General features: G+C 50.0%; 2 protein-coding genes across 6 annotated transcripts; one reads left to right on the top strand and one right to left on the bottom strand.

Annotated features, from left to right (window-relative positions):
- The first annotated feature begins 23,518 nt into the window (after window positions 1-23,518).
- Window positions 23,519-28,593, top strand: Sfrp5 (secreted frizzled related protein 5). The gene is made up of 3 exons (XM_006990471.4): window positions 23,519-24,241; window positions 26,042-26,119; window positions 27,601-28,593. The coding sequence occupies exons 1-3, from the start codon at window positions 23,722-23,724 to the stop codon at window positions 27,945-27,947; spliced, it is 945 nt and encodes a 314-aa protein (XP_006990533.1). The 5' UTR covers window positions 23,519-23,721; the 3' UTR covers window positions 27,948-28,593.
- Window positions 28,594-35,379: 6,786 nt separating this feature from the next.
- Window positions 35,380-53,864, bottom strand: Zfyve27 (zinc finger FYVE-type containing 27). Of its 5 annotated transcripts, none has more exons than XM_076563119.1 (13): window positions 53,637-53,864; window positions 52,677-52,874; window positions 48,362-48,432; window positions 48,023-48,209; window positions 44,783-44,878; window positions 43,457-43,569; window positions 42,198-42,337; window positions 41,394-41,465; window positions 40,099-40,119; window positions 39,816-39,960; window positions 37,812-37,858; window positions 37,458-37,539; window positions 35,380-36,691 (listed from the first exon to the last, which is right to left on the bottom strand). In XM_076563119.1, exons 2-13 carry the CDS (start codon window positions 52,871-52,873, stop codon window positions 36,627-36,629), a joined length of 1,236 nt encoding a protein of 411 aa, XP_076419234.1. In that variant the 5' UTR covers window position 52,874; window positions 53,637-53,864; the 3' UTR covers window positions 35,380-36,626. The 5 variants fall into 5 exon arrangements, with proteins under 5 accessions (XP_076419234.1, XP_076419236.1, XP_076419235.1 ...); XM_076563121.1 differs by having other exon boundaries at window positions 52,702-52,874; window positions 53,637-53,834; XM_076563120.1 differs by lacking the exon at window positions 40,099-40,119 and having other exon boundaries at window positions 53,637-53,834.
- Between the last annotated feature and the right edge of the window lie 17,086 nt (window positions 53,865-70,950).

Raw genomic sequence — 70,950 nt, 5'->3', positions numbered from 1 at the left:
CCAGGGCCTGTGACAGTGGGGGCATTCACAAATTCTTCAAGCCAAGCGGTATCCCCTATAGCTAGATCCTGTGTCTGGGTTTCTGGTACCCCATGACTCCCTCCAAAGCTAACTCTGTGCTGGAGAGGAGCACCCTGACATCATACTATGCTACCCTGCCTGTCTAAAGATCACACTGAATACCTCCCTCCTTCCTGTGGCCTGCGCCACACCTTCTAATTTAAGAGCAGAATTCATTAGCACCTGCTTCACATTCTCTCTGGGCATGTCAAGCATGAGGACAGATCCTGGGATCCATCTCTGCGTCAGTTTGCAGAGGTGTTTGCACTGGGTCTGGGCATGCAATAGGTGTGCAAAGACCTGTCAATCAGCCAACGATACATGAGGAGAACGAGGGGCACGGGGTCCCTTCTTGTCTTAGAATGCTATTGTTTGAACGTGGGGTTTCTTACAGGCTCTTATGGTCATGTTGAGGAAAGCCAAAGAAGAAGATAAGCCAGCTCTGATTTTGTTGAACCACCTAATTAACACATTCTCAAAGTCTCTTGCCTTCATATTTTATCTTTTTTAAAATAAAGTTTTTATTTTGCTTATGAAATATTATTGCTTATGCACACATGCGTGTGTGGATGATGTGGGGGTGGGGCACATTGCCACTGTGCTTGGATGAAGGCCAGAAGATAACTTTGTGGTGGTGCCAACTCTCTCCACCTTTATGTGGATTCTGGGGACTGAACTCAGATTGTCAGGCTTGGGTCACACCATCTCACTGGCCCCTCCACACTTCTTACAAAAATTAAGTGTGCTTTAATATGTGAGTGGTTTCTAGCAGCTCAAAGCAGACCCTACATGCCTGTGGTCCTTAAAGGGCTCCCAGGGCCACTGAAAAGCGAAGGAGCACACGGAGGTATCACAAGGTCACACCACACGGCAGTGGTGGGCAGTTTGGCATCAACCACTTGATATGGTTGTAATGTCTTGGGAAAGGGGGATGGGGTCAGCAGTAGGAAGGGGAGACCCCAGTTTGGGCTCACAGGGAAGGCAAGCTGTCAGGGGCCCATGGGCAATTATTATTCCTGAGACCTGAGCCACTGGGAGGAGCCTGGTACAGCCAGAGGGAAATAGAGACCTGGCTCTGCCCACAGAACCAAAGCTGAATACTTCTTCGGATATACAGCTCCTGGTCACTGAGTGAGCACAAACTGAGTTAGAATCTGGGGAGTCCACAAGTAGGGTGACTCTGAGGACGGTGTGAAAGCCACTCCAGAGCACCCCACTAGTAAGTGAGAAAGCGCAGGAAATCCCAAAACCAGTTCTAACAGTTGAAAGCCCCGAGTGCAAACATCTCCTGCCCCCATCCTACAAAGCCCCTGAGCACACTGGACTGAGCCAGAACTGTAGATCCAGGATCGTTTAGGAGCAGAGAAAGGCCCTCTCTAGGGAGAAGCCAGCAGGCAGGATTTTTTTTTCACATGATTAATTGTGAAAATAAGAGCCCTGATTGCATTTTGAAAAGCAGATAATTTAACATCCATTCAAACCATTGTTTTTAATTATTTACACAACATGTATTTAGCAAGGATGAGGAGAAACTGATTTTTTTTTCCATAGAAAACTCGGGTACCTTCCTTTAGGTTCAAAAGAATGGATTTATTACATGCATTTATTATAGGTAATTTTCTAAGCCAGACGGCTTCCCAGAAAGCATAGGCACCATTTAAAATTTAGGTGCTGAATAAATCACTTGTTCCAGCAAACAGGGCCCTGATGGCATTAATCAGTTCCACCCGCTCAGCTGACTGGACTGTGCCTGCCCAGGGTGGGCATACAGTGGGGGGTACGCTCCTGAGTCTGACAACCTGCAGGCACTTAAAACACTGGAGAAGTAGGTCAGCGGTGACAAGGAGGGTTTCACACTTGAACACAGGTCTTCTTCAGTCTGAGCCAAGCCAATTAATGCGGGCCAGGGGCCAGCCAACTTTTCCTACAAAGGGCTGGAGAGTAAATACTCTAGATTTTACAGGCCCAAAGCAAAATGAACAAATGTCCTAGCTGACAGCCTAGGCAGTCTTGGTTTGCATTCTGCATTTAAAATGTGAAAACTATTCTTAGCTCTCAAACCACGCAAAACCAGGTGGTAGCTGGATTCTGTCCGTGGGCCAGTTTGCCAAGTGTCAACTTAACCAGGCAGGTACTGAAGGGACATAGAAACCCAAGAGCCTGGTTGCAGCCAGACGGCTTACTAAAGCGTGTACCCTGCCAGCGTGTCCCTTCCCCCCAACCCTGCTTTCCCTCCACCTCGGGCCAGTGAAACCCCTCACTCCCAGACTGCTTCCTTCGCCAGGCATCCTTGCAGAACGGTTAGCTACTCTAGCTGAGAAGAGGCAAGCAGAAGATGCCTTGAGTAGAGACGTAATGCCTACAGCTGCCTTTGCTACATACAGCACAGAAGAAAGCCCAGAGGCTGGTCACCAAGCCACTGAGCCAGATTAGACAGCCAGGCACGCGGCTCCCATCTTCTTCTCAAGTGAGAAAAAACAAACTTCTGTTTGTTGTAGCCACGGTTGCGCTAGTACCCACCAACACAGTTCCACCACCAGCGCCCACTGCCCTGAGAATAGAATCCACGCTTCCTGACATGCCCATGGGACTCCGAACCTGGGTCCACCTGATTCTGTACCTTATGACCTCCCTCCCTCCCACTTCCTGTGTCACCTGTCACACCTCCTCAGCCCTCACCTGTGGCTTGATGTCAACAGGCTTCTGCTCCGGGCTTCATCTGCTCAGATGGCTCTTGTCTTCCGGTCCGTGTGGAGCCAACTGTGGCCCATCCGCCCCTCTCATTTTCCTGCCAGCGAGGAACACTCCCAGAGCCTCTAGACTTGTTTATTCTTGGATCTGGCCACTGCCTGTCTCCCTGACCTTGGGCTGTTGTCTAGACCCCAGAGCAGGAACCCCACTGCTTGATGCTCTCTCCCTGGTCCAAAGAAGAGTAGCCAGGACAGAACACAGGCTCCTTGTGGATCAGTGAGCGAGCTTAAAATAATTGTCTCCTCCTTCACTCAGTTGATTCTGTTCTCTGTGACATAGCCCAGGTCAGAGTATTGAAATCATTCTAACACCAGTGAGCAAAGAGAGGTGTCAGAGAGCCACAGGGTAGAATCCAGTCCCGTCCCACCCCCCATAGACCCGCTGCCTAACCAGACAAGTTGGCCTTTTTCTTGGTGCAGTGCCCCCTTTTCAACATGGGATTTGTAGTATTTCCTCATACAATTATTGGGGAGCACAAAAGAACCAGTAGACAGCACTTGAATGTCTGGCACTTGGTAAAACGTGGTTATTATCATTACTAATTCATACTCATTATTCATTGACATCGGATGAGCACTGCAATATCATGTTACTTAAATATACTCAGCAATAGTTCATTCTAGAATCAACACTGCCTCTCCTAACCCCAGATCCAGTATGTCAACCAAAATCCCCCACTGTCCCCAGCACAGTCCTTCCTGTCCCTCCCACACCCAGTGCTCACTGAATGAGGGCAGATAAGAGATACCATGGAGAAGATGAGTCGTCCTCCACAGTGACTATGCCAGCCTTACTGTGTGCTTGGGAGCCAGGAACCCATTTCATTCCAACGGTATGTGACTTCCCCAGCAACAAGCATGTCTAGACAGTGAGCTGCTTGCAGACCCTGAGGAGCCTGATGGTTGGCCTTCTAACCCCCATCCCACCCCACCCCACTCCATGGCCTGAGTTGCTTCGAGGAACATTTCCCTTGAGGCTGATCCACCTTGTCCCTCCAGCTCCCAGCATTAATCCATATGTGTAGCGGAAAGCTGAAATCTCCTAGAGTTGGCTGGTATCTGTGTAGGCATCCATGTTGACACTGGGGCAGGTGACAGGGAGGTGGCTCTGAGTTCCCAGCCCATGATGGGCACAGCTGAGGCAGCTCAGCGCTCAGGTATCCTCCCTGAGTGGAGTCCCACTTGACTTTGCTTGCTACGTAGCTTCAGCTGGGTCATCCTCCAATCCATCCCACTATGTCTTCCTCCCGGGCACTCACAGTCCTCATTCCGCCGTTCACCAGCCTCACTACCAGCACTCCCTGAAAGGCAGCATGTGCCAGAACTGTACATCCGGCACTGTTCGTCATAGCCTACCAGTGGTGTCCAATTCACAGCTCACGGTGACCCGTGAAAATGGTCTATTATTATCTCCATTTTGCAGAAGGGCCAGCAAACGAGACAGGAAGGTCAAACAATGTGTCCAATGTTCACACCATTAAGAAGTGTAAAAACCAGCTTTGGATCCGGGCAGTGTGAGCCTCGTGACTTACTATCCTCCCCCGGCTTCATCAACACCCATGGCGTAAGCACAGCATGATCCAGCTAACTGCTCCCCACCCTGGTAAGGGCTGAGACCTGCAAGGAGAGCTCGTGGGCACTGGCCCAGGTCCTAGGACTTCCTGGTCCCAGCTCTTTGATCAGATCTGCCAGGTAGAGTATCTGCCACCCCAAAGGTCAGGTGGGCCCCACTGATGAGGTCCTGCCAATGGACATGGGAGCCGCTAATGAGGGCATCATGACAGATGAAGGCCAGGATTGCCAGCTTCCCCCTCCATCCCTCGTACCAGGGGCACAGTGAAGGACCTTGGGGAGGAGCAGGGGGGCTGTGTTAGGACCAGGTGTTCTGAGTTCCTGCCTCCCACCATTTCTTGGAAAACTGTCTTAGCCTCTTTCTTCCTTCTGTCCTTTCTCTTTCTGACCACTGGGAGATCCATTAATGTCCTGTTCTTTGCCTACACAATGATTTCTTCCCCCTCTGGCTCCAGGGAGGACTCATGTAGACATCCACATTCCCATCTGCTGCCCTACGCTCACCCGTAGGCGACCCAGGCTCCACAGAATCAAGAGTAGCACAGAATGCCACTGGTGGAAGACTTGAGAATCGTCTTGCCCATAGCTTCTCAGCAGGGAGAAGTATTGTCACCTAAGGGCAGCTAGACAAGAGTGATGTTGTGGCCCCTGGGGTGAGCACAATGCCTACAGATGTGACTATATTTAATGGGCAGAGCCAGGGATGGCAAGTATCCTACATGGCATAGAACAGTACAGTACTGCACAGTAAAGAAAGCGCCGCTCCAAATGCTAATAGCACCCCTCCACCAATGTCTATAGATGAGCAGCTGAAGTCCAACGAGGAAAGGGATTTCAATCGATTCATTGCCAATGTCCCTTTTCCTTAGAAAGAGAACCCTACAAACTTCCCAGAGATGCCATTCTCAGCTTCCCTGGCAGATCCCGTATAAACTATGTGTAAGAGCTGGCCCATGGGGTTAAGTGGGAGTGTTGTACAGGACCGCTAAAGTGTCTCCTTGTGTGGGAGGAGTGACCTTTCCCTTCCTGTCTGAAACACGGGTGCCGCATGGGCAGCATCTGGGATGGGGGAGGGGCGTGCACCAAGGATGGAGGAAAAGCAAGGTGCCCGTGATCCTGATAGTCACTACCTAGCCCTGGACTCCTGCTTAGGGGGACAGGGAGGGAGGGAGGGAGGGAGACCTCTGCAGCTCCTGTCCCTTGGGGACCTTTCTAATATTCACAACTACATTGGTAGAGCCACGTAACTGCTTTGGATTGATAGTCATCAAACATTTGTGATGTCTAAATATGTCAGGCCGTGTGATGGGGACTTTCACAGGCATCATTTTAGGAGATAATCGTAGGAGAGCACGTTCTTCATACCACGTTGCATGTAAACTATTTAGAGACGCAAGGGTGAAGGCTTAGCCAGGAAGGAACTTCCTCACCCAGGGCGAGGGACGCACTGAGACCATACCTCCCACTCCTGGGCTTGTGACAGGAGAGCAGTTAGGAACAACAGAGTGACTATGTAGTGGCAAAGCCTAGGTCAGCTGTAGCAGGAATCTTAAAAGTTCTTATTAATAAAATCAAACCTGAGGCCAGATATTGGGGTGAACGCTGGAAGATCAGAGAAGCAGAACAAGCCACAGATACCTCACCTTACCAGTTCCTCAGCTGATCCTGTTTCCTCAGACTGGAAGCTTCTGTGTCCTCATCCCAATGGCTCTCAGCTGAACTGCTGCTCAAAAGCCTAGAAGCTTAACCAGCCAAATGCTTCTAGTTTCTGGTCCTCATGCCTTATATACCTTTCTGCTTTCTACCATCACTTTCTGGGATTAAAGGCTCACTTTCTGGGATTAAAGGCGTGAGTCACCATGCCTGGCTGTTTCCAATGTGGCCTTGAACTCACAGAGATCCAGAGGGATTCTGCCTCTGGAATGCTAGGATTAAAGGCATATGCTACCACTGCCTATCCTCTATGTTTAATATTGTGGCTGTCCTGTTCTCCGACCCCAGGTAAGTTTATTAGGTTGCACAATATTTTGGGGAACACAATACCACCACAGTCATCTTTGTCCTTAGCCAGCATGGACCCATCTGATAAAAAGCAAGCCTCCTGCAGCCAATGAGGCTAGGAGGAATATTTCCTCGTAGTATGGCCACAGTTGCTCATTCTGCCCATAAACACAGACAAGTTAATGCAGGCCAGTTCTCCACTGAGGACAATGAACTAGAAGGGAGCCAAAAATCAGGCAAACATCGTCTTGAACATGCCAAGCAACTGGGATATTCCTAGACCTATGCAAAGAGCACGGAGCTGGAACGCTGTTTTTATTCACCTCAAGGACATTTGCTGATTTTGGAAACAGATATTGGAGCCGGGCTGTGCTGGGTCTTTTCAGGGCTGGAGGGAGAGCAGTGAAGCCCCAGAGTTTGTGAAGTGAAGATGCTGCAAACCCAAACCCTGCATGGAGCTGAGACTGCATCTGTGAGTCCAGGACAGAGTGAGCAGAAAGAATGCTGCCCCTAAACCAGCCAGCCGGAGCACAAACCTGCCCTCTGGATTCTTACTCTGAACTATCCAGCCCTGAAACTGAATCACAGCTGAAGAAAATAAAAATATTCTCTGCATGCCCTGAACCCTAGGTATAAGGTATTATTCTGAACCCTGGAATAAGAAATAATATATAGGGGCTGGAGAGATGGCTCAGTGGTTAAGAACACTGGCTGCCCTCCCAGAGGACCTGAGTTCAATTCCCAGCACCCACATGGTAGCTCATAACTGTCTATAATTCCAGTTCCAGGGGATCTGACACCTTCACATCAATGCACATGAAATAAGATTAAATAAATTACTTTTTTAAAAAAAGAAACAATACATAGGACTGAGGATGTAGCTCAGCTGGTAGAATACTTGCCTGGCATGCACACAACAAAGCCCTGGGTTCAATTCCCAACTACATAAGGTGTGCATACCTGTAAATCCCAGCACTCCAGAGGTAGAGGCAGGAAGACCAGAAGGTCAAGGTTATACTCAATTACATAACAAATTGAGGCCAGCCTGGGCTACACGAGACCCTGTCTGTGACATAACATAAAATGCGACAACATAAGCAGACTCAAAGGTAAACAAAACACCGGCCTTCTCAGGTTTAAATTGTACAAACAATGGCGATTACTGCATTCAAATCACTGTGAGTCCAAGCCTGAAAGAGTTAACAGGACTGGAGGCTATCGAGTGTGCGGCTTGCTCCCCTGGATCCCACAGTGCCAGGAAAAGACCAGTGCCTGAAGATGCCTCCGACCTCCACACAAGCGCTGTGGTACTCACATGTGAAAATAATAATAATAATAATAATAATAATAATAATAATAATAATAATAATAATAATAATGACAATGATAATATAGTGCAATAATAATAAATCGCTTTTTTATTTACTCATTTTTTGAAACAGGTTCTCAGTGTGCAGCCCTGGCTCACCTGGAACTTGCTATATAGACCAGACTTGCTGAGAACTCACAGAGACCCACCTGCCTCTGCCTCCCAAGTTTTGGGATTAAAGGCGTGCGCCAATATGCCCAGCCCATAAATAGCCATTTAAAAGGTTACTTGACTGTATGGTTCCAGTAAAATCAGCTTCTGAAAAAGGCAAGTTCATGGAGAAGACCAGCATTGCCAGGGCTAGGGGCAGATAGTGAACATGAGTGGAACAGAAATTTAAAAGACGGTGAGCCTTCTGTATGTTGTCGTGGTGTGGGGGCATGTCCTCATGTTTGTCCAAACCCATAGAATGTACAACACTAAGTGACCCTGCATGGACTATGGACTTGGATGCTGATGAGACACCAGCTCAGGTCCTCAGTTGTAACAGATGCACTGCTCTGTCTTGGGACACAGAATGACATGAGGGGGGTGGCATACGGAAGCCTCTGTATTTCCTGTTCAATTCTGATATGAACAAAAAGTACCCTTATTTAAATGATTTGTTTTTAAACCTCTCTCTCTCTCTCTCTCTCTCTCTCTCTCTCTGTGTGTGTGTGTGTGTGTGTGTGTGTGTGTGTGTGTGTGTGTGTGTGTGTGTGTTGCCCACATGGGCCAGAAGGAGGCACCAAATTCCTGGGAGCTGGAGGTGCTGGGAACTAAACTCAGTTCCTCTGCAAGAACTGTATGCACTCTTAATCACTGAGACATCTACCCAAAATACATTAAGAAAATCAATTAAAATTTTAATTTTAAAGATGTGAGAAATGTTAGTACACATGAGAAGTACTAACAAGGTCTTGAGATGAGCTGCAATGTTCCTTGATCCACTGAGGGAAGATATTGGCAGGAATGGGCCCAGAGCAGCGAAGTGGACCATCATGTACAAACCAACGGGAGAATCCTGGCAGGGTTGGTTTGTTTTTTTATATATGGGTGTTTTACCTACATACATGTTCTGTCCCACATGTACACCTAGTACCCATGGCGTCTAGAAGACAGCATCAGATTCCTTGGGACAAAGTTACAGGCAGTTGTGAGGCAGGCAGTAGGTGGATGTTGGGAGCTGGACTCAGGTTCTCTGAAAGAGCAGCCAGTGCTTTTAACTGCTGAGCCGTCTCCACCCCCAATTTTCTTTTCTTTTTTCTTTCTTTCTTTCTTTTTTTTTTTTTTTTGTTGTTGTTGTTTGTTTGTTTTTCGAGATAGGGTTTCTCTGTGTAGTTTTGGTGCCTGTCCTAGATCTCGCTCTGTAGACCAGGCTGGCCTCGAACTCACAGAGATCCACCTGGCTCTGCCTCCCGAGTACTAGGATTAAAGGTGCGTGCCACCACCGCCCAGCCTAGTGGTGAATTTTAAAACATCAGGAAATAACCCAGAAATCCGTCTGGGTTTTCTTGTTGCCACTGAATTACATCACTGTTGAAATGTGCCTGAAGAGCCCTTGGCTGCTCACTCCCTAGACAAGTGCAGCATTTGCGGCTGGGCTTTCACACTAGCGTCCAATTCACACCTTCCCACGGCTCGGCCTTTAATGAGCTCCACAGTCTTCGTGACAGTTAATTCCAAGGCTCCTGGCGTTTCTGGGACAGCCTTTGGCATATAGGGTCTTAGTTACATGTGGCATTTTAAAACAAAAAGATGACTTTGGGAATCTGTGTTTATAGGAAAGTTGAATGTTCCTAGCTGCCCTTATACTAAAATCTTGCTTCAGAGTGGTTATTGTTAACAATTTATGATCCAGTACCAGTACTTCTCTGAGTGAACTAGAGTGTGTTCAAAACCACTCAACTGGCTTCAGGTGCAGTGTGTGTCCCTAAACTACAGCAAACACAATTCACAATCCAGTATCAACACACTGTAACTTAACGATGAAGTTCACAGGGACTCTGCCCTGTAATATTGTACTGAGTTTTGACAAATACATGGTTTCATGTGTCCACCTTAACAGCGAATGGACAGGTGGACGAATGGACGAATGGATGGATGGATGGATGGATGGACGGATGGACGGACGGACGGATGGATGGATGGATGGTAAAAAGAAAAAATTACCCCACCCCAGCCAGTGTCTGGGCTGTTGGGGTTCCAGAACGGGAATATCCCAGCTGGGTGCCCTCACCTGGAACCTCCCAGTTCCCAGACACAGCATCTGCTCCCTCTGCTGGCAAAACTGAGGAAGTGCTTGCCCATCCAAGTAACTAACCATCCTCGGGGAAGGCAGAAGCAGAAGGCTACAGGGAGCTCCTGCAGCACCTCCTGAGCCCAGAACAGACAAAGTGAGCAGCGCTGAGAGGACAGAAGTCTGGCCTGACCCTGCCCCAGTCAGGCGTCTCTGTCCTGAGACTTTTGGTCCTGGCCAGGAAGTCTTAGTTGAGCAAGGTCTAGATGGGAGACCCCAGATTGAAAAGGGGGCACTGCTTTTACCAAGAAAACACAGTCCTCCAAGGACAGGCAGTCCAACCCTGGCACTGACTAGTCCTGTCCCAGTAATAAGAGGTAGCATGCATACCGCCCATGCATACTGTCCTCACCGTACCTTGCAGCCGTCCTGCAGGTAGATGCAGAAAAAGAAGCAGAAAGTTATTGATGGCATCAGAGCGGGCACAGCTCCCTCAAGCCATTTGCCCTTGCCCTGTGCCTCATATATTATTTCTAATTTCTAATTCCACAACCAAGGGAGACGCATGCTTTCTCTGCTAGTCCTGTGTCTTTCAGAGCCAGGATGCCTCAGATGTGGCTCAGCTGGGGTGGGGAGTGGCCTAGGGCAAAAAAGCCACGCCCCGAGGAACAGACCCTCCCTCAGCCATCCCTGCTGAGTGGCCTGGGGCAGATCCCTCAGCCTCTCTGAACCAAGTCTCGCTGGCAAAAGAAAAGTAGCCCCTGACTCAGGTGTGAGATTAAAGACAAGGTATGCCAGTTCTAGCACAGGGCACCCAGGCACAGAAGGCACCTGCACCGGAGAGGAGCTGGGCCTAGTGATGGGCATCTGCCGCTGCTTGGCAACCCCAGAGCAAGCAGAGAAAAGGACCACACTCGTCCACACTCATTGCCCCCGCCCCCGGGCTCTGGAGGATATGAGCTGTTCGCATGCCCTCTCGTCAATGGCCTCAAAGCTGAGCTTGAAATCGGAGGGTCCAGCCTCAAGCAAGCCTTGGGATGACTGCAGTCCAGCTGCATGAGTTGATCTTGACCTCATGAGAGATCTTGAGTCAGAACCATCCCACTAAGCTGCTGCTGAACTCCTGGCCACCACGACTGATGAGGCCATTAGACTAAGTTTTAAAAACAATAGCGACTAATACACTTTAGATTCAACATCCTCTGATTGGCAGTTGTTGGGGGGGGGGGTAGCTGCCCCATTTCCACGGTCCTGGCCCCACAGATTACACACTGAAGGGTGCCCAGGTCCTCTGGACCTTGCCAAGAAGGAAGAAATAATGATAAAAGTGTTTTAAACTACTGTTTCTTGAGCACCCGCCACCTGAGGCCAGCTGCTCGCCAGGCCTGGAGCTCTGCATTGGTCTTCCTAGTATAACCCGCCAGACCATAGTCTGTCACCCACCATCTTCATGTCATCGTAGACGGGGACACTAAAGGGTCACAGGCTGGGTGACCTACTCAAAGTCTGCATGGAAAAGTAGCAGAGGTGGGGCCTTACCAAACTCCATTATCCCAGAGCCTATCCAGGCTGCCACATTACTCCAAAGGGCACAATGACCCACTATTTATTCTCTATTCTGTCACACGGTCACACAGCCTGTGTGGCCACCAACCACCCCCTTCCCCCTTTATGACAGTAAAATAAATCCCACCCAACCCATTGACCCTTAGCCAAGGCAGCCCCTCCGCAGACACACGCCCTTTGTCCCTATCCCTGCGACAAGGGAGCCCACCGCTCACCACCCAATGCTTAGAGCATCTCAGACTCTAAGGACCGGTCATGCTGTCCCTGCCCCTCCTCCATTTTCTTCACAGGTGGAAACAGAGGCCCAGAGAGGTGCTGTGGTGTATCTAAAGACACAGAGTGGGGACAGCCAGATCTCTGGACTCTCAGCTAACCTGCCTTTCCCAACACGTCACCACCCCAATGCCCATGATGGACTCCACCCCCACCTCCACACACTGGATACTGGAATTCGAGGCCAAACTCCCCAGCAACCTCCACTGGCCCAGCCCTGGGAGCCAATCCGGGAGGGGGCTTATCTGCACCTGTAATGTGCCAGGCTGCCTTGATTAATGGGCTGTGATTATCTTATCTCCCAGGAGAGCAGTTCAGGAGTAGGGGTGGCGGCGGCAGGCAGGTGAACACAATCAACCAGACCCGCCTGAGCGCTCCATGGGGGTGGGGGTGGAGCAGAAGCGGAAGGTTAGGGTCCCAAAGGGCTCTGTCCCCCAGTGGCCTCTTGCACTCCCACGTCTACCGGCTGGGCACCCAGGACTGTGTCTGGCACTTAACAAGGGCTCCATCATTGTTACACATCATCCTTGCTGCCGCTGTTCCTTCTTGGAGAAACCACTTGTGGCTAGCCAAGAGAGTGACCAGGAGCCCGCCTGTTCCCTGCAGCCTCTGGCCTCACCTGCAGACAGAGTTCGGAACCTGGAAGCAGTCTTGTCGAGCTGACTTGCTTTCTGTGTTACTTTACTAAGGGCTGGGCTTGAGGGTCTGTCTAGCTGAGGCTGTAGGAAATCCCTTCACACATGACAACTCCTGTTGTTGGGAGTGTGGGCTCTGGGGTGACAAAGGGAGATCAGACACCCAACTCTTACCAAGGGCCTGATGTTGAAGTGAGCTCTACTCACTGGACCCACCCCCAAATCCAGTGTTGGCTTTGGAAAGAGAGGTTGGAGTCAGACTCACCATGGCTGGGTCCAAGGAAACATGGCTGAACATTCTGCTTTGCCCAGAACATTCTGAGGTCACTCGTGGCCCAGCTGGGTGGGTACTAGGACTGAAGTATTCTGTTTGTACAGTAAGTTATGTGGTCTCTACTCCGAAGGAATAAAGTTTTACCCATCCCCCAGGGACAGCGAGACTGCCTAACCTTGAGCAAGCGCACATCATGTCTGAGGTCAGACTGTGAACTCAGTCAGGACTATGTAGGTCACCATCTCAGAACCCCATAACTGGGCTGGTTGAAGGACCCCCATATTCTCTTCCCTAGAAACATGTGGTCATTCCGCAGGGGAAGGGAGGATGAAGACGGAGGAAGATGGTGATGATTAATGAAAAAAGTGGAGGGCTACAAGGAAAACATGGGCTTTCAGATGAATAAACTGAACACAGAATCAAGCGACTTAACGAGGAGAAAGAAAAGTAGGTGAATGTGGCTCAAAGGGGAGAAGAGGTGAGGAGAAAGACACCAATATGTTAAAGGGAAGGGAGGAAGAATAGGTGGATAAAGGGAGTGATAAAAGATGAGTGTCAGAGTCTTGCTGGCTGTCCTCCCAACCCTTTGACAGGGCATGGTGCACGGGGAGCCTAGCCAGATTTTATTCCCGTAAGGACACCCCGAGTGACTCTTTGGGGCCCCGGGAAGCCAGTCTCCCTCCCCCACTCCAGAGCCATTCCTGAGAGCACACTCCCATTCGCTGTCTCTCACCCCTTCCCACCACCCTTCCCCAGAGGGCAAAGGTCAGCACTGCTGAGGGGCTCGCTCTGCTATCAGCCTCATTTCTCCTGGCCCTGTTTATTCTGAGTCAGCAATTAACAGAGCCTCCTTCCCGGATCAATTAATAGTGAGGGCCTCCGAGGGCACAGGCAGGTTACTCACTGATAAACACTGGGAAGGAGATAGAGACTGCTCCCTAGCCCATGGGCCACCCCTGCTATCACTCCGAGAAGCCCAGGTCCCGTCAGAGTACAGAAAGGTTGACAGGACGTGGAGCTGGGAAACCCTGCCTCGAGCTGGGGGGAGGGGACTGAGTCCCTAATCGGCTTCCTTCCCTTGCGGGGTGCACAGCTCTGATGAAGATCACTGGCCTCAGCAAGAGACGGACTCAGGTTCATAGGCTGGCCATGTACCAGCTAAATAAGCTAATGAGTTACTTCAGCACTCTGAGACTCCGTCTCCCTCCTACTCTGTAAAACAGGGATGAAAAGGAAGCTCTACGCTGAGTGTGTCGGTACGCACCTACAGTCCCAGCTGTGACACTGAGTGTGTCGGTACACACCTACAGTCCCAGCTGTGACGCTGAGTGTGTCGGTACACACCTACAGTCCCAGCTGTGACGCTGAGTGTGTTGGTACACACCTACAGTCCCAGCTGTGACGCTGAGTGTGTCGGTACACACCTACAGTCCCAGCTGTGACGCTGAGTGTGTCGGTACACACCTACAGTCCCAGCTGTGACGCTGAGTGTGTCAGTACACACCTACAGTCCCAGCTCCTAGAAGGAGGAGGGCTGTGGGTTTGAGTCCAGCCTGGGCTACATAGAAAAACACCGTCTTAAAAAGAAATACATATATAATTTTAAAAAATCATATAGTACCCATAAATACACATAAATAAATGTATTTTAAATGGTTCTGCCAGTATTAAATAGTTACATCATACACAACCCAGGGCTGGACCTCAGTAAGACTTCCACACATGACAGACATGCCTGTCATCAGGTAACACTTTGGACTTCTTTGGAGAGACCCCAGGCACCATTTTTAGTCTTCTCATTTCTTAGGTCCTTCTACTGTCCCACGGAGTCCCCTAAGGGAACAGCCAGCATATGGAAGCTCTGGTCCCTCGCGTGTCTCAAAGTATATCAGCATTTCTGTTGTGCGTACGGTGATCACCAGCCATCGGTTAAAAAAGAACAGGGGACTAACACCTGCTATAACATAGACGAACTTCACAGCATCAAGTTAAGAGGAAGAAACCTGCCAGGCAAGTCACATCGACGGACATTCGTAGGAAGCGCTCGGAACAGGCAAAGCCATAGATACGGAAGTGTTGTGTGGCTGCCAGAGCTGGGTGTGGAGAGGATGGGAAGCGCCTGCTTTAGGGAGCACAGTTTCTTTCAGAGATGACAAATGGTTTGCACCTAAATCGAAGTGATGGTTGGTGGCTGTATAAGCCTGTGAGTGTCCTAAACGCCACTGGGTTGCTCGTTTTAAGATGGTTAGGGAGCTAGAGAGATGCCTTTGGGGTTGAAAACATTGGTCGCTCTTCCAGAGGACCTGGATTCAATCCCCAGCACCCACGTGGTGACTCACAACTGTAATTCCAGTCCCAGGGGAGCCAACAACACACGTATAGATGTATATGTAAGCAGAGCATCCATTCACATAAAATAAAAATAAAGGTTAAAAAACAGTTTTTAAAAGATGGTTATTTGGTATTCTATGATTCTCATCTCCCTAAAGCATAATTACATTAAAACTCAGTTCCTCAGTAGCCCCAGACCCATGTGGCTGGTGGCCACTGACTTGGAGTGGCAGGAGGGAATATTTTCACCACTGCAGAGATCCCACTCACAATCTCTGCCAAACTTGACCTCCAACTAATCAATTATAGTGATCGATCTCCTCAGACATGCTCTCACCCAAGCCGCTCACCAGGATGGTTTTACATTTGCCTGGAAGGGCTGAGAGACAGACTGGGAGAGGAGATGCAGAGCCCCGACCCCCACCCCACCCCCACCCCACACACACACACCCTGCAGTGGCACCGGAAGTGGCTGGTCTTACCCCGGGTCTTAGGGCACGGAAGCCCACGTCCTTTCTGCCTTCCTCAGAAACTTGCTGCCAAACTCTTGGTGACCACTGGCTCCCCTGCCCAACTGACCTCCTAGTCTGCTATCAACCAGCCCTTTAGGAAAGGGTGTGAAAGTGTGCGGTCTAGAAGTGCACAGTGCTGGGTTCCCGTACTCAGGAACTGTGGGGAAAAGAATTCATTGCCAAGTCATTTGGAATCCAAACAAAAATTCCAGGAAGTCAAAGGCTGGCTGATGAGTTAAGGGGAAAGAATGCACCTATCCCTGACCCCCAACTGCCTCATCCCTGAGCCTGGTCAGAAGGCACCGACCTCTGGTCTCCTGCAGACCCTGGTCTGATTTCACAAGCCCTCCTTGGTTGGCCGCAGAGGGACCAGGCCAGCCCTTGTAGTTTTCCTGACTTTGGCCCCACTGGATTCATGGGGCAGTGGGAAAAGGACAGAATGTCAGAGCAAAAAGAATCAGGGCTTTGTTCTGGGCCTCACCATCACATACTGCCGGGGTGAACCGGAGGAAGCTAACCTCGAGCCTCAGTGTCCTCAAATGCAAAATAGGGAGTGTTCCCATAAGCCTCCCTGGTGCCGTAAGGATGGAACAAGACAGCATCTGTAACTCCCAAACCCTCCATTAAGGTGAGTCATCCTCACCAGGACCCCAATAGCTGCCTCATGGGACTCTCTCCAAAGCAGAAACCCCTGTAATGTCCTCATTAGTGACAGACACTGTTCTCACAGTGCTGGCCAGGCTTGAGGAGGGGTGAGAAGAGGAGCCAGAGGTGTGTGGTAGAGGGCCATCCCTCTGCAGCCTCCCTACTGTGCGACCAGTTCACCTCTGTCTTCCCATCTGAGCACAGGAGGAAGGTGATAACGCCTCCCCACCGAGTGCCCAGTCACTGAGATGATGGAACACTTCATGCAGGACACACACTGTCCCCTGACACGGCCATCCATCAGAGCACTGAGCTGGGGGCTGGGCGAATAAGAGGGTTGTGAAATCAACTAAACTGCCGAAGACAAGAGACAGGGGACCAGGGCAGAGGAGAGAGGTCAGGCTGTGTGGAACTTCCAAAAAAATAGTCCTCCCTTTATCCCAAAGGGGCCCATAAGCAGGAGACTGGGGAGAGGCTGTGCCCAGCAGATGAGGTGGTACAGAGGAGAGGACCAGCCACAGCCTTTCCAAGACAGTCATGAGCTGTATGGCTCAGTAGTGGGACATATGCCTATCCGGGGCCCTGGGTTCGACCTCTAGTACCACACATGCATACAAACCACCTCCAAGATCAGTGTTTCTCACCCTGGTCCAAAGTCCACAGCATCCAACTACCTAGGAGTGACATGCATTGAGCTGGGACCTCTGCAGGCGGCCCAGGTATCAAAATGTGTATTCTGATCAGTTTCTATCCACAGCAGCCACTTTGCTGTGTAGTCTGAGAATCTCTCCCTTCTTCTATGACGTGTGCCCGAATCAGCCATGTTGGAGGGCCAGAAAACCAGCAACAGTTCAGAGCTGCGGGAAGCTCATTCTCACACCTGAGCTGCCCACCGCCTCCCTTAGAATGAATAAACGCCTAAGCCAGGAGTAAGAACTAGGAGCCACTACGGAGCAGACACAGGCCAGTCCCAGCAGCTCTGTCCATCAGAATCAACACTGACCCGTCAGAACAGAGATCTAACCAATCAGAGCATCCGGAACTATCAGGTATGCAAGTATCCAGCTGCAAAAGAGCCCCGAGCATCTTCCGGGGCAGGGTCCAGGGTTGGGAGGGACGTTGGGGCTCAGTGCCAGCCCCCATTACCTTGCCCCTCTCTTCTCTGCTGAGCTCTGCCATGTCACCTCTGTCAGTTGGTGAGAAGCACTGGGCTCTGGATACATCTCAGCAGGAGCTCTGTCCGCGCGCGTGTGAGACAGGAAACCGCTGGCACACAGGTTGTGCAGGATGGTGCCCACTAAGTTCAAGGGGTAGCCCAGGCATCCTGATGACCACACACCCCCCACCTCACCCAGGTGGGAGCACAGCCAGCCCAACCATCTCTTGGCAAGTGGAGCTCTTGGGATCCACCAGCACAGAACAGCAGGATGGAGAGCTACAGAAGCCAGCTAGGCCAGGCCAGACAACCCTAAACAGTACCAGGTTCCCAAGACGCGGGCAATTAGGAACTGGGAATTCCTTTTCGGGGAGCCTTCTGTGGGGACCCACACCCTGAACTGTCAGGCCCAGCCACCCGCTCTGGGGCCTGAACTCTCAGCAACCAGCAAAAAAGTCATTTTAGGCCAGCAAAGGGGACAGAACCCAAGGGCAACTGTCCAGCCATTCCCAGGCTCAGACCCCAGCTCCCTCCTCCCGGAGGACAATTGCTCCATTGGCTGGGCCGGCAAGAGGAGGCTCAGTTCCCCACATTCTCTCCCTTGCTGTGGCCATGCCCAGCTCCTGCCTGCCTGCACCCTCTCCTTAATGAGGCCATTGTCTCTGCAGGGTTCCCCCAACAGCTGGTCCCAACCCCAAACACTAATGCCCGGGGTTTGCCCTCCACAGTCCTGCCCCTAGATCCCTCCCAGGGATGCTGACTTCCTCTCCTGCACCCAGCGCACAAAGTGCCCCCCTAGGGCCTCTGACCTGCTGTCCCCTGAAAAGCCAGTCACTTCCCCCTCCTGCCTCAAGGGCTGCCAGCTGATTTCTGTGAGCCTGGGAAGGAGCTGTAGCCCTGAGAGCATGTCATTTAGCTCCAATCACAGAAATCGCTGTTTTATTTACAGGCAAATGAGCCGTTCTGTGTCTGTGTTGATTTGGGGAGTCGTGGAGAATGGCTGATAGCTTTCTGCACTGCCTCCACAGCTGCTGGTGGTCAGGGCAGAATCAAGGATTACTCTCAGCTGCCACAGTTTGTAAACGTGGGGCCCCCAGCAACCCACACCACCATGTCTGGAGCTAGAAAAGGGGACCCTGCGCTGTACTCTTGTGACTGCACAGAGGTTTTTGCACCTAACACCAGAGCAGCCGTCTACAAACTTGCAGAGAAATTCTCCCCATTCATTTTGCTGATAGGAAAACCAAAGCACAGGGAATTGGGTCTCGTCTGAATTCCCACAGCCTGAAAGCGGTAGAAACAAAGCCTGGGAGGAGAGGGGTCTTTGACTCCGCCCACACTTTCTCCCCTTCCCACGGAGGGGGCTCTGAGCATCTTCCTCCAACCAGGAAGTCATCCTCCATAGTGATCGCAAGTTCATGGATTTGCTCAATGGCCTCCTGCCTTCTAGACGGAGCACTGCTGAGATCAGGGAGCCAACCCACCTCAGCTATAGCGACTTGGGTCTCCTTGAAGGGTCTGCCCCCCTCAGACCCCCTTCTGCAAGGCAGCTTGACTCAGTGCCCAACAAGATAGCGCATCCCCCAGCAACTGCTCACATGCAGCCAGGAATCCACAAACCACAAAAGGAAGTCCTGGTTCGAGTCCTGGTACTCTTTCTAACTGTGTGACTCTATGTTACTTACCCTCTCTGAGCTTGTCTCCTCATATAAATGGGGACAATGTCTCTCTCATGGTATTATTGAGATAATTAGATGAGACAGCATACAGGGATAGTATAGGGCACAATGCCAGTACCTTGTTGTCTCTAAACTGCATTCCAGAGAGGAAGCAGTGGGCTGCAGGAATGACCCAGTGGTTAAGAGCCCATACTGCTCTGGTAGAGGACCCAAGTTTGATTCCCAGAACCACATCAGGTGGCTCACAACTGCCTGTAACTCCAGCTCCGGGGGATCTAATGCCTCCTCTAACCTCCTCAGGCACCAGGCAGGAGGAGGGTGCACATCACACACACACACACACACACACACACACACACACACACACACTCACAATCACAAAGCCTTGTGCTCCCAACCACACAGCTTTAAAGTATATAAAGCAGAAAGGATTCAAGTACAAAGGCAGGAAGAACCCGGGCAGTGGTGGCACACGCCTTTAATCCCAGTACTCGGGGCAAAGGCAGGCGGATCTCCCTTTGTCACCCCAGAGCCCACACTCCCAAGGACAGGAGTTGTCATGTGTGAAGGGATTTCCTACAGCCTCAGCTAGACAGACCCTCAAGCCCAGCCCTTAGTAAAGTAACACAGAAAGCAAGTCAGCTCGACAAGACTACTTCCAGGTTCCGAACTCTGTCTGCAGGTGAGGCCAGAGGCTGAAGGGAACAGGCAGGTTCCTGGTCACTCTCTTGGCCGGTCTGGTATCTATGAGCCTATTATCAGTCAGTAAATTAATCAATTTAGAATCCCAAAAAGTGACTTACAGTGTTTGAAATTTAAGATAAGAAACAATTAAATTCATTAGTTCTGTCAATAAATCATTGTATGGGCTGGAGAGATGGCTCAGAGGTTAAGAACACTGACTGCTCTTCCAGAGGTTCTGAGTTCAGTTCACAGCAACCACATGGGGGCTCACAACCATCTAAAATGAGATCTGGTGCCCTCTTCTGGTGGGCAGGCATACATGCAGGCAAACACTGTATACATAATAAATAAACAAATCTTTACAAAATAAATTTAAAAAAATCATTGTATGTTAACATAAACAAACTTCATGAAGATAATTATGCTTTTTTTCTTTTTCTTTTTTTTTCAAGACAGGGTTTTTCTGTGTAGCTTTGTGCCTTTCCTGGAACTCACTTGGTAGCCCAGGCTGGCCTCGAACTCACAGAGATCTGCCTGCCTCTGCCTCCCGAGTGCTGAGATTAAAGGCATGCGCGGCCGCCACCGCCGCCGCCGCCACCGCCGCCACCAGCATAATTATGCTTTTTCAAGTGAGAGAAAAAACACACAATGCCCTGAGAAGAGGGTCATTATTTTACAGTTTGTAAATCCCCTTAATGTATAGGCTAATAGAGGCCAGCTGGACTCTTCTGGCTGCTTCTGCAGCCAATTTGTTACCACATGTGTTTTGGCTGAACTATATGATGAAAATTTGGCCTTATGCAGAAATGTAGTTGGAAAAGGAAGAGTGTTTTAATGGCCTTTGCAGATAATTATGGACATCTTCTTTGATAGCACCCCAAAATGACATATGATCTATATGTTCATTATAATAATATGTAATCTGAAGCCTATTAATAAACTTTTTTCCATTGCCCTAAAATCCATTGATTTATCTTGTACTTTAAATTGACTTTTAAATTATGTACGATTTTGATTTTATATACCCTCTGAAAAGGCTTGAGATTTTGAGAACCATTGAAATAAACAATAAAAATGTAGAAAACTATACGAGTTTATAAAAAACAATTAGAAGCATTTTAAATGCAAGAGATATCCACACAGAATTTTGCTCTTTTGAACAAGTGGTCCCTCTACTAGCTGAGGTAGCATGAACCTGGACAGACTACATACATCCCAGGACAGACAGATGCCAAGTGTGCCAGGTGCCCGATCCAGCTGCCTAGGCCCTGGGTTCACCTCAGCAAGGAGCAGCACCACATCAGAAAGCAGCCTCGATTGCCCAGCCACAGAGCCAGGGGAAGGGCTAGCCACAGAAAGAGACTGCCTTGAGCAGCCCCACGCACTCTGGCTCCATCCCTTGTAAAGGGCTTCCCCCTTGCTCTCATCCTGCATCCATGTCAGGGAGCCTCAGGCCTCCCCACATCAGAGCTGGCAGGTAAAGAAGGCGCATGATCCTCTTTAAGGAGGCTTCCAGCCCAGTTCCACTGCCCTTTGGAACCTGCCAGGCCCAGACATGCTTGCTTTGTGGCCATGTGTTGCCCTTATATAACCAGCCACAGGAACAATGCCCAGCTCTGTCCAGGTCACCCACAGCAATGCCAAGAACAGCCCAGCCAAACCAGGAGGCCCAGGAGCCAACACCTTACACACCACCTGGGAGGCCCAGGGCCCTTGTAAGTGTCCACAGCCACACCTACCCTACAGTGTACAAGATGGTCACAAGATGGCCAGGCCCAGAGATGAGGCAGGGGGTGGATCACAGAGAGCAACGCCACTCTCAGAGTTCAAATCGGAGCCCTGTCCAAAGCATCTCAGGGGGTGTTCAGAACAACCCAAAGACTCATCTCTGTGAACATCTGACATTCCCAGTTGCTCTTCACATGCGGGGGTTGCATGAGGCCGTCCATTCATCTTCCTTGCCCATCACAATAACTTCAATGGAAGTCGCCTTTATAAAGGAGGAGACTGAAGGTCAGATCACTCTTATTTACCTGAGGCCACACAGGTGGTAGTTGCTGAGGAGGGACAGAATTCAAACTTGGCTTTCTGAGGCAGTCAGTGCCCTTCACATTACTATTCTATATGGCTCGGCTCTGTGGTGACCAGTCCTTCACCCTCCAAATGGTCATCTATAGGGCCTCTTGCACATAAAGGCAGAAGGGAAAGGGAAGCTCTACCTGGACTCAACTCCGTCTTCCAGGACACCAGAGGCATCGTGCCCCACCCGGGGCTCTCTGCCTGATCCGATCTCGCATCCTCTGCTCCACCTGGTGTATTGTTCTCACAGCTACGTCAACTGCATTCAGGACCACGCCTTTTGCACCTCACCGATATGTGGCACATAGCAAGTGCTCTGCATGTTTGGGGTGGTACTAAGGCGTGGTCCCCACCTCAATCCACTACCACTGCGTGAGTAGATCGGTCAGAACCCTGGAAATGTTGAGGAGCAGAGAGAAAGGTAAGGACCACTGGGGAGAAGCACCCCTTACAGTAGAACCAGCCCCCACCCCCACCCCCCACCCCCCGCCACTCCACTCCACCCCACCTCACTACCCAAGCCTGACCAAGGCGGCTCCTCCCCAAAGGGGAAGCCAGAGGTCCGGTGAGACTCACAGTCTCCTCCCACAAGCCACGGCTCCACTTCTTCTCACAGGAAAGTCAAGGAAGACAGAGCCCAGACTGACAAAAGACACCAAGCGCAGGGTTCTGGATGTCACCTTTCTGATGTCTGCTTGGATGACAACAACATTTCTCCCTCCACCCATAGTGTTTCCTGCCCCAGACGGGAATCTTATCTTAACCAAGAATAGTGAAGTTCTGCTCTTTGGAGCCCAGGGCTTGGATTCAAATCCTGCCTTCTTTAGCACATGAGCTGAGCAACCCTGGGACAATTATCTCCACTTCTCTGAACTCTCGGAATCCAGGCCTTTTCATTGTTTCTGTGCTCTGACTCTGGAACCAGACTATCCAGATCCAACGGCCAGCTCTAACTAATCCTCACCTAACCTCAGCCTCCGAGTCTTTATCTGTAAAGTGGTTGTAATAATGGTACCTAGCCTCTCTACAGCATCACTGTGAGAATTCAATGAGGTAGTTTATGTAATGTGCCTAGAACAGTCTCCAAGCACAGTTAGCACCCACTGGATGCGAACTTTCATTAGAAAGAGGCATCGATAAGGTTCTGCAGTGTGGCACAGTATCCATGGCACTTGGCAGAAGCTCATTAAATAGAAGCTAAAATTCCCTCCAAACCACCCCCTTGACCGCCATCTATGACCCCCAGCAGGCTGCAAGGTGCCTGGCTCTGGGCAGAAGCTCAGTGGATACTTGAAGACCTCCGGGTGAAACTCTACCCGCCTGGCCAGGAGGGCGTGTATGGTCAAGAGACTCCAGTATCGGAGAAGAGCAAATGAAGGTGTTGGGGAAGAGAAACCAGAGCGGAGCAGCGAAAGGCCGAGGAGGAGAGATAAGCAGGTGAAGTGAGTGAGAAAAGGAACAGGAGAGACTGTGGCGGAGAGAGATAAGAAGGATGGAGAAAAGGCCAAGAGTGAGGAAAATATCGAGCCCCAGGAAGAGATAGGCACAAGGAGAGGCCTGGGCTGCCGCAGGGGAGTAGTTGACCGGCCAGGGTCGCACAGTGGGGCGGAGCGGGAACCGGACGGGAAGCGGGCGGGAGGGACTCCAGGGTTCCTCCCAGGTCCGCCAACCCCGGGCGGGCGTGGGGTGGGGGGGGGACCAACGACTGCAGATTGGCTAGGGCACAGGGAGGCCTGGGCTGGAGCCCTGAGGTGGGAGGCGCCTGGATCACTCCGGCAGCGGAGCAGAGCCGAGGCTGCCACCTACTTGGCCGACCCTAGCAGCTAGGACAGTTGCAGGGAGCATCCCGGCCCGGGCGCACACGGGGCAGCCGGGCCCCGAGCACCGAGCCGTCGGGGCGGGCGGCGACATCCAGTCATGTGGGTGGCGCGGGGAGCGCGGACGGCCGCGCTGGCGCTGCTGCTCGGGGCGCTGCATGCGGCTCCGGCGCGCGGCCAGGAGTACGACTACTATGGCTGGCAGGCCGAGCCTCTACACGGCCGTTCCTACTCCAAACCACCGCAATGCCTCGACATCCCCGCCGATCTGCCGCTCTGCCACACGGTGGGCTACAAGCGCATGCGGCTACCCAACCTGCTAGAGCACGAGAGCCTAGCCGAGGTAAAGCAGCAGGCGAGCAGCTGGCTGCCGCTGCTGGCCAAGCGCTGCCACTCGGACACCCAAGTCTTCCTCTGCTCGCTCTTCGCGCCCGTCTGCCTAGACCGGCCCATCTACCCATGCCGCTCGCTGTGCGAGGCGGTGCGCGCCGGCTGCGCACCGCTCATGGAGGCCTACGGTTTCCCCTGGCCCGAGATGCTGCACTGCCACAAGTTCCCCCTGGACAACGACCTCTGCATCGCGGTGCAGTTCGGGCACCTGCCTGCCACCGCACCTCCAGGTAGCGCCACCAGGGTCCCGCGCGCCCCGATGGCCTCTCCCTAAACCCTTATCTGCACGCTCGGATAGGTGCCAAGTCCCTTACACACACAGTGCGCGCGCGCACACACCACACACGCGCGCGTCCAGCGCCCAATAACTGTCTCCGTTCTCCTTCCCACCTTTATGAACTTGGGGCTCTGGTTATCCCCGCTGGTTCTCTCCCCAATCTGACCTGTGCCTTGTGCAGCTCACAACACTCTGGCTTTCCCAAGCTGCTGAATCCCTGGGTGCCTGGGGGCGTCCCCATAAAATTTGTATTGCCTTCATCAACTCAGCAATGCTTGGGGTCGCTAGACAGTGTCTTTGACCTGAACTGCAGGCACCCAGACAAGCCCTACACCTCCCCGACGACGTGGGAAATTTGCGGGAAGGCGAGTGGTTAAGGGAAGAACTAAGGGCCCTTCATTTCTATGCCTGGAACCCTAACTTCTCCAATTCCTAGAGTGGATATCTTTGGGGTACTTAACTTCTCTGAGCCTTCTTCCCCAGCAGTAAAATCCCAGCGTCTTGAGCTCCCGGGTCCTGCTTCCCACTGGCACCTTGGCACCGTTATTGCTGTCATGTCTGATGTCTGCTTGATCTCAGCTTCTCTTTCACTGTGCCGGTTCTCAAAACTGTCCCAAGGTTGGAGGCCGCGCTCCCTCCTCCTTTCTCCAAGAATGCAGGTCCCCTTCCAGGCTGGCCTGGGCCTCTAACACCCCACTCAGGGTGACACCCAGCAGGTTGCCTGTGCAGTTAGCATGGGAGAGCAAGAGCTCCCATGAGCCCCCATGGCTGGAACAGGCAAAGCTCCATTCCCTTTTTGCTCCCTTCCCAACTCCCCAAAAGCAGCTGGGCCCCCTCCTTGCACCACCCCACCCCCTCTCTCCAAGCTAATCTTAACTGCTTAGTCCTAGGAGGCTCTCGCCTTCTCCTTCTCCCTCTCCATGGAGTCCTGGGAGGGGGAAATCCCCATCCTGGAGGCTGAAAGCTGCAGGCAAGCAGGAATAGAGCCAGCTAAGCAAGAAATCCACAGTCCCCAGAAGTCCCTACTGGTTCCTTTTATAGTTTCTTTGGAGCCCAAGCATGAACAGCCTGAGAAACTCAAGAATCTTAGGCTCAGAACCCTGCCTTGCTATACCACGACACCCCACTTCCCAGTGAGGCTTGCTCACCTGGAGGCAGGCACACAAGAGAATCCAAACAAAGGCCAGAAAAGGGGGGGGGGGGATGGACAATAGGCGGGTTGTAGAAAGGTCTATGTGTGGCCAACAGATGACATTCAGATGTTTCACATAAAAATGAGTCGTTTGGGCTTTCTTTGAGAAATTGTAAGTTAATGCTGGCTTTTCTCTGCTGGCTACCCACCTGCCCGACCCCTGCAAACATATCTGCCCTGGCCATGGAGTAGGAGCCGCAATCACGCGTCCTAAGTTTTGCTGCCTTTGGTACCCACATTAGGCCTGGGCTCCTTTACTGGACGTGGAAAAGGCAGCGCACGCTTCACAAGCAGAGTATTAGGTAGGGTAAAATTCAGAACACAACGTGTGTGATGGCTGCAGCCGCCCTGGGGAAACAATGTCCCCCCCACACACACACACCATATTGTCCCTACACTATAGGCTCTCTTGAACTGTCACAGCCACTCAGTTCGTGCCACCATCCCATTTTCTGGTTGGGCATCACAGAGCAGCTTTTGTGAAGAGGGAGGTTACTGGAGGAGCCTGGACGGTCTTGGCGGTTTGGGATTCCAGCCACTCTGCTTTCTTTCTCTCTGCAGTGAGCAGGATCTGTGCCCAGTGTGAGATGGAGCACAGCGCTGATGGCCTCATGGAACAGATGTGCTCTAGCGACTTTGGTGAGTATGGGCTCACAGGACCACAGCCCCGCCACTGCCCCCAGCAGCCTGGCTCAGAACCAGCCCTACCTGAGCAAGGCTACAACAGCTGTGTCTTGGCACTGGCTGTGGAGAGGCCTCCGTGGCTGGGCTCTTTTTTTAGGGGGTGCAAGCTTAGCCAGAGATGGATGGAGCCTCACAGGACACAGGACTCCAGGATAGAAGTAGAGTTCCCTGTCCCCTGGAATCCCAGCTGAGTACCCAGTGTTCCTCTGGCCAGGGTGGGTTGTGACCGGCTTTCCCCACAGCTTCATCTTGGACTCTTCCCATTCTGGGACAGCTGTACCGAGCCAGTTAGGACCAAGCTCACTGTGGGCCACGGAGTTCTGCATGTAATCTTTGCAAAGTTGGTTCTGTTTTGTGTCCTAGCCTCCTCATCTATAAAAACAGGGGAAAGAGCAATGATGAAATCCTTACTTCAGAGGAATCTTTATGTTGGTAGCCTCTTTGGAAAGAAAATGCTATTATAATTGCAGAGGGCAGAGTAGGGGAGGAAAAAAAGAAGAGGTTTTAGGGCAGTTCCCTTTCTGAGTGGGCAAAGTTATTCTCTGGCTTCTTGAAAGATGGAGGCCGGCTTTAGAAGAAGGGTGAAGCTGGCCAGAGGACCCTCAGCCCAGGATTCCTGTCCCTGGCTGTATTGGGTCCCTATGGCCACTTGTGAGTGATCTAGACGATGACTCAAGCCACAGGCCCGGACTTTACCTCCCTACCCTAAACATTCACTCACACTCCTACACATACCACAACATACTTCAAGCCAGGATGGATATCAGCAAATGCTACATAGGAGGACTCCTCCACCTCCCAGAACTGGCAATTAAATATTAGCAATCCCCACCACTCTACCCACTCGTCACACACACGCACACACACATACACACACACACACACACACACACACACACACACACACACGCACGCACGTACGCACGCACGCGCACGCGCACGCACACGCACATGCGCACATGCGCACATACACACACACACACACACACACACACACACACACACACACACACGCCTAGAAGACCCATCAGAACCACCCACAAAGGGATAGCAGAAACCAGTATCCCTGCATCACAAAGACATCCTCCAGATGGGCAGTGGCCACCCCACCCCATTGCGGAAGAACCTACCACCCTGCATTGGTGTTATGGAGTGCTCTGGATCTAAACCTGGATGATTTTAACGGGATTTGGGCTCCAGACTCAGGAAGGACACACTCTTCTCATACCCTTACCACCCTACTGTACTTCAAAGCTGAAAGCCTGCCTACCATGCCCATAGGAGCTTCATAAACATTGATGTAACCTCATGAGTCCGGCCATCCAAGCCCCACACCTCAGCAGGCTTCCCAAGAGTGTCCTGGTATCAACTTAGGGCTCCTGCTGTCTTGACAAATGTGACACTTTTCAGACCATCCCTTACCCATCCTCCCACAGTGGTCAAGATGCGCATTAAGGAGATCAAGATAGACAATGGGGACCGGAAGTTGATTGGAGCCCAGAAGAAGAAGAAGCTGCTCAAGGCAGGCCCCTTAAAGCGCAAGGGCACCAAGAAGCTGGTCCTACACATGAAGAATGGCGCAGGCTGTCCCTGCCCACAGCTGGACAGCCTGACAGGCAGCTTCCTGGTCATGGGTCGCAAAGTGGAGGGGCAGCTGCTGCTCACGGCCGTCTACCGCTGGGACAAGAAGAATAAGGAAATGAAGTTCGCGGTCAAGTTCATGTTCTCCTACCCCTGTTCTCTCTACTACCCTTTTTTCTATGGGGCAGCTGAGCCCCACTGAAGGGCCCTCCTCCTTGCCCAGCCAGCCAGCCAGCCGCGCCTTGCCCTCCGTCCCTGCCCACCTGGCCTCACCCCCACTCCCAGGCCGACCCAGCCCCTGGCAGAGGTGATTCCATGCAGCTACTAACTTGCACGGGGCTCCCAAGGCTAGGCCTCGGGCTACCCTCCTTGACTGAATGAGGGGTCCTGGAATCCTGGGGTCTCCCGGAGAGGGACGTCCTCTTCTGGGGGAAGCCCCAGTGTCTGAGAAAGCAGGCAAAGGAGAAAAATGTGAGGAAGGATGCAGGGCCTCCCACAGCCTGGGGAGGGAGTTTCCAGAAAGAAGCGTGGGTCTCTTTAAAGACGGATTTCAGTGCTTAGAGGACGATTTCTTCCCCGCTGCCTCTTTATGTCATCATAGGCCTCCAAAGAACCAGAGTCAAGGCCTCCATGTCCTCCAGCCACACCCACTTCTCTGGAGCCCTGCTGGACGGCAGACATTGTCACACAGGCTTGCACATCCTGGCTCCTGCCTCGGCCCTCCATACCCTTGTGTCCCAAACCCGACAATAAATTATTGCTACTGCTGTGAGGCCACTGGTTTTAGACAACAGGTTTGGTTCTTAATATTTTTTAAAGTTTTTAATTAAATAAAGGAAAATAATTGTTGCTTTGGACCAGGTAATTTCTTTATCCAGTGGCACTGAGGAGGCTGGGGGCTAGGGAGGTTTAGATGACACTGAGCAAGGACCGATAGCCTAAGCCAAGGCTTGGTCACTCACCTCCCTGGAAAGCCTAAGAAAGGCAATGTTCCACAAGAATACAAGGTGAGAGTCACCCTCACCTCCCAACCACTAAGTACGGGACAGAGACAACCACCCTTCTGTCCCTGAGGAGGAACAGAGGTGTCAAGTTTCCCAACCTGAGCCAGTAGTCAGAAGACCCCACCATGCACTGTCCCCTGGAACTTGAGCAGTTCCGGGTCAGAAGGGTCTAAGAAGGCCAGGCCACAGGGATCAATGTCACTTTCCCCTGGGGTTCCCAGATACTCCGGGGCACTTGTGCTGACATTCAGGTGCCAGATACTTTAGACCCCACTACCCTAAGCATGCCCCGGGGGCCAGCAGACATTCAGGTGCCAGATGCTTTAGACCCCACTGCCCTAAGCATGCCCCGGGGACCAGCAGCAGCTGTGTTACCCGGAAGCCAGTTAGAAACACAGAACCTCAGAGCGCTAGGAACGCCTGCCCCTCAAAGAGAGAGTGCTTGCCTGAGAATATGGACACTTGGGCCCCACCCAAACTTGCTGTAATGGGAACTGCTTTGTTTTGTTGTTGTTGTTGGTTTTTTTTTAAAGAGTACTGGGGATCAAACCCAAGAATCTAACACATAAACCTTAGCCCATCTACTGAGCTTTTAACAAATACTGGGCCTCACTCACTCCCATGCATGAAAACAGGACCTCTGCCAAGCACCAAAACCCCATGGTTTTGCCACCTAGTGGCATGCGGGATCTGGGAGCCATCACCAGGACGAAGAAACCTGAGCAGGGCGAGAGAAGGCTGGGGCCCACAGCCACTGTAAGGTACAGGTGCAGGAATGGAGAAGTCTTGGAGGTGAGAGGCTCCTGCTGTGCAAATGACCAGCATGTGGAAAGAGCTCACTGTGGGGACCAGGTGGGGTCCCTCGGCAGATGTGAAAAGATCAGGCAGATGTCCCCAGAGCAGGGGGGCAGGCACCCTGAGAGCCTTTTCTGGCCAGCAGACGTAGTCAAGGCCTGCCGTTCCTCTTAATACAGGAGCTGCCCGGGTAAGGAAAACTGGCTTCCAGCTCTGGAAGTGTGCTCCCTTGGAAAGATGTCACATGGGCAGAACAGAATTGGTAGCATGGCCAGAAAGGCCACTGGCGGAGACTAGGTGGGCCAGCTGAACTGCCCTCCATGGGGGCATCACTAACAGGTGGCCTGACCACATGTCCATAAATCACCTCTGGGCAGTCAGGTGGCCTCTGCCCAGGCAGCAGAGGCCTAATTGTTCCTCCTCCGTCAGAGGAGGATGTTGCCACCCACCCTGCCCAAACCCTGCCCAGCATGCCCAGCTCCTGAATCTGCTCCTTGTCTCCTGGCCTCCTGCTCTCACCAAATATTTACAGGCACTTCTCTGGTCCACCAGGCAGAGATTATTTTTCCACCAAGCACACAGGATTCAGGCCACCTCGGGCTAAAGCACAATGCTGAGCTCTGTCAGGTGCTGGCGGCCCAGAGTGGCGGTAGGAGAGGGCTGCCTTAGCCCATTCCATGCAGTCCAGGAAGGCTCTCCCCACCACTCCAAAAAGGGACCTGGCCCTGGGCCCCACCTGCTCTGTTCTCTGCCTGCTTAGAATCCCTTCTGGAATAGAAAGACCAGGGAGGTTCTGCAAGGCCCAGGCCAGTTTTCTTCACCCAGTCCTGCTGGCTGCAATGACTTCCTTCACAGTCGGCAGGAGCCCACACCTGGACTCAGGGAACCAGTGAAGGCAAGCCTCTGTTCACATGAACAGAACTGAATCCCTCTGGCACATGGGACCACTCTACACAAAAGTTGTAGAGGTAGGCAGGTGTGCGTTGGGGATGTCCGAGGCTCCAGACATCCGCAGTTCTTACCATTACAGCACAGTTCTCTTCCCAACTCCCAGCCCCTTCCAGACAGCAAGGCATAAAGCTAAGTGAGAAGCCTCCACCCCTCCTGAGCAGAAAAGTAGTGGGCAAGCAGGCCCACCTGGTAGACTTCCATTCCAGCTCCAGGCCAGGAGAAGTCACATGACCACCCTCCTACTTGCAAGAGAGCAAAGGAAGTCAAGTTTTCACCTGAATACACAAAATTCTCACACAAAACAGGAGCGACTTGGAGCAGGGGACCACACACTCATGGTGAGGAGGGAAAGGCAGTCCAGTTCTGGCCTCCAGTCCTACGCATCAGTGACCAGGTGACACTGAGTATACTACCTGCTCCCCAGGGTGACAGAGTGGTGCCAAGTCCATGACAAGTGCCTGGACATAATGCCCAGATGTAAATGGTTGTTAGTGGTTATTAGTACTTTTATTAATCCAACAATGCTTGCACACAGTAGGTGCTCAGTACAATTCCTAATTGATTCTTTATTCAATAGAGATACATGACTGACAAGATGGCAGGGAGAAGCAGGGGTGTCTTATCTAAAGCCAGAATTACAGAAACTGCATTTGGAGGTTTGTCTGCTTCAGAAATATATCCCTAGGTGGCATATAAGCCAATATTGGGAAAAGACACCCATGACTGCCAAGGTCATGCTGAGCAGCAGGTACCACTCAAAGCATTTTTGAATTTTTAAGTGTTTTTTTAATTTTTAAAGATTTACTTTATGTGGTACTTTATCTACACACACATTTGCACACCACAAGAGGGCATCAGATCTCATTATAGATGGTTATGAGCCACCATGTGGTTGCTGGGAATTGAACTCAGGACCTCTGGAAGAGCAGCCAGTGTTCTTAACCTCTGAGCCATCTCTCCAGCCCACACTTTTGTATTTTAATTTAAACCCTCTAGCAGCCATTTTGAGATAAATCTCACAGTGTAGCCCTCACTGGCCTAGAACTCCACTATGTAGAACAACCTGGCCACAAACTCAGAGAGATCCACCTGCCTCTGCCCCCCAGTGCTGTGATTAAAGGTGTGCGCCACCACCGTCCAGCAAGAGGTAGCTCATTTTGGTACCAGTGACTACAGCCCAGAGAAGTTGAGGTCCTTGTTTGCGTCTGCACAACATACCTGGTGGAGTTAGGTTGGACCTCAAACTCTTAACCACTGCCCAGGACTTTATTTTATTGTTCAGAAACAGGTTTCTCTGTGTAGCCCTGGCTGGTCTGGAACTTGCTCTGTAGACCAGGCTGGCCTTGAACTCACAGAGATCTGCCTGCCTCTGCCTCCTGAGTGCTGGGATTAAAGGTGTGCACCACCATCTGGCTTACCCAGGACTTCTTAAACACTTCCCACCCACAACCTTTCACCCAAGAAATGTTTACTTGTTTCCAAGCATAGTTATGTGAAATGGGTATATAAATCAAACATTTACTGATAATAAGCCATAAATCTATTTCAAAATAATCCTTTGGCATACACACACCACTTCTTAAGGGATGAAAGCAAATTTGCACACTAATGGAACAATGTACTTGCATTTACATAAGGAATTAAATTGTAGCTGTTTGATACTTTAGGATGAATAACACTTTTTTTTAGATAATCAGTTTTGAATTTATAATCACCAACACTGAGAATGCTGTTCTGCACACACACACACACACACACACACACACACACACACACACACACACACACACGCAGTACAAAATGGCAGAAGTATGTTTAGAGACATTTCATAAACTATTTGAAATTCTATCCTGACCCCTGATCCAAATGAAATCATTAAACAATTTTTTATGAAACTAAGGTCAGTAATTTTCTTTTCTTTTTTAAATTTTGTTACTTGTGTATGTACATGTGTGGAGGCCGGAGAATTGGTTCTCTCTTTTAACCTTGTTGAGGCAGGGTCTCGAGTTTAGGTCAGGCTGCTGTGTGTGTGCTCCAGGGCAATTCTCCTGTCTCCTCCTACTTCACTACAGGAGTGCTGAGATCACAAAGGCACCACACCTGACTTCTGAACATAGGTTCCAGGGATCAAATTCGGGTATCCAGCCTATGCAGCTAAGGCTTTACCTAGTGAACCCTCTCACTAGGCCGCCAACGTTCATTTCTTAAAATCAAATATTCCAACCTAATGCAATCCAAAGACATACTAATTTGATGATATTTACATGCTGACGGATCAAATATTAAGTCCTTGTTTTCTGTAAACCATTATGTTCCTGTAAGAGCAGGAACGGAACATTCAGTAAAAACTTCGTCATGCACACACGCAATGCTCTCTCATCTGAGCTGGGGTGTCTCAAGCAGCATTCTCTGGCTGTGTGGCATCTGGGGATGCACAGACCACAGGGTGTGTGTTGTGTAGTACAGTGCAGAGGACAGTGCCCTAGAGATGCCTCCCACCTTGAGTTACACGTTTGATTTTCAGTGAATTTTTGGTTATTCAGTGTTCCAAAACCTTTTACTGTTACCAAATTTTTCACAACCCCACATCCAGTTACAGGGCACCACATGGAGTCAGAGCCTACAGTTTAAAAGTCTGAGGACTAAGCCAGATGGTGGCGGCAGACACCTTTAATCCCAGCACTCAGGAGGCAGAGGCAGGCGGATCTCTGTGAGTTCGAGGCCAGCCTGGGCTACCAAGTGAGTTCCAGGAAAGGCGCAAAGCTACACAGAGAAAGCCTGTCTCAAACCTCCCCCATGAACACAAAGAGAGGACCATTTCCTATCTTCCACAGAGGTGGGTCTGAGGTGGGCTAAACAATGGTGAAGACTCTGGAAGCTGCTCTGATGACACTTGCAAGGGCCTGGACAGAGGCCGCGGAGCCACCAAGTCCCACACATTCCTCCCCTCACCCCGACCATAATCCAGCCTCAGGTCTCCACAAAGCAAGCTCACATCCCACAGCTGTACAGCCAGCTGTAATCCTGGCTAAAGTTCACTCCTTGGGAAATCTAGTGTGGGGGTGTTTGTTGCTGGAATGTGTGTGGCCAGAGCCCAGGGTCCCAGCCCAGACAGCAGGCTCTGCTGGAGCCCCGAGAAGGCTCACAGCCAAAGGAACCCGGAATCCCCAGCCACCAACAGTGCCAGAGAATGGAATGTGCTGTTGGGGTGTTGCTGGCAGGAGCTGGGGTCACGGGGAGCTGGGGAAGGTAGGGGCTATCGCCACAAGGCCAGCTCTGTTCTGCTAGGGACTGAAGGCGGTGGTGCTCAGTGGGCAGATCCTTCTTGTTGCTCAGTGGCTAGCTCCTTAGAGTGGGGACCAGAATGTGAGGAAGCTGCCCAGAGTGTGACCTTTACCCAAAGCTTCTTAGGCCACGGCTGCTACGAACACCTGCAGCACAGTTCCCATTCCATTTTGGGTGGGTCACTTAGCCTCCCTGTGCCTCTATTTACCCATTTAAAATACCCACCAATTAGATGCACCTGTGGTGTTGTGGACATTAAAATGAGTTACTGACTCAGCATTCAGCCTGGCAAAGTGACCCATGAACAGGGCCAGCTGTGGACAGACAGACAGACACAGACCTCTGAAAAAGGAATGAAAACGGAGCTTCATTTGGCTCATACAGAAGACCCCCCTACCCCAAACCATCGCCTGTTCCAGGTATGCCAAGACTCTCCAAAGGCATCAGCACTCCAGACCACAAAAACCTCAGTAGACCTAAGCCCAAGCCGGCTGGAGCCAGGCCTCCAGACCTGCCCTGCCAGGTGCCAGGACTGTACCCTGGCTATCTGTCCCTTCCTCCTGGATGCCCAAGATCAAACTGGCATGTGTCTAATTCCACAAAGGGTAGCTGTCTGTCATGCCACTTTGAATTCTCTGTACCATGAGCTCCATGGTGACAATGTCACCAGTCCTGGTGAAACCTGGTGGCCCTGCTCTCAATAGAACCTGCATTTAAAGACAGCCTCCCCCACCCATTCTCACAGGGGCCTCCAGGAAACAAAAAGGGCAAAACCCCTTTCCTTACATCTTCCACTACACCCTATAGCCAGCCTTCCTGAGCAATGACAGTCTCCTTTCAACAGGATGGCATCAACTGTTTCAGACTATCCCAGGACTCTCCCTGACACTCTCCTCTAAAAAATGATTTTATATTATCCTCTGGCTTAAAGGGGGAAGAAAAAAAAAAGATGACTGCTGTAAGGACACAGGACAGAGGTGCATGTCCCAAGGCTGCAGGATGACACAGAGGAGGTCCACGATAGGTGGGCTGACCTGGAGCCGGCTTCCACTGTGCTAGGCACTGCCGTCTTACTGTGAGAAGAGCAGTGCCCCTTGGGCTTGTCACTGGCACTAACACAATGTGTGTAGTGCCCAGGCAGTGCCCGGCACCCAGTCCACCCCGCCTCGCTGGGATCACAGGGGCCACCTGCACCTCACCTCTCCAAGCAACCTCTCCCACCAGCTCTCAGCCTCCCTCCCGCGGGGCTGGGCCTTTCTGGCTTTGCAGGGGAAGGAGAGGGGGTAGCTACGACTTCTCCATTCTAAAGCCTGCATTGTTTAGTATTTAAATTCTGGTCCCAACCTCAATCCACGGCCCTCACTCTGGTCACAAGACAAAGCCTGCCCCTCCTGTTCACAGGGCACAGCTTTCCACTGGGTCTGGCTCCCTCACAGACCGGGCAGCAGCACACGGGCACTGCCACAGAGTGTGCAAAGACCCGCCCCACAGCCCACCCTTGGCAAAGCGAAAAATCTGAACAGCACTAGGAAACCTGGGTCGTCCCCCCCCCCCCCCCCCCCCGATGGCGAGTGTTGGCACAAGGACAGGACAAAAGCGTAAGCTTGGGGCCTTTTATTGACAATTCTCCATACAGTTCCTTTACACTGCTCTCCAGAATAAATAAGCACAGAGGTAATGCTCGCTCACCAGGACAAAGGGTACACCTCACCTGCTTGGTCCGCACTGCCAAACCCTCACTGCTCTGTATATGGCCAATCAGCAAAGAGGGCTTCAGACGGGAGTCACTCATCCCACACCCAGATGCAAGGTCCTGCAGAAGCCCCTCATCTTCACCCCAGCCCTGCGCTGCATGCTCCCAGGAACCATGAAATAAATAAATAAATACTTTGAAAAGACAGGGCAGCTCCAGGGAAAGGGGGCCTGAGCCAGCTCATGGCTTAAGAAGAGGCACAGGGCCCCCTTGGCAGATCAGAGGGAACATAAAACTAATCATGTGACCTTATACCACAGTGGACACTGTTCTCCAGGAACAGCCCTGGACTCTAAGAGCCAGCCCATCAAGTCCTACCCTTTCCCGGACCTCAAAGGCCAAGGGCTTTCAGAATCTCTGCTCCACTCCCCTGGCCTCATGTTCTATGGGGTAAGGGTTACGGAGAGGTGGCAGTGTGAGAGAAGAGAGGTGGGGTGCCCTAGACCCAGGGCAGGAGCAGGAGTGATGTGAGGGTCCCGCAGCCATCCCAGCAGGGCTGAGGACACCAGAGAGTCATGGGAGATAAGATCCTGTAGACAGAGCTTCCCCACGCTACCATCCACTCGACACTGAGAGACTGGATCAGTGCCCTCATGTGCACTCTCCCCTGGGCACCTGGGAACTCCAATCATGTCTAGAAAACAACAGCTCCCGAGGCTTCTCAAAGGGCAGAGTCAGGCCATGGTGTCTAAGTCATCCTGCAGGCTCTCTGGGGCTTAGCCGGCCAGCACTCAACAGGGAAGAACCTCTTTCCCCACCTCAGGTCTCTTAGAGCCTAAGGCCTAGTCAGTCTGGCCTTGACCATCAGAGCTCAGACGAGAGCAGGCTGTGCTCAATTCCGCCCTCTGGTGGACATTCTCTGGCCAGTCCAGAACCAACAGGGCACAGGGCGGTTCAGGGCAAACAGCTCCAGGGACTCCTCTCCCGTGGGCCTTAGCGGATCACCAGCCCAGCTGGAGGCAGCAGGGGAAGGCAGGAGGGACCTAGCTGTCAGCTACATTTGCCCGGCACACGCCTCAGAGGACCGGGGTTGGGAGAGGAGGGTCTACTGCTGGCCCCAGGACAAAGGGAGTCTGGCCTCTCTCTTCTCTTCTCACTTGCTCAAGGTCTGATTACAGGAGGCACACACAAACACCGTCTCTCTCTGGGCTTCAGGAGCTGGAAAGGAAGAAGAACGCGGTGAAACGGTTCTTTGTACCCTTTAGGCTCAAGGCGCCAATACGGAACTGACTGGGCCCCAGTCCGTAGACAGACCACCCACGGCCAGCCCACACCTCCCTGACCCAGCGCATTCCCTGCCCCGGTCACGCCGGAGCACTGGGGCTCTGATGCCGACGGCAGGCCTCTCCCAGGTGTCCTGTGCATTGGAAATTCTTCTGGCATCAACAAAAAAACCTTTTTTAAGCCTTTTTTTTTTTTTTTTAAATAAAATACCAGAGGAAATTTTCCCTAAACGTTTTAACGGTGGTTAAAAATCTCTGGGTGGTAAGATTACAGGATCACTTTTCTCTTCCTTTCTTCTTTATAATAATATCCAAATTTTACAGTTAACAAGCATGTGCTACTTGTAAGATCAGAAGGGAAAAAGCTTGCCCAACATCACAACACAGCACAGGGCAGGAAGTGAAATATAACCCCAGTTTTCAAGAACACCAAAGCACATTCATGCCACCTACATGCCAGCGACAGAGAGGCCCACACCCAACACCCTGCCTGGGACACATGGGAGGATTTTCTTCCTTCTGCTCATCCACACGTGTTACTCATAACAAACATGTACAGCTTTTAGGAGAGGAAGAGAAATAATTTGACTTTGTTAAAAATGTTTCCGAGGTAATGAAAGTAAGAGTCAACCAGGCGGTCTCCTCCGTGGGGAACGCCCCCCCCTCCCAGGGCGGCCGCCCTGACCCACTGCCTGCCTCACCTGTGGCCCCCATGGAGGACTTGGGCACCTTGAAGGAGCAGCACCGAGAGCAGAAACTGTTCCCGCAGTTGCTGCAGCTCCGCTGTCAACAAGAACGCCAAGGTCAGACAGAGCCCACCCTCGGGAGCCCACCCGACAGCCCAGTACCTCCTCCCTCCAATCGTCCCATCGTCCTGTAAGATGGAGAGGGTGGGAACGAGGCCGGACAGCCCGCAGGGGCTGGTAAGGGTGCGGGCCTGAAGCAGGGGGGATGCACTGGCCCTGTGACCCGAGACCCAGACTCCATTGATGGCTCTCCCGAGTCCCACACAAGCAGTCACAGCACACTGCCCCAAGCACACAGCACCAACTTACCCTCTTCTTCAGCACCGAGAAGGTGGCAGCGCAGCCCGCACAGTTCCCTGAGAAACAAAGGCAGCAGCTCAGCTGTGGCCCAGCCCGGACCACTCACCCCGGACTGCTCCTGACTCTTCTAACTGGGACACTAGGACCCCCGCCTGGCACAGCCCAGCATCTCAGCTGGGTACAGAGAGGAAGGTCTGGATTCAGAACAAGAAAAGGTGTCCACCCCTAGGAGCAGCTGCCACCAGGCTACCCACAGCTCCGATTCTTGCACCCTCCCAACACTGAGTGGTCTCGCACCCTGACTCACAAGCTTGGCAGATTACCAAGGAGCACCCAGAGACTCTCCTCCCTGGAATCTAGCCAAGCCATCAGGGACCTGACTCAGGTGTCCTCAGTGAAGCCCACCATATGTGACCCTTTCATAATGTTTCCTTACAAATAAACACAGCTGAGGGACAGATAGGCCTCTAGGAAATGCACACTCCTGCTTTCTGTCTTCAGAAGGTTCCAAGAGGAGTGTGAAACCAGGCACCTTCCACATGACACGGAGGGAGACAGAATTCTCAAGCACTGCTGGCAAGCAGGACCACCACCTTCCTGAGTCACCAAGGTGACGAGATGGAGGGGCTCCAGACAGCGGCACAACATGAGTCACCAAGGTGACGGGATGGAGGGGCTCCAGACAGCGGCACAACAGCCAACAGCAGCTCAGGTGGTGACTGGCAGTCAAGGGGCGGATGTCAGGAGAGATGGCAGATGGAGAAAACGGGTTCTGGGCTATTATGATCCGGAAGGGCAGCAATCAGCAGCAGAGGGCACAGCTGTGACTCGTGGGTAACATGTGTGACCCTAACAGTAAAGTTCCTTTCTAGTCCAGCCAGGATTACCCACGGCTCTTGCTAAAAAGAGACTCCCTGGGGCCAAGGAAGGAAGACTGTGGAGCCGGGGGGACCATGGCAGAGACGTCTGAGGCAAACATCCCTTTGCTGCTCCTGGGCCCAGAGGATCTGCCTGCCCCACCACATCCACCTGAGAAATGACAGTGTGTCTATGGAAGGCCCCTGAGCCTAGAGTGTGTCTGTCAAGGACAGGAGTCAACACAAATAAAAGGGATCCTCAGTGCTTAGGGATAGTGACACACGAAAGAAACCAGCAGGTCCAGGACAGACACCTAACCTGAAAAGACAACCACACCACGAGTCAGGGGCAGGAAGGCAGGCCAGAGGTCCCTCAAACTCCTGAAGATAAATCCAGGGATTTCCCCTCCCTCCATCTCACTAAACACTGGAACGCTCAAGCCAAAGGCACAGTGACTCTCAGTCACCGGTTACTCTAGGCTCTCACGAGGACTTTATCCATATCAGAGCCTGGTCCCCAAGCTGTGCTCTAAGTCAGACCCACCCTTCAAACTCTGTCCTTGATCTACCCACAACCCCCCAAAATGCACATTATCCAAACTACAACATTGGCAGCAAGTGACCTCAGCAAACTCCATACCCAGAAGAAGGTACCCTTTACTGCAGATAGCCAGGTCACAATGACCGAGACAGGCTCTCAGGGACACACAGGCCCAGCCAGCACCTCCCACACGAACAGCACCCAGTTACTAAGAGCCAGCCTGGCCTTGTGCTAACTCTTGGCATGCACTGGCATGCCATCCACAACAACCCAACAAGAACTTTCTCTTACAGAAGGGGAAACTGAGGCATAATTTGCCCAAGGACACTGGCTGAGCTAGTATTTGCTGTCAAGTTCTGTCGCCTAGGGATCACAGCTCTCTGTAGCCTGGGCCAAGGGTACCTTCTCTTCCTGTCAGCTAATATTCGACAATGAGAGGTGGGCATGAAGAGACCCACACTCATGCCACACTCACACGTCCTGAGACATCTGCACATTCCCCAAGGTGCCATGGACATCTTTACAAGTGCCCACAATTCTTGGACTCTGCTCCTGTGGCCCAGGTGTCCACCCGCCCTAGCCACACCCCCCTCCAATCCACTTCTTCGGCCATACCAAAGTTGTTGGTGGGATAGCGCTTGCGGAGCCGTTCTGTAAGCCGGGACACCTTGCTGCGCAACACCTCATTCCTACTGAGGAACCCATTGTCCTGCAGGGCCAGCTCATCCTCTGCTGGGCACGGGGTGCCCTCATCATCCTCCTGTGGGAAGAGCGTATTCCAGTCCCGCTCATCACTTACAACAGCCCAGGTCCTGCATGCAGAGGCACCTGGGCATGGTGGCCCATGAAGTGTGGCCCAGTTAACCAGCCCTGCCCCTTGCACCCCGCTTCTACTTACCAGCACCACCAGGTGGGTCTCCTGCCTCCCAGGGTGCGGGGAAGAAGAAGAAGAAGAAGAGAAAACAGAGAGAGCTGGCAGGAAGGGAGAGCAGGAGAGGCAGGGGAAACTGCTGTGCCATCCCGAGCCCTGAGTACTTCCCGCAGGGTGAGCGCAATAGGTGGGCTCTCTGGAAGCAGCCCAGACCCATGGAAGCTTAGAGAAAGCTTGGCGAGACTCTATTGCCGCTGGTCATATACAGTTCAAGAGGACAGAGCAGGAAAGGAAATATCCCTCACAACAGTCTTTTGGGCTGTGTTTCACTTAAGTTCCACACACTCTACAGAACTAAGGGTGAACTGGGTCTGGATCTAAAAATGTGTTCCTTACTTGGGTCATGAACAAAAACGCTTGGAAAGCCCTGCCATGCTATCTCCATCTTCCACAGATGAAGCCTACAGCCATCACCAACTTGAGGAAATCTCTCGCAGTCACAGCTGAAAGGGACTGGGCGGGTCTGAGGGGCAAGTCAGCAGTATAGCAGGGCCCAGTTAAAATCACAAGCCTCTTGCTCTTCCAACAACCTCTCAGAGGACACTTTCCAGAGTCACGTCTCTCCCTCCACCATGAGGGTTCTGGGGACCAAACTCAGACCATCAGACTTGGCAACAAGCACCTCTCCCAGATGAGCAATCTTGTGACTTGTCCAACAGGAGACAATGGCCCCTCAGCTATACTGACTGCTGCAGACTCTGAGATGCTAGGAAAGTACCAAGTCTACAGTTCTAACTGACATCCACCCTGTTTCAAACACTGGCTCAAAGAACTATTTTAAAAGTTTACAAGCCAAAGAAAACAGGTCTTCACACTACCAATCTAAATCACTGTCTAAATCAAGGCTGCTGAACTTCCCCTGAACCAGCACTTGGCCAGGCAACCACTTTCTCCACCCTCCCAAAGGGACATCTATGGAACTCAGTCTACAGACAGGCAGAGGCACAGGGCAGGCGCCTCCTCCAAACACGCCCCACCCCCACCCCCCGACACCATAACCTCAAGGCCAGGTGACAAACCACCACCCCACAACAGTGGTTTACATAGGCTAGCAGAGCCAGCCCTGCCCTGGGCTCTCGAGACAGACGAGGAGAGGAGGAAGGGCCAGGGGCACTCTTTCAACCAGTGAATTTCCAGCTCAGATCAAGTTCTGGCTTCCCATGTGGATGAGAGGGAAAAAAATAAAAAAACAAAAAGTACAGCTCTCAGCCCACCCAACATCTGGCCTGGTCAGTCGAGGGGACCGGGAGAAGGCCACCCACCTCAATTGCATCTTTGAACTCTTCATCTGGCTCAGCCTCCTCAGCCTCTTCCACACTGCCTGGCGTGAGGTCCTAGGAAGAAAAACTTATGGCAAAAGGGTTGGCAACCCTGGTCCCTAGGGTAGAGAGCCACCTGCTGAGAGCCAGTGGCTAGGCTCCAACACCCCTGGTCCCCGCCCCAGCAAACTGCACAGCTGCAGGAAAGAGGCAATCACAAGAAGAGAACCCTCTAACCCCACAGGCATGACCACAGAACAAGACTCCGCTGGACCCACAGTAACTCACTGTCAGAGCCTACCCAAGACTCAGCGGTTTAAGAGCTGAGAGCCTTGGCAGCCACTCTGTGCCTCGGCCTTCTCTTGTGCCACTGGAAATGATCTCATCCCCATCCCCAAGACACACCCCACGGGGCACTAAACACAGCACCGGGCACAGACCAAGTGCTCACACCCCACGGGGCACTAAACACAGCACCGGGCACAGAGCAAGTGCTCACACCCCACGGGGCACTAAACACAGCACCGGGCACAGAGCAAGTGCTCACACCCCACGGGGCACTTAGTGCAGCACCGGGCACAGAGCAAGTGCTCACACCCCACGGGCACTAAACACAGCACCGGGCACAGAGCAAGTGCTCAGAAAGGCCCAGGCGGCCGTTTCATTGCACTTTTTATTACTAAGCATCCCAGAGACTAGGCAGGAAAGCTCCCCAGCCCCAGCCCAGAAGCTATGCCTTATAAACAAGAGGGAGGAAAAAAATACAAAAAGGGAGGAGGACCCACTTGCCAGCGGCAGGACACTCACCTCTGTGGGTGTAGGGTCAGGTGTGCTGTCCAGCAGAGAACTCCTTCCCCCGGCCTCCTGCAGTGCTGAACCCTCACAGGCACACTCTTCCTGCCTGGGGTTCATCCGCCGCTGCAGACAAGCCCTGTACTCAGACACCACTGCAGAGGGAATGGAGAACAGGGTCAGAGGTGACGAGAGACACGGTAAATGGGCGGTGGTGGTGCATACCACATCTTTAACCTCAGCACTCGGGAGGCAGAAGCACGTAGATCTCTGTGCATTCAAGGCCAGTCTGGTCTACATAAAAAGATTCCAGTGAGCCAGGACTACAACGTGAGACCCTGTCTGAAAAAAAGGAAAAACTCCAGAAAGAACTCTGGAGGGAACTTCCCAGAGACCCAGTAAGTGGCACTCCAGGAGTGTTCTCTATCAGCACTCACCCCTCTGCTCCAGAGTCACTCCAGCAAGTGACCGTGAACTAAGGACAGAGGGAAAGCAAGGAGAGCAATCACCAAGCACAGGGCCACTCCAGACTGCCCAGCATCCAGAAGCCAGACAGCAGACTCGGGGTCACACGGAGATGTGGCAGCCACTCCAGGTGGCCACAGTGCAAGAGTAGGTAGCAATTTAGGGGAAAGACCCCTCTTTTATCTTCTACAAGCCACCATATCAGTAAGCAGTGATGGATCTGCCTTAAAAACGGAAAGGGGGGCTGGAGAGATGGCTCAGAGGTTAAGAGCACTGGCTGCTCTTCCAGAGGTCCTGAGTTCAATTCCCAGCAACCACATGGTGGCTCACAACCATCTGTAATGGGATCTGGCGCCCTCCTCTGGCCTGCAGAGACACACGCAGGCAGTATACTGTATACATAATAAATAAATAAATCTTTAAAAAAGAAAAAAGAAAAAAGAAAAAAAAAAAAAAAAAAAAAAAAACGGAAAGGGAAGCCAGGCGGCGGTGGCACACACCTTTAATCCCAGCACTCAGGAGGCAGAGCCAGGTGGATCTCGGTGAGTTCGAGGCCAGCCTGGTCTACAGAGTGAGATCCAGGACAGGCACCAAAACTACACAGAGAAAACCCCCCCCAAAAAAGAGAGGGAACCCTCTAATGGCAGCCACTTTAGAGCACGGTCAGACACCCAACCCCAGCACACTCCCAGAGAACCCCGGTGCAAAGCTGGCCCCTGTGGCAAGCACAGCAAACATACAGAAGCAGGAAGCCTACACAGGTGCTCAGGGTGGGCCTCTGCCCAGCTGTCAGGCTCTCTGGGGCTTACCTCGGAAGAATTCCACGTTTCCCAGAAAGAGCGTGCTGTTTAAAAGGGCAAGGACCCAGCAGAGAGGCAGCAGGTACAGCATGCAAACCATGCCCAGGAGAGCGCCATAGAACCTGGATGAACACAAAGTCCAAGATCAGGAGGAAGTGACGGGGAGCACCAGGTGAGAAACAGCTCTGGGCACAAACTGGCAAGACCTGCCAATCAAACCAGTGTGGAACTGCTGAGGAAGTACTCAGAAGTGCCAAGTTGTTGGTGTCTAGCAAGTGACACCAGTGAAACCACACTGTGTCTCAAGCAGGGAGTCCATGGTGCTGGCTCAGCTGCCATTGCTGGAAGGGTCTAGGCCTGAAGTCTAGACACAGACTGGAGCATGAGACAAACTCTGCCACTGTCTCAGTGACAAGTCCCTTGGTTCTCAAGCATTACTTCATTCACCTACAAAGTACAGGTTAAACAGCATCTACTCCACAGGATCACTAGAAAAAGACAGACAACAGGAACCTCTGAGCATGGGCCTGGCACACAGTGAAGACGAGACAGACATTATAGCCATTATTGATATAGGAAAGCCTCAAAAATATGCATTCCATGTATGCAGCAATTTCATCTTTTAAGTTCACTAAAAAATTTTTCAAAAAATTAAAACTAAGTCCATCAAAATGTTCACTGTAAGGCTAGTAATGAAAAGTAGAACTTATCTAAATATATAACAGAACACTTCCATAAATTACAATCATTCACAGTCCACATTACAAAATAATTCCAAAGACTTTGTTGTAACCACTTATGATGTAATTAATGAAGAGAGAGATCTCACACACACAGGCTAGAGAGGTGGCTCATTGGCCTAGGGCACTTTGGGCTCTTATAGAGGACCATGTTTGATTATCAGCACCCTCAGGGTATACACACACGCATACATACATGCAGGCAAAACACTCATATATTACATATATATAATTAAATAAACAAATCCAAAAAGCAACATGAAGCTGATAGGCACATGAGCAGCTCCAGAAGGCGGCTGAACATGAGCTCAGCTGTTACAGCAGGGTGGTAGATTACACAGTGAGTTACTTGCCTATTATTCGAGTTCTGTTACGGTGTATCTTTTAAAATGGCACCCACACAGAAGCAATCATTTAGGCTCAAAAGCATATGTGCAGACCCACACCCTAGGGCCATGGTGTGCTCCTCTCCTGAGGTGGGTGGGGCAGAAGCCTTTTCAAGGTAGCTGGCTTCACTTGGCGGGGATGGGGGTGGGGTGGTGTTCAAGCCACAGGTTCCTACAGGGCAGCGGGTAGAAAGGAAGGGCCCACTCACTGTGAGGACACCATGGGGTTCTCCCAGTGTAGCACACGGTAGGCTGACTCACAGGTACAGCACAGGCGGGTCAGGAAGGCTTCCAGCTGAATCAAGCTGTGGACACAGGAGCTTCTGTGAGTGGACAAGCCCTGCCCCTCCCAAGCCCATGTACCCATCCAGGAGTATAGAAGCGATGAGGATGCAGAGGCTGGGCTTCACAGGCACAGCTAGCCAGCAGTGGCCACCGTCTGTAAATACTTGTGCTGGGAGATGGTCTGGCAAAGTGTTCCAGTCCATGTCAACCTCCTTTGGGAGGCCCTTGTTGAGGTGAAACAGGTAAGGTCCCTGCTGTTTTTTTATTTATGGCAATTGGGAGGAACCACTTTGTAGACTCAGTGCCCTCCTTGCCCATAGGGCTCATTAGAGACACGGCTGCTTCTAGAGCTGGAACAGGGAAAATTAGACAAATGTGAATATTCTGCGCTGCCACCCAGTAAGGCAGCACTGAAAAATGATGGGGCTATAATGAAAGAAGACAAAAACCAGCTCAAGGGGTCCCACTGCCAAACCAAGGGCACTCCAAGATGGAAGGAAGGACCGTAATAGATTAGACCCTGCTGAGTGAAATAACCTGTGCATTCATACTGACAATAAATGAGAAGCACACTTCCCCACCGCAGAATGCCAGAAAATAAATGCAAATGGAATGTTGAGCAGAGAACGACTTCTCCACCACCATGGAACAAACTCATGAAGGTAGGACCCACCAGTGGCTTTTACAGCAGGTGAGTGGAAGCTGATGAGAACAAGATAGTTCAGTCTCAATGTATCTCTCCACAGATTACTAACAACCAAGGCTAAACATTAATTTACATAGAGAAGCCTTAAACAAGTGACCCAGTTAGTATTTCCTGACATTGTGTGGCTCTCACATAGACTAGGACACTCCACTTGTCAGCCCTGCTCAAACATGTACCCTGAATCTAACAAGGAACGGCGTAACACAAACTGTTTTATACACATACACACAACAACACAGTGAGCTTGTGCTCCATCAAGTACGTTAAGGTCACGTGGAACCGCTCACCCCACGTTAACAGATCACAGAAATTAAGTGTGAGGACTGAGGTGCTTGGTAGCCAAGGTCTTGGATCTAGTCTTAGCAGTACAGGGAAGATAAAACCTTCAATGTAATGTATGATTCTAAATTGGACCCTGGACCAGGGGAAAGCAATATTAAAAAAACTTCATCAATACAAATGGCAAAAATGTGATTATGAGCTATGCAGCAAAGAAAGATACTAATATATCAATATAAATATCCTAATTCAAACTGTTCTACTGGGAATACATAAGACAATGTCCTTGATCGCAGGAAAAATGCTGAAATGTTGGGAGTGAACAGAGGGCTGTTTATAATTTTCAAATGGTTAAAGGGAAAAAAAATAGAAAGCTAAAGTCAGTGTGACAATGTTAGTAACTGCTCTGTATGAGTGGTATACGGAACTGTTTCATTCTTCTGGGCCTCTTGTCAGATATTAAAATATTGTTTCAGTGTCAAGCATACTGGTGCACACCTTTAATCCCAGCACTTGGGAGGCAGGGGCATGAAGATCTCTTTGAGTTTCAAGTCAGCCTGTTCTACATTTTGAGTTCCAGGCTAGCCAAGGCTATATCATGAGATCATCTCAGAAAAAAAAAAAAAAGAAAGAAAGAAAAAGAAATGTGCTGTGGGATGGTCTGTATGTCAAATTGCTCTGATGGTCAATAAATAAAACACTGATTGGCCAGTGGCTAGGCAGGAAGTATAGGCAGGACTAACAGAGAGGAGAAAAGAAAGAACAGGAAGGCGGAGAGAGACACTGCCAGCCGCCGCCATGACAAGCAGCATGTGAAGATGCGGTAAGCCACGAGCCACATGGCAAGGTATAGATGTATAGAAATGGATTAATTTAAGATATAAGAACAGTTAGCAAGAAGCCTGCCACAGCCATACAGTTTGTAAGCAATATAAGTCTCTGTGTTTACTTGGTTGGGTCTGAGTGGCTGTGGGACTGGCGGGTGAGAGAGATTTGTCCTGACTGTGGGCCAGGCAGAAAAACTCAAGCTACAGAAATGCATAAAAATATATTACTTCACATTAAAAAGTGTCATTTGTTTGTTTGTTTCCCCATATACCTGGACCTCACTCCTGATGACTCTACTTCTGGGCATGTTAGTTCTGTTATAACCCCTGCTGTATGTCAAAAGCCCACTTGGAGCCTGAATCAAGGAAAAGCTCAGGAAAAGCCAGCTGCCACTGAAGTCGACAAGGTTAACATTCCTCAGCAGTCTTAAAGCTGCTTCCTTAAAGCACCCGCCATGGCATGTTGAGGATGGTAATGATGACTAACACTGAACACTCAAGCAATCTTCACAACCATCCTCTGTGTAAGCCCAACATCACATCCGGCAGATGAGGGACCAGAGGCACAGAGAAGCAAGAGAGTTGTCGGATGTTGCACAGAGGTGAAGAGACAGGATCCAAGCCCAGCTGTTGTGTGGTATTTTGATAGCATTCTGATGTTCCCAAGACTGCCAATAAAATTTGCTTTAAATCAGAGGATGGAGCCGGGCGTTGGTGGCGCACGCCTTTAATCCCAGCACTCGGGAGGCAGAGGTAGGTGAATCTCTGTGAGTTCGAGGCCAGCCTGGGTTACCAAGTGAGCTCCAGGAAAGGCGCAAAGCTACACAGAGAAACCCTGTCTCGAAAAAACCAAAAAAAAAAAAAAAAAAAAAAAAAAAAAAAATCAGAGGATGGATCTAACTACTAGCTGACCAAAATTAACCACAGAGGTTTTGGAGGACTGCGAACAGACACAGGAAATAGTAGGGCGAGGCTTAGAGAAGGTCTCAATCCTGTTGGATTAAGGATGGGGGGGGGGTGTCATTTACTGGTTGCTTCTCTGATCATTCAGGTTCTTACTCCAATATCTGACTCCAGAGTTTTTACTGATAAAGGATAATTAGATAAACACTTCACCCAGCAGGGGCTTGCACAAGCGGCACCTAAGCCAGACCCTCAGAGGTCCCTCTGGGGGAAAGAATGAACACAGCTGTGATGGCAGCTGAATCTGGAGTCTCAGTCACTAGCTCTAAGTGGAGGATAATAATAGTGTCTCCGTTCAGACCCGGTAAAGAGATTAAGTAGAATGAAGTCTGTGGCAGCTGGGCAGCAGGCTCACTCCCCAACACTCCTGGCCTCCTTTCAATACTTACAAGTTCTTCACCTCAGCCACAGCCTCCGGTCGGGAAAGGCGAACTCTCTGTAGATCCTCCTGCCTTATGCTGTGGTATTTCCTCCGCATCAGCTCCGAATCTGGCAGCTGTGGCCGGCAAACCTCCTGAAGGTAGCCCAGCAGGGCAGGCACCGAAATCATCAAGACACCCATGGAGTACCAGGCACCTAGGAGATCAGGAACACTGCAGGTCAGGAAGGAAGCAATACAGAAGCAATTCAACTGGCAAAGAGGTGGTCCCTCCCACATTGCTCCAAATCAGGGTTCTTCCCCCACATTCATTCACAAAAACCCACTGGCCTCCAGAAGTAGTTCTTACCCTCGTTCAAAGTGAGGAACAAGATGTTGAGGCCCAGGCAGGTCATCAAGGAACACAAAGGCATCTGCCACCTACAACAGAGAGAGTTCTGATCAAAAGACAGCCATTCCTCCAGCCTGAAAGAGGCCTGGCAGCGCAGCCAGCCAGCCAGACCTGGACATGAGGAGAGGAGGGCACAAGGGCCATGGAGAAACACACATGGGCCCATCTGTAGGTCAGGAGGCTAGCGGAGGAACCAAGAGGTCACACACTGACGCTGGGGTGACAAACTGGAAGACCCACAGAACCTCCTTCCAGGGGGAAGAGTACCTCTACCATCCGTTGAGAAACTTGGTTCCCACTGCTTCACCATGCTTTGTAAGGCTCTGTCCTTCACAAGGGACACTGACAAGGTTCTTCTTTTAGCAACTTCCTTTATCTTATGTCACAATTTCCTAAGACTATTATCAGCTCACTCTCCAGGCCACTTGCTGGACCACGGAAAATAACAGATATGGGGAAAATCAAAACCCTTTCAGCTCACCAGTCCATTTGCCCAAAATTCATCAACAGGGCACCTTTAATCCCAGCACTCAGGAGGCAGAGGCCAGCAAATCCCTGCAAGCTCAAGGCCAGCTGGTCTACATAATGAGTTCCAGTTCTATAGTGAGACCTTGTCTTAAATCGAGAAAAAAACAATACGGACATCTTTTGCCCACATGTTACTTTATCTCTTTGATTCAAAAGGAGAAAAAGATTACCCACTTTACCACACTAAAACTGAAGGGTTGGGGTTTAGCTCAGTGGTAGAGCACTTGCCAGCAAGCACAGGGCCCTGAGCTCAGACCTCAGGAAAAAAGAAGAAAAAAAAAGAGCATGCATTGCAGTTGGCGCCCAGGGAACACAACCTGTGTGAACTGAGAAGAGATACACCTCCTTCCACACACCACCACCACCAAATGACAATACAGAAGTCCCCAGAGAGGAGAGAGAAGTGACTCAAATCTCATAGGACAAGACAGTGCTGCTGTGGAATAATCCTCTTGTACACTGTAAAAATTTGTCACTCGAATTGGTTTAATAAAATGCTGATTGGCCAGTAGCCAGGCAGGAAGTATAGGCAGGGTGACCAAACTAAGGATGAGGGGAAGGAGAAGGGCTGAGTCAAGTCGCCAGCCAGACACAGAGGGAGCAGGAAATGAGTATGCCATGCTAATAAAGATACTGCCACATGTCAGAACATAAATAAGGAATATGAGTTAGGTTAAAATATAAGAGTTAGTTAGAAATAAGCCTGAGCAATTAGCGGATCATTTATAATTCATGTAAGCCTCTGTGTGTTTATTTGGGACAGACAATGTCAGTTTACACAGTGCTGCTGGCTTAGCTGTGGAAAGGACATTTAGAACCCAGTGTGGGGAGCACAAGTGTAATTCCAGCACTGGGGAGGTAGAGGCAGGAGGATCAGGCATTCAAGGTCAGCCTCAGCCACAGTTAGTTGGAGTCAGTATGGGCTACATAAGACTATCTCAAAAACAAATAAAATAAGTTAAAATAAAAAGAAGCAAACTAAGACACCCATGTCCTAAGGTCAATATACACAAGGTACACAACATACACATCAGAGGAGAAACAAGTATCAGAAAAAGAATGGATCCCTGCTGGCAAACAGTGCTTTGTCCTCATCCGGTCGTCTGCGCCCCTCTGTTTTGCCCATTTCAGCAAAGCACAAGTTACACACACCCTGTCCTACTTTCCTCTGCTGGTGGTGTAGTGCCTCTTGGCACACCAACTTGTTAGGTTTGGCGGTCTGAGGATCTGGGGAGATCAGCCTGGAGCTGGATGGAGGGGCACCTCCCCAGCTGTAGTCTCTACATGCTGGCAGAAGGACCGCTGGGCTGTGAAAGTGGCTGTCGCATTCGTTTATGCTTTTGATAGTGCTTTTTTTAGTAAAGAGGACTGGACTGACAAGAGACCCAATCTTGGAGTTTGGCTACTGTGTCCAAAGCTACAGTAAAATTTTATGATCAGCTGCTCTGCTCTGTGGGTCTCCCGGAATCAAACTGTCAGCAGATCAAGGAGAGTGGCTCTGGAAGGCCAGTGACGTCACTGCCAGTGTGACGCTCTGACTCTTCAGACAGGGCTGAGTTTCCACCTATCTTTTCATTTTACTTTTACCATAATGGCAGCCACCAGGGGTTCTGAGACATGTTTAGGGTTATATGTATTTGACGTCATGAAAAGCAAAGAATGGTATTCCTTTCCTCATAATCTATGGGAAACTAAGAGCCCCAGGCTGCAGAGTGGTTTTTAATTATGTTAGGTATGACATTATTTTGATGATGAAATCAAATGCTTTTATTAAAAGACATAAACTAGCTGGGTGGTGGTGGCACACACCTTTAATCCCAGCACTTGGGAGGCGGAGGCAGAGGTAGGTGGATCTCTGTGAGTTCGAGGCCATCATAGTCTACAGAGCTAGTTTCAGGACAGCCAGGGGGCTACACAGAGAAACTGTCTCAAAAAAAAAAAAAGAAGAAGAACAGACAAACTGGAGTATGCAGAAGTGCAGTGCAAAGCCATTTATTTGCAATTTAGGGTATCTTTTTGTTTTGTTTTGGGGTTTTTTTGGTATGGTTTTTTTGAGACAAGGTGTCCTGTAGCCCAAGCTGATCCCAAACTTGCTATGGAGCTAAGGATGATTATTGTGGAATATTCCTTTACACTGTGTGAAGATGTGTCACTGTGATTGGTTTAATAAAAAAGCTAAATGGCCAATAGCTAGGCAGGATGTATAGGCAGGACTTCCAGGCCGAGAGAGAGAGAGAGAGAGAGAGAGAGAGAGAGAGAGAGAGAGAGAGAGAGACAGAGAGAGAGAGAGAGACAGAGAGAGACAGAGAGGAAACCAGAGGTACAAGATGGAAGAGAAGTTAAAAAAAAAAAGACAAAATGTAGATTAATATAAATGGGTTAGTTTAAGTTATAAGAGCTAATGGAACAAGCCTAAGCTATAGGCCAAGCTTTCATAATTAATAATAAGTCTCTGTGTCGGTTTGTGTTTGTGTATGTGTGTGTGTGTGTGTGTGTGTGTGTGTGTGTGAGAGAGAGAGAGAGAGAGAGAGAGAGAGAGAGAGAGAGAGAGAGCGCAAGAAAGAGAGAGAGAGAGCTGGCAACCCAAAGAAAACTCCGTCTACAGATGATTTTGAGCTTCTGATCCTCCTGTCTCTACCTCCTAAATGCTGGGATTATAGGCATATGTCCAAATAAAAATACTTTTAACACAAATAAACCCAGAGATGTTACTGGTTAAGATCCAGGCTCAGTTCCTAGCGCCCACATGGCAGCTCACAACCATCTATAACTTAAATCCCAGGGGTCCTGACAGCATCTCCTGGCCTCTGAGGGATGCAAGCAAACACATGGTGTATATAAATATATATAGACAATACATCATACACATAAATCTAAAAAGTAAATACATCACTTAAGGAAAAAAGAGAGGCTAGGCATGGCAATACATGCTTTTAATCCCAGCACTCCAGAGATAGTGGCAGACAGGCCTCTGTGAGTTCCAGGCCAGCCAGGAATATACAATGAATCAGTTGGTGCTAGCCTGGTGGCAAACACCTGTAGTCCCATTACTTGTGAGTATGAAACAGAAAGATGTGAGTCTGAGAGCAGCCTAAACTACATGAGTGTCAGACCACTATCTCAGACAACAAAAGGAAAACTAGAAAAAAACTGAGTGGATGAAAAATGAAGCAAATCAGGAAAAAAATTGAGAACCATTATCCTACATAACAAATGAATATGGTGTCCAGTTTTTTCAAAGGTATTTGTATTTGAGGTTTGTTTAAAATTGTAACTTGCTGGTGAGATGGCTTAGCCGCTTGCTGCCAAGCCTGAGTCTGCTCCCTAGAATCCACTGTGGAAGGAGAACCAGCTCCCAAAGGCTGTCCTCTGACCTGCATACAAATGCCACACACAAACAAAAATAACAAAATAAAATCAACATTTTAATATTAATTATGTCAATATTGGGAGAGAAGGGAGGTGGGAAACTCTAAGCCTGCTCAAGCTTTAGTAGGCCAATGTCCAAGGCTTTCTAGCAGTCCCTGAAAGGAGCTTATCCAGCCACAAAGAATCCTGATGAAGATCAGTTCCCAGTTCCTGCCTTTCCTGCATAGGACTGGAACACAGGTAGACCTGAATAAATCCAGAGATCAAACATCTCCAGAACTAGTCATCACTAGAGCAGAAAAGTCAGCCCAATTACTGCCCAACTGGCCAGAGAGGCAGGAGAGACCACAGGAAAAGCAACCCCTAAAGTCTGTACCTTAGCAAGTACCGAACACCATCACCTGCGTCCTTCAGGGGTTCCAGGTAGATCTCCAGCCTCTTGTAGGACAGAACCAGGTTGAAAAGATCAAACGCTGTGGACTTGGTGGGGGCAGGTGGACTCTCAGAGAGAACCTCAGGCATCACGCCCGGGCTCACCTCTGGCCCACTCAGGTCCCGAGCTGCTGTCTGCATCCTGTAATCATAATTCCCCACACTTACAATGCACTTCAGTCTTCAACGCATTTCCCCTTGCATTATTTCATGTGGTACTTATAATTAAACCTCCAAGGTAAGAGGGACTACCCATTTCACACAGAAGGAAACTTTGTTCCTGCTGAAGATCAGCGGGGTGAAGTGGACCACTTGGATATAAAGCCTGTTCATGAACCCCTTCAACGCTCTTTCCCTGCCCCCCAAACCTTTGAAGAACATATAACCCATAATAACCAGGTTGTTGAAGGAAGACAGTTGGTAATCCCAAGTGAAAAGATGTCCCGTGATATCTTTCTCCCATCTTTATCTGGTAATCCTATTTATCCTTCAGGTGTCCGCTTAAAGAGTGCCTCTTGCTCTGAGAAGTCTTTGTCAACACCCTCAGTGTAGTCCGGAAGACCCTTGGCAGGGCTCCCAGAGGTTCATGAACTCTTCCTAGCAAAACACTTATCACGCTCTTAACCCTGGCTCCTCCATTCATCACCTGGAAAGGGGCCGACCGGACACCAAACTCCCGATAGGACAACCAGGAAAAAAGGAACCCGGGGCAGGGGCAAGACAGGCGCCTAGGAAGGAGATTAGCAGGTCAGCGCCTACAGAGGCCTGGACCACCATCACCCCCGAAGCCGCGCAAGGCAGGCCACGCCCAAGGTCGCTGGGCCAGCAGGTGGCGGCCCCCACCGGGTGGGAGCGCCAGACTCAGTAAACACACAGGAGCGGGGGTGTGATGGCCGCCACCTACCCGGACGCTGGCCCAGGGGAGAGATGGGCAGGGACGGCCAGGGGGACGGAAGGGCCACCGAGCCCCGGAGCGCTCCCTCAGGCCCGCCCCACCCCACGCCGCGCCACCTCCCACCGACGTTCCGAAGTCACAGGTCCCAGAGAGTCGCCAGCCCCCTCCACCGCCGTCGCTTCCGGGACGCGCGACTCGCTCTGCGGTGGCGCGCCAGTGACGTCATCGCGCCGGCCCGCCTTGGGGCGGAGCTCAGGGCTTAGCTCCTCCCACCCAAGCGCAGGTGAGCGAGGTCGTCCATACTGCGCCTGGGCGCGTTTCTCTTCCCTGCTAATTTATGGTCAGCTCAACTCCTGCCACTCAAGAGACGACTCACTTAATGCTCCGGAAACCTAGGACCTAATGCCTGGGGACCGGCCGAGCTCCGGAACATTACCACAAGGACAATTAGAGAGACTTGCGTGGTGAAGCACAGTCTGTTAGGATTCTGAGGCCGGAGTGTTTCTAGTTCAAAGCCAGCCTTGGCTACGGGGTCTCAAAAAACAAGGGGGAAGAGAAGGATAAAAAAGAAAGAAAACTTGGGTTGAAGCTCCGTGAGCCTAGGAAAGGCAGAAAACACATCTTCTATGTCAGTTGCCTAGTAGAGACAGAATGGCGGTGGGTAGCTGCTGTCTTCAAGGTCCTGTGTAGACCTTTCCTACCTCAGTCCTCTTCGCATCTTGTGACCCAGTTGGTGTCCCTTAAAACACACATCCCATGAGTTTGCATTAACCAGCAGCCAGGCAGTACACTAAGCTTTTTGTGCACATTCTTATCTGATCCTCCTTCAATAACCCTTTTGGGTTATCATTTCACAGATGAGGAATTTGAGTCATGGCAAGTAACTTCTTTAATGTCACAGCACATAAACCTCTTGGAACTGGGATCTGAGCCAGATATATCACTGGATCCCAGTAACCCCAGCCATAACACCACCCACAGGAGTCTGCATCTACTGGCCTCATTGCCCCTGCGGCTCCCTTTCAAGCTCATCAATCTCAGCCAGCTGAACCCTCTCCTGTTACCTACAAAGGCTCTGGACTCTCGCCAACTCCTCAAATTGCCGCCACACCCGCCTGCCCTGCTTCTTCTTTCCATCCAAGTCCCAACAAGTCATCTTAGCAGGAGTCAGATGTCTGCAGCCTCCCTGGCAGCCTGCTAGCGATAACCACCCTCTCTGAACAGCCTCAAGTTTTATTGCCAACTCCCCCAGCATCTTTTTCAGAAAGACAGGCATGCCTATTGGTGAAATCATTAAGGCCACTCCGTGTAGCTAAAAGGGAGGTTTTATTTTGTGGGGTAGCTCACAAGTGAAGGGATAGGTTACAGGGTCTGGGAAAGGTGTTCTCTGGAGAACTCTGCTCCGTCTACCTCCAGGGTCCAGGGTCCAGGAACCAAGAGAGCCCGTGCGCCTGGATCTCGGGTCTTCAGGGTCCTCTCTTGGCGCCACCTTGTAGGCCTGACAGTTACCGAAGCCTCAAAGGGCGTTGGAAATTCCAGATCAAAGCTGGAATGGCTACCCGCTACACATGCTTGCTCCTCCAGCCAGGACTCAGCTGTACTGGGAATCCCAACTCTTCTCCCTTCCTTAAGGCCTGTCACTGTTCCACAGGCTCCGAAATCCCTCCCTAACACCCCTAATCCTAGATTCAAGATCCACAAGAAATGTCTTCTTTACCCCTTTTTCTTTGCTCATCTGACTTGCTGCACTCTACTGTACACCGCTCACCAACTGTCACCCTGTCTTCCTGGGTCACCTGTGGTGTTCTGGCTGTTAAACCCAAGGGACACTTCCAGTCTTCCTTGCAGGAGCGCTTGGCAACACTGGACACTTCACTGCTCTTTCTTTGCCCATCACAGTGCCCAGGATAACACCAGCGTCCAGGATACGACCCTGTCTTGACCTCCTCCAATGTCAATGTCTCCAGGGGCTAGAGCACGGGTGTGTAGTAGGTATGGTGAGAAAGGGAGAAGGGATTGCAAGATTGCAAGATGCCCACAGGATCTCTTCTGTTTCGGAATATGTGTACAGCGTATGATGAGGTGTTGCTGTGATTGGTGTAATAAAAAGTGGAACAGCCAATAGCTAGATGGGAGAGGATAGGCGGCATTTCCAGGGACACTGAGGAGGAGGAGGAGGAGGAGGAGGAGGAGGAGGAGGAGGAGGAATATGAGTGCGTGGAGAGTCACCAGCCAGCCGTGGAGGAAGTAGGATGGGCAGTACGGAGATGAGGTAACACCACGTGGAAGAATGTAAGTTAATATAAATGGGTTGGTTTAAGTTATAAGCTCTAGTTGGGGACAAGCCTAGTATTTGCAGGCTAGCGGTCTCCATGACAAAGTACTGGTACACTCTTACAACTATGTAAGTTTACAGTTCCCTCAAAATGAAGTGCTTGAGAATGGAGGAATTTTGTGAAGTTCTGCTTTGCAGGCCCAACCTGAGTAAGGTGGGAGGATTCCATGTTACAGGAGTTACTTAGTTGCCTTTTCCAGCTATAAAGCAAGGATAATTAGGAGCACCTTCACAGGGTGGAAATAAAACGCGCTAAAATATAGAAATTCCCAGCATGTTTAAAGTGTGGACTGGCAAGATGCCTTGGTGAGTGAGACACTTGCTGTACAAACCCAAGGGCAGAGTTCAGTGCCCCAGTCCCATGGTAGAGGAAGAGAGCCAACTCCCCAAGATTGTCCTCTGACCTCCACCCATGAGCTATGACACATAATACACACCTGCACACACATACACACAAACAAAACCACACACACACACACACACAAACACTGTGCGCACATTCATAATAATGGTTTTGAAATGTTAGTTGGGGACAGGCACTGAGAGGTGGCTCATCAGTTAATGCACTTGCTGCTCTTGCCGAGGACCTGGGGTTGGTTCCCAGCATTTATATGGCGGCTCACAACCTTCTATAATTCCAGTTCCAGGGGATCTCACTCCCTCTTCTGACTTCCACAGGCATTGCACACACGTGGTGCACATACATGCAGACAGACAAAACACTCAAACACATAAAATAAAAATAAATAAATCATTTTAAATGTTAGCAGGGTCTAGAGAGGTGGCTTAGCAGTGAAGAGCACTTACTAAGAAGTTATGAGGACCAGTGTTCAGATTTCAGTACCCACATAGTAAGCTGAAGGTCTCAAACATGCCTCCATCTACCGGTCGACAAAGATCTGGTGCCCTCTTCTAGCCTACACACACACATTACAGTCATTACTGTGTTCACTTTTACTTTAAGTTCTACCTACACCACCCCCAGCCCAGAATTAGACAATAATCCTTGGACCAGGGCGGTGCCTTTAATCCCAGCACTTGGGAGGCAGAGCCAGGCGGATCTCTGTGAGTGTGAGGCCAGCCTGGTCTCCAAAGCGAGTTCCAGGAAAGGCGCAAAGCTACACAGAGAAACTCTGTCTTGAAAACCCAAAAAAAAAAAAAAAAAAAAAAAAGAATAAAGAATCCTTGGAAATCCAGGATTAGAGGATGTAGCTCAGGTGGTAGAGTACTATCCTGTCCCTGGGTAGAGTACTATCTGCCCTCCCCCTCCAGGTATGGTGGTACATGCCTATAATCTCAGCACTTGGGGGATGGAGGCAAGAGAATCAGGAGATGGGGGTCATCCTCAGTTATACAACAAGTGCAACACCAGACTGGGATACACGAGACCTTGTCTAGAAGAGGAAGAGGAAGAAGAAGAGGAGGAGGATCACTATTATCTTTGGAAGTCCAGAAGTCTAGAATGCCAGCAGATCCAAATTCCACACATAGTGCTCAGCTGTCTGCTGGACTCTCACAGATGGCTCTGTTCCCGGGGCCTCCTTAGTCTCTCATACACGCTGCCTCTGGAGACCCCAATTCTCCCTCTCCCGACCCAGCCCGTCTCTGATCCTAGAGAGGCCACGGCCACTCTCGCTCGCACCTCTTCCCTCCTGCACACGCACCTTTGACCGTCCTTCTGCTCAGACTTGAGAACTTTTCAGTGGCACGAGTGACCTCCCTGAGGCCCCAGCACATTCGGCTCTTCAGGAACGTCCCCCGGTGTATCACACCTCCCACTGCTCTGTGTCCTCGTCCATACAGCTGTTATTGGGCCAGCTCCTACTCTTTCCACAACTTGGCTCGCATCTCACTTCACCCCTTCAGGAAGTCTTCCTTCACACACCCCATCAGCGGGTCAGGTGCCCATCCGGCTTGGTCCCATGGGCTTGCCCATCCTAGCACTAGGCACAGGCAGTCACTGCCTGTTTGCTTGATGGATCTTCTGCCTAGACGGAGGCCACTGGGGAAACTGGCTGGAGAAACTTCTGTTCGTCTAGCTTCTAGCACAAATGTTCCCCAAGTGATTCGAGCCTGTCATTGTCTCCCCGTGGTCTATGCAGTCCTGGATGTTCACATTTCTTCTAATCTAAGACCCAGCAGAATACCTCTTCCCTTACATGAGTGGATTTGAAACTGTCGAGAATAAGCAAGTTTCACATTCTACTCTCCATGGCTTTTAGTTTCACAGGAGACACTAACCTGACTCAGCCATAATACAAAGCAATGACTCCTCCAGTATTAAAATATTGAGCATAGAGACGGGGTAGATTTACCTGCCTCTGTGCCCAGCCAGGCATGGGAAAGCAGACCTGTAATCCTAAACACCAGCTCTGGGTCAGCCTGGGCTAAATAGCAAAATCTTGTTTCAAAGAGAAAAAAAAAAAAAGCCTATCCTTTCTTAGAGAAAAGTTACTTATTTCAGTGACTTAACTACCTGGAATTCTACCATCAGTAACTCACTCCAAAGATAGATCTCATTTTCTTTGCAACTTTTCCTCCTGGGTCTGATCTGAGGCTGTGGCTGGTGGCAATGTTGATTATTTATTTGTTTGTTTATTTATTTATCTATTTTCTCTAGCTGCGATCAGATCTAGCTAGATCAGCTCTAGCTACGATTCCCAAACTCCTAGACATTATTTGGCACAGCTATTAGAGGGTACAAAAAGGCACTATAGACTGACTGGGACAACAGGCATGGCCAAGAGCGATGAGCAAAGTCTTGCCCTGATCCTAAGACATTGACCTGCTTGGGGTGGGGTAGGTAGCTGATTTTATTTCGTTTCAGTACTGGTAATGGAACCCAGGACCTGGCACGTGCTAGGCAAGTGCTATACCATTTAGATACACCCCCAGGCCCAACATTTTAATAATTTAACTCTACTTATCTGCCCCCTCCGGAGCATCATGAACCCTTCGACTCAGTCCTTCCAGATACAAACAAGGGGCTAAGAGGGAACAGAACATGATCAAAGAGGGCACCTAATACCTCAACTTCACGTTTTCATAGGATAGTCTTCAGATTGCTACGAAAATATGTTTATGGCCCACGTTGCTACAAAAATGTGTTTATGGCCCATGTAACTGAATCATAAAACTCACTATGACCTTTGGAGGACTGCCTGCTGAGTACAAGCTGGAAAGAGGAATGGCTAAGCGTGCCTTCTGCCACCAGGGGGCTCCCTTGTCCACTCTTTCTGAGAACGTGGCAGTCAGAAGCATCTCTGCACTTCAAATTCAAGTTCCTGGCTAGATCTCCCACACCAGCCTCCATGATTCTCTCACCTTTGGAATATGCCTTATCTTTTTCCTGATTCTCAATAAAATTGTTCAAATTATTTCAAAACTTAATGACTGAGGACTGGCAGAGTGCTTGCCTGACATGCACCAAGCTCTGGGGTCAATCCCCAGCACCATGGAAACTGGGGGAGGTGCTGCACACCAGTGACAGAGGGGCTGAGGTGGAGGTAGTGGCAGAAGGATCAGAAGTTCAAGGTCAGCTGCAGAGTGACTGTGAGGCCAGCCTGTGATACATAAGGCCACGCCCCCTCCAAAAAGAAACGTAATTCCTTAACTAGCAATCAACATGCACTGTCTCACTCTCCTAGGGCTCTGGCGTTTGGAGGGGTTTGAGTGGGCAGTCTGTGGGTTTTCTTGACACTGCAGCTGGATGTTAGCTTCACCCGCATCTGAGGCTGGATGGAGCACCGGCCCTCGTGAGCACTGGCTGCTAACTTGGTGCTGATGAAGTAAGATTGGCTGCTGAAAACAGCAGAGGTCTTCCTGGAGGGTGTGCTGCTGGCCACCTCCCGTTTGCCTTTCACGTCCCTGGTCAATAGCTCGGCCCTTGGTGACATCTTCTCTCATGTAATCCCTCACCTATGCTTGCTTGGAACTCTGTTCTACCTCTAGTAGACACCCATCAACCAGCATTTCCCCCATGGTACCCTGGACTTCTGAGAGCCCAGATGTTTAATATCGGGCCATCTCTAGTTTGTACCAAGTATAGAGACTTGGCATGCTAGGTTGTCAGTGGCCGCTCAAAAGTGAATGTCTACCTGAACTTGGTGGTCCACACCTGCAATCTGAGAACTGGTGAAAATAATAAGTGTCCGTAAGGCAGTAGAGAAATTAGTACCCTTGTGCATTGTCACTGTGGATGTAATTGGGACAGCCAGTGTGGAAAATGGCATAGTAATTTCCGAAAGATTTCAAAATAGAACTGTCATGTAATCTAACAATTCCAATTGTGGTTATATACTATACCTAAAAAGAATAGAACATAGGGTCTAAAAAGGTATTTGTATGTCCCTGTCCATGGCATCATTTTTCACACTAGCATTAAGTGGAAGAACCCAGGTGCCTATCAATAGATGAACAGATACACAAAACCAGAAATCACAGACTGGGATAGTGTTCAGGTTTAAATGAAACCCTGTGTCAAGGAGGTTGGGGAGGGAGTTGGAGCAGGGGGGTGACAGAAGATATAAAGATACAACATGGGTGAACCTGGGCAGCTGTCAGAAAAACTGTTCTGATTCCATTCATGTGAGGTTCCTGGAATGGCCGAATTCACAGGAACAGGAAGTAGAATGGAGTGAGGGGAAATGAGCTGTTAGTGAGAATGTCCATCCTGTGAGCTGGGAAGAGTGCCACAGACGGACAGTGGGGTGCACGACGTTGTGGACAGACTTCTTATAGAACTAGGCACAAACATCGGCTGAGAAGGTAAACTTTATGTTGCCTGTTCTGGCACAACCTTTTAATATTTTTAAGGTAGAGTCTTTAGCCAAGGCTGGCCTTCAACTTACTCTGTAGCTGAGGATGATCCTCCTGCCTCACTTCCCAGGTGCAATGTGCTAAGACTACAAGTATGTGCCACCAGGTCTACTTTGTGTGGTACCCGGGATCTAGTCCAGCACCTTGAACATGCGAGGCAAGCACTCTACCCAATGATTTACATTCTGAGCCCCAACTTAAAAAACGGTTTAAATGGATACATAATGGGTAAACAAAATATACCCTGTCCATTCACAGGAATAGTATTCATTATAAAAATAAGTGAACTACCAATACTACCTACGTCATAAACAAACCTCAGAACAAAACTCTTAAACATAGTGGTGTGGTTGATCTTGATGTAAACTTGAAGGGATTGAGAATCACTATGGAAAAGCATTGTCTGGGTGTGTCTATGAAGAAGCTTCCAGAAAGGTGTAATGAGAAGAGAATTATCTTGACCGTGAATGATGCCATCACGTGGGCTGGCGTCCCAGACTGAGTAAGAGGCAGTCAGTGAGCTGAGCACCGACATTCATCTCTCTGCTTCCTACAGGATGTGGATGCCACCTCACTCTCCTGCCATCATGGCGTCACCAGCTGCCACGCCTCCTCCCCTGTGATGAACCACACCCGCAGTGTGTACGCTGAAGTAAACCCTTGGCCCTTTAAGTTGTTTCTTGTCAGGGATTTGGTCACAACAATAAGAGAATAAATTACACACTAAGTGGAGGGAAACAGTCTTACAGGAAATAATGCAAGCTCACACTTCCCTGAAAACACCCAGAAGACCTGAAGCCATAGAGACAAAGTCGATGGTGGTGGCTAGGGACTGGAGGAAAGATGGATTGGAGTTCTTGACAGGATACCGTTTCTTTTGAGGGTGAAATTGTTCTGGAACTAGGCAGCAGCAATCACTGCATAGCTCTATGAATATGCAAAAACTCATGAAATGTACATCCTGAAGTGAAAATTGTTCTGTGAAATTCTATGTTATACCAATTGTGCATCCACTCTTTTATTGTTGTTGTTGTTGTTGGGTTGTTTGTTTGTTTTTTGAGACAAGATTTTTCTGTGTAACAGCCCTGACTCCCTCTAAAGACCAGGCTGGCCTCGAACTCACAGAGATCCACCTGCCTCTGCCTCCCAGTGCTGGGATTAAAGGTGTGCACCACCACCACCTGGCCATCCACTCTTTTTTTAATAAATGGAAAAATAAAAGGAATATTAGGCATGTGTCTTTCCCTTTGATGTTTTCATTTTTGTCTCCTGTATTGAAACTTACTGTGTGGCTGGTGTGTCTGTGGATCAGCAGCCTGCCGCTGTTGTCCTTGCACAGTGCTCCATAGATACATCTCTGTGTTCTTGTACCTGGGAAAGAGGTGCTCGTGAGTAACGAGCTTTCCAGCTGGGAGACAGTGAGCTGTTGGACAAACAGCAGGGAGATGAATGTCTGCAGTCACATTCTTCCTCGGCAGCTCTTGGCAGCCACGAGAACCATCCTTCATCAAACACTGGCACACAAAAATCTCACCGTGGAGAGCAATGAAAGCCTCACTAATAAACCTCATGGCTCCCGTGAAAGAGGCAGTTAACCATCCCCCCAAACCTGGCAGGAGTCAACCCCTCACGTACACTCCCTTCCAGGGAACCACAGGGTTGTTGGGCAGAGGTCACCCATCCTGGGACTGGGTTCTTATGGTTCTCAACCCCTTTGCATAGGCTAGGATGTGTAACTTCCAAGGAAATGAGTGGGAAGGTTGAGTGTTGCTTGTAAACCAAGACATTTAAAGGTCAGAAACTTACTGCTACCTCCTTCAGGGAGTGGCCAGCTCAATGCAGAGGACAGTATCTCAACAAAGTGGATGAAACCTACCTCCAGGAATCATCTCATAGTGGACCATCTCCCACTTCTAGAGACAACCCACAGTGGACAATTATGTGAGAAAAATCTCAATCAACATTGTAGCATGGAGTGGGTTCATGAACCTACCCCTAACTGAGAAACTGTACAGTTGGTGGGCTCAGGGTGAGGGGGAGTAACGCTTTTTTATTTTATTTTAGATTTATTTATTTTGTTTTACATGTATGAGTGTGTGTGTGTGTGTGTGTGTGTGTGTGTGTGTGTGTGTGTGTGTGTGTCCCACATGTGTGCCTGGTGCCCACAGAGGTCTGAAGAGGGCATCAGATCCCCTGGACTTGGAGTTGCACATAGTTGTAAGCCACCACGTGGGATGCTGGGAATTGAACCCAGGTCCCCTGCAAGAGCAACAAGAGCTCTAAACTGCTGAGCCATGGCTCTAGCCCAGAGAGTTCGTTGTTTAGGAGTATGACTCCTGGTGGGTTGACTATGAGCCAATGTATAGCCCTACACCCAGAAATGTATGGAGTACAAATTGGAGTTTTTAAATGAAGAATCAAAGAAGACAGGAAGTTGGGGTAGATCTGCGAGGAGCTGGGAATTAAATCAAAATACATTGCATGAAATTCTCAAAAAACAAATAAAAATAATTATTTTTTAAAAATAAATGAGGGCCAGGTGGTGGTGTCACACGCCTTTATTCCCAGACTCGGGAGGCAGAGGCAGGTGGATCTCCATGAGTTCGAAGTCAGCCTGGTCTGCAGAGTGAGTTTCAGGACAGCCAGAGCTACACAGAGAAACCCTGTCTTGAAACCGCCACCACCCACCTCCACCCCAGAAAAAATGAGGAAGAAATAAATAAAGAAGGGCTGGAGAGACGACTCAGTGATTAGGAGCCTATGGTTGCTCTTGTAAAGGACACAGGTTCAATCCCTAATACTCACATGGCAGCTCACAAGCACCTGCGTCTCCAGTTCAAGGGCATCTGACGCCCTCTTCTGGTCTTGCAAGCACCAGGAACAAACATGGTTATGGTGATATTTTATTTGTACTGAAATGTGATTTTATTTGTATGTTAATAAATAAAGTTGCCCAGGGGTCAGAGATATTAGAGCCATAGCGAAAGCTAGGTGGTGGTGGTGCATGCCTTTAATCCCAGCACTTGGTAGGCAGAGCTAGGTAAGTCTCTGTGTGTTCAGGGATACAGCCAGCATTGGAGACACACGCCTTTAATCTCAATACCAACCATAGAAGACCTGGAGGTCTGTACAGACAGGCAGTGACGAGGCAGTCATGTGGATGGGTTTACAACCAATGAGAAGGCAGAACAGAAAGTCTATATAAAGACAAACAGACAGGAAGTAGGTCTCTTTTGGAAAGGTCTCTTGGCTGAAGAGGCTAGCTGCAGCAGACGGGTAAGGCTCTTAGCTCTAGTCTCTTGGCTTTCTTCTTTGCATTGGTTCTGTGTTTCTTATCTAATAAGACAGTTGGTTACATCTACACATGGTATACAGACATGCATGTAGGCAAAAGAGAACTACACATAAAATAAGAATAAATAAACTAGCAAAACACGTAAGCATATATTAATGTAAATAAGGTTTATTTTTTGTCAGACTCAACAACAGGACAACACCAATTAATTTCCCCAAGGATTCATAGTATATCTTTTGTGTGAATATAGAGGTAAATACCTCAGGATTTTTATTCTGAGACAAGTTCTTACTATCTATAGCCCAGGCTGGTCTCTAATTCTCAAATTCTCAATCTCTTGATTCTCTGCCTCAACCTCCTGAGCTTACAAGCTTACAAGCATGCCTGCATGCCTACCTTAATATCCTGTATGTCTTTTGGGGGTGGGAGGAGTCACATTCTGATTCAGGATAGTAAAGTGCTTGCCTAGTATACACAAAGCCCTGAGTCCAGTCTCTAGTACAGGTGTGGTGGTGTATGCCTTTAATATCAGTGCTTAAGAAGGGGAAGCAGAAGCTAGGCATTGTGGTGTATGCTTTTAATGCCAGCACTCGGGAGGCAGAGGCAGGCAGATCCCTGTGAGTATGAGGCCAGCCTGATCTACGTAGGGAATTCCAGGACAGCCAGTGCTACATAACAGAGACCCTGTCTCAAAAAAGCAAAACAAAGAGGTATCCTTCATAATTATTTACTGTGTGTGTTTGTGTATGATTTCAGAGAGTTTGAGACCAACCTAAGCTACATAAAAAAAAAACTTGTTTAAAATAAAAAGGTAGCAGGTCTGGAAAGATGGTTCAGTGGTTGGGAGTGAGTACTATTCTTACAGAAGACTAGGTTCATTTCCCAGCACCCACATCAGGTGGCTCAAACCACCTGCAGCTCTGTTGGTGGATTGGATGAGAATGACATCCATAGATTTATATGTTAGAATACTTGTCTCCAGTTTGTGGAACTGTTTGGCAAGGATTAGGAGGTGTGGCCTTGGAGGAGAGTTGTGGCAGGGACAGGGAAGGGAACACTTGAGGTTTCAAAAGATTCCTGATGAAGTCAAGTATGGTAGTGCATGCCTTTAATACCAGCACTCAGGAGTCAGGATGGAACAGAGGCAGAGCTCTGTGATTTCAAGGTCAGCCTGGTCTACATAGTGAGTTCTAGGCCAGCCAGAGCTACGTAGTGAGACCCTGTCTCAACCCCTTCCAAACAAACAAAAAAAAACTTAAAAACAAAAACACCAACCAACCAACAAGACCCTCCCCCCAAAATACAAACTATTCCAGCATATAGAATAAGACAAAAAAAATTTCTTAATTTATCCTGAGTCTAGACTTACCCTGCTTGATACAAATGTCAAGCAAAACCACAACCCACCTCATCTCATTTAGACCATAGACCATAGCTGATTTAGAAATCAAAATCTACCACATGACTGAACCATTTCACTGAAGAGAAACTGAAGTCTGAGGGAAGACTTGTACAGTTATGTTTCCATAGTGACTGTATTTATATTAACCAAGCCCTGGAAATAATGCAAATGTCCACCAACAGGTAAACAGATGCCTACATTACAAATACCTATGCAATGGAATATGCTCAGTGACAAAAATGAAGGAGTTAGTTGGCCATGGTGGCATGTATCTGTAATCCTAGCACTCAGGATGCAGAGGCAGGAGGATCACTGCAAGTTCCAGACAAGCTTGGTCTATGCAGTGAAATCCAAGCCAGCTAGAACAGCATGGCAAGAGCCTGATTCAAAAAAATAAGGGAGCCAGAGCTAAAGGGATGCTGTGGTCATGGGTTGCAAACAGCAAGACCGGTTGGAGCTCAGCAATTTGGGTCAGAAAAAGAAGTCCTTCTGGTAGGACTTGCTTTCATCCTAGCTGGCATGCACCTGATTTATTTGAAAAAAAAAATCAAAGAATCAGATTCATGTGTTTCCAAATGTAGCCCCCTCTTCAGTCATGTGATCCTAAAATTTTTATCTACTTATGGTTTGCAGGAAAAAACAGGTAGGTTTACTTGGTAAACATGGCAATTATGACTTAACATGGCTGCAGTTATGTCAAGCTGATCTCTGTGCACCCTAAGATAAGATCTGTAAGGTGGTTCATTTATTTGAAAAAGATGAAATCCAGAGGTTAGTGAGATGGCCAATCGGGTAAGATCACTGGCTGCTCTTCCAGAGGACCCAGGTTCAATTCTCAGCATACACACAGTGGCTCACAACTGTCTGTCACTCCAATTCCAGAGAATCTGACACCCTCTTCAGTCCTCTGTGGTCACCAGGCTCACAAAAGTCGTGCACAGACATACAGGCAGGCAAAACACCCGTATACATATAAAAGTACATTGGTAAGTCAAACCCAGAAAGAATTTTACTAGTTCCCAGGGACCCAGGGAAGAGACAGCAACGAGCTGGTAAATCTAACCACGATTATCAGAGAAGCAGACAGTCTTGTGCAAAGCAAAGATATGCATGAGCAAGGTGGCTGAAAACAGCTCCTTTTGCCAAGATAAGTCCTGGGATGAGTACAACCACATGAACAAATGCACGAGAGGGATTTGTGGGCATTCACTACTGACAGCTGAGATTAGAGGCCTCTTTACCTCTCCAGAGGAAAATTCTCCATGAGAACAAGTCCTCTTTGCTGTGTACTGTTGGGACTGCAAGGGAACAAGGAAGAGAGGACAAAGGACCCGAGACTTCAAGAAAGCACAGAAGACAACCAGGAGAGCAACACCTATCTACCGATGGGAAGACTATCATCGCTCAAGTCAGGGAGAGGCGCACGCTGCCTTGGGCAGAAGAGAATTCCTACTCCTCATCACTGTGAACTACGGGGCATGGTGTGGGCTCTGCATGTTATCTACAAGGTCTTAGGGAATCTTACAGAGGACAGCCATGCCGCCTCAGCAGAGCTGCGCACATGCACATTTAGTTGCCAGGCCCTCTGTTCTACAGACATTATCTCATGATGCTCTTCCCACATCCAGTGAGCAGGAGGCAGCATTATCCCCACTGGCTGGATGATGATCCGTAGAGGCTTTGGAAACTGCCTCAGACCAGGCCAACTAATAAGAGATTGGTTGAACTGACTGACGGAGAGTCAGTTATGTGAACTGCTCAGGAGCCACGGAAGGAGTAGCAGGAGCATCTGAGAGGCTGTGGTCCGGTTACACTGAAGGTACGGGACCTGAAGGATGCTCTGGGCTCAGAGCAGTCTGTGTACATCTAGCCTACAGAAACTGGCTCCCGGCAGCAGGAGAGCTGGACTCAGCACAGTGAGCTGCTTAAACCTGAAGGGAACTCTCCAACGTCCTTCTCAACCAGGAAGAGAAAAGTTGATGTAATCCAGATTTGTAATAACCAGCTTTCTTTACGGTCCTTCCTTCCTGTCATGGCTGGAGACAGAAATAAACTCAGATGGACTTGATTTGGATGAAGTTTTTCTGTAACAGAACAGGCTAGAAATTACAGAGGGAAGTAAAAATGAACTCATAAAGGAGCTCTGCGTACCAGGGAGTACTAGCCTTTCCTTAGCTGGCTTTGATAGGAAATGTAAGCAAAGCCCTGCCAGCCCCACCTGCCTCCCCTTTCCCAGCTCTCCAGAACAGCCTGCCCTCTCCTCAGCCTGTCCTGAGTGCCGGGAAGAGCCCTCCAATGCCACTTCCTCCTCCCTTTTCCTGTCACCGTTCTTTTCTCTTGCAACACAAGCTCTGTAACAGATCAGGCCAAAACATTTCTTGTTTAAATTCACTTTATTTCATTGTATGCGTGTTTTGGTTGAATGTGTGTATGTGTACCACATGCATGCCTGGTGCCTGAGGAGGTCAGAAGAGGACATCAGATCCCCTAGAACTGGAGTTACAGATGACTGTGAGCCACCATGAGGGTGCTGGGAACTGAACAATAAGTGTTCTTAACCACTGAGCCATCTCTCCAGCCCCTAGAAAGATAATTTCAAAGAAAAACAAAAGACAGAATCTCCACCCTACAAATCCTTCAAAGGGCTTATGGAAAAACAAAGGACTTTTCCAAGCTTGGGAAGGTTCCCAGCACCCACAGCTGCAGCTCACAACCACCTATATGTAACTACAGCCTCAGGGGATCCAATGCTTCCTCCGGCCCTGGCACTCAAATGCACATACAGATACATAATTAAAAGTAAATATTTTTTTAAATTAAAATAAGGGCTGTCTTAGTTAGGGTTACCATTTCTGTGATGAGACACCGTAATCAAAGTAACTTCGGGTGGGTGGGAGGGTTTATTCAGTTTACACTTCCCCAGCCCTGTTCATCACTGAAGGATGTTTGGACTGGAACTCTGGGAACCCAGGGCAGGAACCTGGAGACAGGAGCTGATGCAGAGGTCACAGAGGAGTGCTGCTTACTGGCTTGCTCCTCGTGGCTTGCTCAGCCCACTTTCCTGTAGAACACAGGACCGTCAGCCCAGGGGTGACATTATCCACAATGGGCAAGGCAATCCCACATTAATCACTAATTAAGAGAATACCCTACAGGTTTGACTACAGCCCAATCTTACAGAGGCATTTTCTCAGACGAGGTCCCTCCTCTGACGACTCTAGCACCGGGGTTGAGCATGTAGCTCAGTTGGCAGAGTGCATGCACACTCTAGCACTCACAAAACACTGGGTTCAGTCTCCAGCAACACACACGCTGGGCATGTTTGTGGGTGCCTACGGCCCCAGGACTTGGAAAGTGGAGGCAAGTTTAAGGTCATTCTCTGCTACATATGCCTATTTGAGGACAGTGTAGGCTACAATGAATAAATCAAGGGCCACCAAGTTGGCTCAGCAGGGAAAGCTGCTTGCCTCGAAAGTCCGACAACCCGAGTTCAATCCCAGGAACCTACATAAAGATGGAAGGAGAACCAATTCTACAAAGTTGTCTTCTGACCTCACACTCAAACCATGACATGTGCACCCACATACACACTGCGGGGGGGGGGGGGGGGAGGAAAGAACATGACTGCTCCTTGTTTGGTGGAGGAGAAAGTTTATTGTAGATAAAAGGGAGAACCAGAGGCAAAGACTTCTGGGAGAGTCCAAAGTGAACATGGGCCGGGCGGTGGTGGCGCACGCCTTTAATCCCAGCACTCGGGAGGCAGAGCCAGGCGGATCTCTGTGAGTTTGAGGCCAGCCTGGGCTACCAAGTGAGCTCCAGGAAAGGCGCAAAGCTATGCAGAGAAACCCTGTCTTGAAAAACCAAAAAAAAAAAAAAAAAAAAAAAAAAAAAAAACAAAGTGAACATGGAGAGACTGAGCTGGGTCATGTGAAGAGAGAGGAGGAGGAAGAGCAAGAAAGGAGCCACCCCCCAAGAGGGGTGGCCTGTGCTAAGAGACTGGCGTAGCCAAAATGACTGAGTTATAGAAGAGCCAGCAGAGCTGGGGGAGGGAAGCCCAGACCAATACCAACTGAGCTATATCCTTACCCCTGTGTTGGCTAATTTTATGTCAAGCTAGAGTCATCAGAGGAGGGAGCCTCAACTGAGAAAACGCCTCCATAAGACTGGGCTGTAGGCAAGCCTTTAGGACATTCTCTTAATTAGTGATTAATGTGGGATTGCTTTGCCCATTGTGGATGATGTCACCCCTGGGCTGGTGGTCCTGAGTGCTAAAAGCTGAGTGTGGTGTCATACCTGTAATCCCAGCGATGAGCAGATGGAAACAGGAGGGACCCTAGGACTTCCTGGCCAGTTGACCTAGCCAATCAGTGGACTTCAGGCTCAGTGAGAGACTCAGCCTCAAAAAAAATAAGGTGGGCTGGAGAGATGGCTCAGAGGTAAGAGCACTTGTTATTCTTGCACAGGTTCACACACACACACACACACACACACACACACACACACACACACACACACCTGTGTTTCCAACACCTGCATGGTAGTTCACATGCATGGACAATTCTAGTTCCAGGGTGAACAAGATACACAGTCATACATGGAACAGAACATTTATACACATAAAATAAAATAAAATAAAATAAAATAAAATAAAATAAAATAAAATAAAATAAAATAAAATAAAAACATCTAAAGAAAATAAGGTGGAAGTCATGTATGGTAGCACTCAGGAGGCAGAGGCAGGGGGATCACTGTGAGTCTGGGTCTACGTTGCCAGCTCTAGGCCAGCCAGGGCTATCTGGTGAGACATGTTTTGTTTTGTTTTTAAAGTGGAGAAGCAATTGAGGAAGATGAGGAAGACTTCTGAAGTCGACTCTGGCCTCCATGTGGTGTTTACCCACACATGGGTACACACAGACACACAAAGACATGGAAAGACATATAGGGGTGGGTGAGCTCTTTAGCAGGTGACTCTTGTCTTTACTCTGGAAATCCCAAACCAAAACAAGAAGAGAAAGGAGGTGGGGATGTGCCCACGCCCGCTGAGTTTCACGCTGGAGGAGGGTCTTGAGGAGAACAGTCAGGCTTGGGGCACAGATGGCATCAGATCCCAGCGGGGGCTGTTCCCAGGGAGGTAAACTCAGACAGCGGGATCCTGTTTCCCAGCAGCAGGAGGGACCCAAGAAGCTGCTCCCTCTGCTCCAAGACTCAAATATTCCAGGGCTTCTCTGTCAGCAGGGAACAGAAGGCCACTAACCCCGGGGGGTCAGGGCCACAGGCCAGGCAGGGACAAGCCATGGCCTGGGCTGCAGGCGCCTCCAGCCTTGCTCATAATCATAATAAGGCATTAGACAAGTTGCTTCTGTGTCTTGGACTGATTCATCCTCGGTATGATGGGGCGGACCGGAACAGGACCCTGCTGGCTCTACCACAGCCCCTCCCTCCCTCCCAGCCTGGCAGGGAGTGGCGCCCATTA

This window comes from Peromyscus maniculatus, chromosome 1 (genome assembly GCF_049852395.1).
Source record: "Peromyscus maniculatus bairdii isolate BWxNUB_F1_BW_parent chromosome 1, HU_Pman_BW_mat_3.1, whole genome shotgun sequence".
Taxonomy (NCBI): Eukaryota; Metazoa; Chordata; class Mammalia; order Rodentia; family Cricetidae; genus Peromyscus; species Peromyscus maniculatus.
Note: the sequence above shows the minus strand (reverse complement) of the source record. Positions and strands in the feature narration are given on the sequence as shown.

Bases quoted from the DNA above. Each gene is read 5' to 3' on its own strand.
- Sfrp5 (XM_006990471.4), top strand. From the start codon at position 23,722: ATGTGGGTGGCGCGGGGAGCGCGGACGGCCGCGCTGGCGCTGCTGCTC. The intron at 24,242-26,041 runs GTAGCGCCACCA...TTCTCTCTGCAG, and splicing joins GCCTGCCACCGCACCTCCAG to TGAGCAGGATCTGTGCCCAG. The intron at 26,120-27,600 runs GTGAGTATGGGC...ATCCTCCCACAG, and splicing joins GATGTGCTCTAGCGACTTTG to TGGTCAAGATGCGCATTAAG.
- Zfyve27 (XM_076563118.1), bottom strand. From the start codon at position 53,509: ATGGTGGTCCAGGCCTCTGTAGGCGCTGACCTGCTAATCTCCTTCCTA. The intron at 41,466-42,197 runs GTGAGTGTCCTG...TTTTCTTCCTAG, and splicing joins CTGACCCTACACCCACAGAG to GACCTCACGCCAGGCAGTGT. The intron at 36,692-37,457 runs GTGAGGCAGGCA...CTTCCTTTCCAG, and splicing joins GTCCTCCATGGGGGCCACAG to CTCCTGAAGCCCAGAGAGAG.